The 72089-nt window shown below is 47.6% G+C and overlaps 1 protein-coding gene across 2 annotated transcripts; it reads right to left on the bottom strand.

The window, feature by feature from the left end:
* Nucleotides 1-36822: 36822 nt before the first annotated feature.
* On the bottom strand, nt 36823-41292 carry LOC140219866 (putative nuclease HARBI1). Of its 2 annotated transcripts, XM_072289895.1 has the most exons (4): nt 40443-41292; nt 39455-39593; nt 38873-38944; nt 36823-38451 (listed from the first exon to the last, which is right to left on the bottom strand). In XM_072289895.1, exons 1-4 carry the CDS (start codon nt 40788-40790, stop codon nt 37934-37936), a joined length of 1077 nt encoding a protein of 358 aa, XP_072145996.1. In that variant the 5' UTR covers nt 40791-41292; the 3' UTR covers nt 36823-37933. The 2 variants fall into 2 exon arrangements, with proteins under 2 accessions (XP_072145996.1, XP_072145997.1); XM_072289896.1 differs by lacking the exon at nt 38873-38944 and having other exon boundaries at nt 40443-41291.
* Nucleotides 41293-72089: the final 30797 nt, after the last annotated feature.

Here is a 72089-nt window from a genome sequence, read left to right as displayed (position 1 = left end):
TAGATAGATAGATAGATAGATAGATAGATAGATAGATAGATAGATAGATAGATAGATAGATAGATAGATAGATAGATAGATAGATAGATAGATAGATAGATAGATAGATAGATAGATAGATAGATAGATAGATAGATAGATAGATAGATAGATAGATAGATAGATAGATAGATAGATAGATAGATAGATAGATAGATAGATAGATAGATAGATAGATAGATAGATAGATAGATAGATAGATATACACGGTGTTCATAGTGAAATGAAGGTATGCGCGACAAACACGGACTCCAAGAAACAAGCAGCAGCTGCGAGTAAGTGCAATTGTGGTGTATTTTGTACACCTTTAAAGTTTCTGTCTCTCTTGTGGTGTTTTTTCCTCTTCGTCTTTGTTTGTCGCGCTACCCTAATTTCACCGTGTATTCGTGCCAATTCACTCGCCCAAACGTTAACCTTGCTGGAGAAAGGGCGTTATCTTCAATGAGAAGGTGGTTGGCGGCCCGCTATCCTATTCGAAATAGTGTGTGATCAATCAATCAATCAATCAGTCAAGAACAATTATATATGAATAAATAATTCGAATCGGAATGGTGCGCTTTAGCTTCCTACCTCTCGTCAGAAACGAGGGCAAGAATATCACAGTTTCTCTATAAGGGTGAAACAATGAATGCGATAGCAACATATTAGGATATTACACAAAGTGTGGGACTCGTAGCTGTAGTGGTAGTATGAATCGAAGTAAACGTGAGCTGACTAAGTAAAGAACGAGCTGTTGGGTTAGGGGTCCACTGTTTGAATCTTTCCATCGGACAACTTCATTTATGGTAATTAAAGCCAATGTCTCCCTTAGCGACTTTACCACCGCTTTCTCGGATCGGGTAGGTTTAAAATCCCTTTCCTGCGCGGATCCCGCAGGTAGCGCACAGCCGCGCTAATAAAGTTAGATCATTGAAAGGTTTTTTTTTTCATTCAAGGTATCCCCAAAGGCCTTCATTACGAGGGTATTACATGGGGGGAAGGGGTGCAGACATTGGTCACATGATACTTATACATCGTACTAATACAAAAAAGGAAGACAGCCCAAAATAATAAGAGAGTGAGAACATAGGTCATGTACACGACGAATCACAAATATTGCTTATAAAACATTAGTACATATTAGCTCTGTTATGGCTTCGCACTTTTAGTATTTCAGTCTGAGAAGATTTTAGGTGAAAGGCACGCGTTGTCGGTGTTTTGTTTCATGACATTTGTTTGTGGGCTGCCATCCTCAAACTTCTGAGGAATAATTTTGTCAAGGAATTTAAGACGTGGTGCGAGCAACTTCAATGATAGAATGGTGTGACAATATAACCCGCGTATGCCGCAAGTCATATAGCATGGCGTGGCAAATAGAATACATATACCTAAATATATACGAAACCTCACGGCAACGCCGACGGCGGCAAAAAAGCTCGCTTGGCGTGTCCCTGTAATTGCTGTCGCGATGATATGATCTTTTCTCGTTTGTGCTCGGATCAAGATGGTGCTCCAGTCAACAGCTTGCCGGGAAGTATTTCGAGCCTATTTAGAGCGGTCTTGCGAATAAAGTGAGCCATTTAGGACAAACACAGATATTTTGTTACGTATTTTTTATGGTGATAACTGCGCTAGTTGGTTCAATATACGCGTTCAGCGTGCACGCACGTACGTGGCTCGAGCGTTCTTCGTTTTAAGCTAATCACAGGTGCACCGATAAGCAACGCACCGTGCTTACTCAAACACGTGTGTTTCACGAAGTAAAAGTTGTTTCGCAAGTGACACTGCTGGCGTCCACGCCGGCTATCGTACAACCTTCCGTATATATAGTGTGCATATCGTACTTCAATAAAGCAGTAATACCGGCAATGTGCAATAAAAGTGATATTTGTCCCGTATGCGATACTGTGGATATTCGTTTTGGTCAGATTGAGTGCAAGCCACTGCACGTTTTTCGGGACTCGTTTTCGAGGCGGCTGGATACGTATACCCCCAATTCTCCGGGACATCCCCGAGGCTTGCAGCTAGGTAACGTCGACTACGCTCTTCCGCCCCGCTGTTGTCTCAATCCCGGCACGAAAGCGGAGGAGAAGGGTGTGCGCGCCTCTCTCCTCTGTTTATCCCTCCACGTTTTGCAAGAGCCGAGCCGTGTCTTCCTGTTATCTTTAGACAGTGCGCAGCCGCCGTCGGTTCCTTCAACTATTTAGTTTCGTTTCCTCGTTGAACGCACACGTAAGCGGCGTGTATACGCAGTGTATAGGCATAAGGACGCGCATTGAAAACGTATTGAAAACATGTTGAAAAAAGAAGCAATGGACGCGCTTTGCAAAAGTGGGCCGCGAGAAGAGGAACAAAAGACGAGGGTCCGTTACGATCTGCAACCGACAACGTGTGGCGTAAAAACAGAAGCTTCGGCGCGCACCGTACATCGAGGGACTTGTACAGTCGCCCGGCGAAGTGAAGTAAGAAAAGGAATTTCAAGTTCGGTCTTTAGCGTCCAGTGCAGGCTGAAGGCGCGGTAAACGTCTGTCGAGCTGGACAGATTCTGCGGGCCATGTACTCGTCTCTTACAACCGACGCTAGGGCTCTCACGTTCTGCTCGCGGAGCCGCCCGAAATAGAAGGCAAAACAACCGTCAACTCGCACTGTCGCGAGCTGGGCCTGCGGGTACACCGTTTCCTGTTGAGTGTGCTGTTTCGAGATCGTTTACATCGAGCACGTAACTCAAACGGGCGCCGCTATAGCTGTTTGCTAGCCTGAATGCTGTGTGAGTATAGTTAGCCTTGTAGTAAGAGAGACCTTGGTCGCGCCGCTGAGCAGTCTGGTTTAGTTACCTATGACGTCGCGTTCCGCGGGCCGACATCTCGAAGCGTTGTGACGGCAGCCCACGCACCCGAACGCTCAAGTCAACAGAGATTGCTAGCTGTATTGGTGAGCGCTCGGTTTGTGTCGGTCGTGTTCCGATACTTCCTCTGTGTGTTCTTGTCATTGGAACAGCGAGGTGGTTCAAAAACGATCGCAAGTAACACTTTATAAGCAGGCACCAACGCTCAGACACGATCGCAATGGGCCGGCCATCACAGTTAACGCATTGGTGCAGATGACGAATCGTGAGCGTGCCTTTTGTACGCTATCCAGCGGCCAGCTTATCTACTGCTGAAGCACCGCGTAGGGCGCAAATATTAATTACAAAAATCCCGAGGAAACTCGGCACTTTCTAATGGAATGCGAAGATATTCACCTAGCGAGTCCCATAGGTAACGTCAACCTTCCCGAAGCGCTGGGATTTAAAGCGGATGGAAACATTAACCGATCAGCAGTAAACATGAGCAAGAGACGTTTAGAGAATTCGTGTGGGAAGAAAAGCAGGGAAGAAATTGATAGGACCGGGTCCGTTACAGACATACGTACCATGTAAGGTATATATAGACGTACTGGTTTTAAGGAAGAGAAAATATTGAGGTGGGCATACAAAATGGTAGAGTGATAAGCATGTCCAGATTACCTGATTAACTCAAGCAGATTAACTCAAACTTTATAACTGCCCACATTCGAAGGGGTTGCGGATAAATCGTATCATTAACATCATGTAGCATGGAGGTGGCAAAGATGGGCCTCGTGTGGTCTGGGGAAATCAAAGAAATTACTGCGAATTCCCAACCAAGGAGAGATATCGTAATTATCCTATAGCTGTCAACCGCGACGTCCATCTATCGCGGCTTACTAGTGAATTTACCAGATGACGAGTCGCGCACCCAGCGACTGCGGTGATTCACTATCGGGAGCTAACTGTACGAAGTTGAAGAAAAAAAACTCAAAGGCAAAAACCGAAATAAATATTCAAGCGCAAGATCTCTGTATGCTAACGAGCAACTAAAAAGGAAATTTGGTTTACGCGTTTCTTTAAAACACAACAATCCGTCAATGGAACAGTGCATTATGTTCAACAAATCCTTCGATTTATTTTCAATCATCTATCGGTTCGGTATGCGACACAGGCCCCATACCAGCTATTGGCCAGTCCTCGAGAATGGGTATGCGACACTGTGAAAGTAGTATACAGAATCCTGAACTGTAGCTAGATATGTTTTTAGCACAGCACAATAACCAGTGGCAAGACGGTCGCAGTAAGCGTGCACAACGCCGTCTGTTCTTATCGGGAGTAAATCGAGTACCATTCTCATTTTACAGAACGTTACGCGATCCGATTTCCCGTTTTCTCGTGCGCCCAGAAATACAGGGACAACAACTCAACAACGTAACATTTAATTGGCGACAACATAAAAATCAAACAGGAATGAAGAAAGAAGAAGCCGCAGCCGGCTTGCAGTGCACCTCGCGCGAGACCACGTGCGTACAGGCGCGCTTCATTCGGCGCTTTCCTTGTTCTTCATCCTTTCCGTCCTCGGCGGAGGCTCGCGAGAAATGCTGAACGAAGAGCCCGCACCGCACGCCGAGATCCACCGTCAAGAGCAACCGCACACTGGCGTCCACTATTGCTGGAAGAAGCCAGACATACGACCCGTAGCTAGCTCTGTCCTGGACGAAGGACGAGCAGCCACGTTCGTCGTCTTCGCAGTCGAAGACCTGGCAGTAGTTGAGCGAGCACAGGTCCTCGCACAGCGCCCGAAATCCCGGTTGCCGGTCCAGGAACGCAGCGGGCCTTCGAGGAGAAGACGAGCACGTGCCTCCGGAAGACCGCCCACCTCACGCGGGGGGCCGTTCTCCTGCTGGAACTCTCGCCCTTTCCTCGCGACCACGTCAGACACGGCGAGAGCCTCTGGCTCTGGCTTTTCACGCACGATGACTTGACACTCTCCGACGAAGCTGGCATCATTCTCGGCGACCTCGGACGCGCTCAAATCGCATTCCTTCCGGACCGGAGGCTCGGCGCTGTCCGACGATGGCCGAGCTTTGCACTTGTCAGTCGGCGTCGTTGCCGGAGTCGTCGGAAGCTCACCGTTCGAAAAGCGCCGGCAGACCGGCGGTCCTGTCGCGTTTCCGGCAACGTCGCAGCGACGCTCGACTTCGTCAGCTTCCGGTTGCGTCGCGAGAAGGGCGAAGAGTTTTGGAAGGTGCGCTCGCATGTTGGGACAAGGATCCGCTGGAAGCGATGCTCGTCGGACCGAAGAACGACAGCCTCGACTTGAACTCTCTCTTCCTGTGAGGACTCGGAGCAGCGACGCTCGACACACCTTGAAGCTGGCCAGGGTTGTGATGGAATGCAGGCGAGAGCTCCCGCAGCTTTGGTACTGGGCAGCCAGATTCCGACGGTAGACGTGGAACGATTCCACCGCGAACAGGGCGCGCAGCTCGAGCCGGGACCGCGCATTCGAAGATCCAGTCAGCGAATGCAGTCAGGCCGCATCGGGGCAGGGCACGAGGGCACGCACCTTCGAGGCCCCCAATGCCGCCTCAGCTTTCTCTTCTTCCAGAGATGCGGGCACGCTCTTCGTTGCTCCGTTCCGGCCGTTTTACGGCGAAGCTTTCTTTGCCGCCACCTACGCCCGGAGGCCAGTTTTGGTTCTCAAAACAAAGTCGGGTTTCACAGCCACCCTTCTTTGTCGGGCATTGAAATTCGTCATCGTTTCTTCGCCGTATATATTTGTGGATGTACGGTAAACTCGCGGGCAGCTCTCTGTGGCGACGAAGCGAAAACTGTGGAGGCAAAGCGCGCACAAGTGAGAGCGCTCCTGAATATATAGTCCCGCATTCTCACGCGCATTAATTTAAGCTCGGGAAGCGAACAACGCGCACATATTATTTACAACAGCAGAATGGGACGAACTGTACCCCTCGAGTGTACAATGTGACTTTTCCCCCCTGTTTTTCCCTCCTGGGTTCGGGCAAATACGAAACCGTCGCGCGTGAAAGTTACGCGCAGAGTATATACTTGGGGCAGTAAGACACGTGCAAAGTGAGTGAGTGAGTAAAAGAAATCCGCCTCCATTTCGCTCTTGCGATTCTTCGATCTTAGTGAAACTCCGGAAGCACGTTTCTGGGGATTGGGGGCATTGATAGATGTTCCCTTATTTTCCGTGGGATGTCTCTCCGCACTCCGTGCTGTGCTTCGTACGTTATTCCGATGTCATATGAGATGTGTCTCCTCGTCGAACTCTGTGTAAGCCTCTCATACTGCGCTAATCTCTGGGCCTCAACAAGTTCGTCTAGTGTGTTGTGCACGCCGAGCGCCAAGAATTTCTCGTTTGACGTATTTGCCGGAAGTCCCAAGGCTTGCTTATACGCCCTTCTAATAATGCATTCTATCTCGGCTATCTCCGCAGCGTAGAGCTTGAGGTAAGGGGCCACACATACAATACGACCGATTACGAATGTTTCTAATAATCGGATGAGATTGGGCTCTGTCATGCCTTAGTGCCTGTTCGATATCCGCTTTATCAGTCTGATTGTTTGTTGGACGCTATTGTCAAGTAGTCTGATGGTTTCTCCGTTATGGCCGTTTTCGGATATTCGGAGTCCCAGTTTTCTCAGGCTCTCCACTATCGGTATCGTGGTACCTTCTACTGTGACCACAATGCCCGGCCTTTCCCTAATGCTTTTCCGACCCCGGCATGTGGGTCTATCGAGCAGAAGTTCTGATTTTTGCGAGGAGCATCTCAGTCCCTTGTCTCTGATGTAGTCTTCGACCGTGTTTACTGCTGTTTAAAGGATCTCTTCCACATGCCCATCGCTTCCACCCGCCACCCAAAGGGTGATGTCGTCCGCGTATAGGATGTGTCCGAGTCCTTGTATCTTTTCGAATCTCGCAGGAAGACCGATCATTGCCACGTTGCATAGAAAGGGAGATAGGACTGAACCATGTGGGCTACCCCTATTACCTAGTTTGAGCGCCTTCGATTTGGATTCTCCAATCGAAACCTTTGCGGTACGATCCATCAAGAAGACTTGAATATACGCATATGTTTTACGTCCTACATCCTGCTTTGGGAGATTTTGTAGTATTGCCTTGTGCGTGACGGTGTCAGAGGTCTTAGTTAGATCGAGACCTCGAGAACTAGTATTGCCTTGGTGTCTAGAGTTTTCTCACCTGCATCTATGATCTGATGTTTTAGTTTGAGCATAATATATCCTGCGTCGATAACTTGGGTCGAAATCCAACCATGGTATGTGGGTGAAGTCCTCCGTCATCCATGTATCTCGTGAGGCGTGTGATAACCACATGTTCCATGAGTTTACGGACGCAGGATGTTAGCGATATGTTCGTCAGTTGTGGTTTCTTTCCAGGTTTCGGTATAAAAATGATTTGGACTGATTTCCATTGACTTGGAATGCCACCTTTCTCCCAGCAGTTATTCATGTAGTCCGTGAGAGCTCACATGGATACATCGTCGAGGTTCCTGAGTGTTTTGTTGCTTATTCCATCAGGTCCTCATGCAGATTTCGGGTTGAGCCTGGTAAGTTCGTATCTGACTTCTGTCTGCGTAATAGGGGTATCAAGATCAAGATTCTCGTTACCTAGGTAATCCGATAGTCATTCTCTATACGCATCTCCAGCATACATTTTTTGGAGCTCTCGAAAGAGCTCTTCTGTACCGTCGTAGCCGTGTATAACCTTCCGTAGATTGTGCCTTTGTATGGTTTTTGTACTGCCGGGGTCCAAGAGGCACTGGAAAATGTTCCAGGTCACGGACATTCCCATCTGTCTTTCCATCAAGTCGCACGTGGCTTCCCACTTTTGTTGGGTTAACTTATTTGCATATATCTCGATTTCCTTGTTTAATTCCCAAATTCTCTTTCTTAATTTCCGATTATGTTTTTGCTTCTTCCATCTTTTCAGCATACTACCTTTCGCTTCCCACATTTGCACTAATTTGCTATCCATCTCCTCCATACTTGCCTCCTCTGGAACAGTTTTGATAGGTCGTTTAATGCTTTCTTGTAGTTTCTCTGCCATTTCTCCATGTCCGTTATAGTGTCTTCCGCATCTTCTTGCCGGATGTTGCGGAAAGAGTCCCATTCTACAAGTTTCAGTTCTCTACCCCTCTATTTCCTTGGGCCTGCTTGTACCCTTGTGACGACGATCTAGTGGTTACTACCTAAGCTTTCCTGCATGTTTGTCCACTGAGAATCTGCTACATTCTTCGCAAATGTGAGATCTGGTGTTGTGTCGTTAGTTACGCTGTTTCCTATTCTGGTCGGTGCCCGAGTGTCAGTTACGAGGGTTAGTCCTTCGTGCTGAGCGTCTGCCCATAGGCTTCGGCCCTTAATGTTCACTATGCTGTATCCCCAAGCCCCGTGTGGCTTGGGACGTGGTCTATGCCGCGCATACCGGTGTCGTGCTCGACAGCCGAGAGGTTTCTGTGTATCAGCGTCGTGACGGTTGCCTTCTCGCCGGAAGCACTGTAAGATTTGTGCCCCGATAATCTTGCCATCCTCCCGGTCTCCTGCAGGGCGATGACATCTGGCGTCTCCTTACTTGTTACGAACTGCTGCAGGTTTCCTCGCTTGCGACGGTACCCGCGGCAGTTCCATTGCCAAATCGCGTATTGGTTACGCGGCGCCATGTTGATTTATCTGTCCTTCCCCGGTGGCCTTGCTATGTTCTACCGCATTCGGTCTGCTATAGGGTTTGCTTTTAACCGGCCGGTCTTGCGCCTGCCCGCCGAATATCCTTTGGTGTGCTTTCTAGTGCCGCCACTTCATTCTCGAATCCATTGAATCGTTTAATCTCTACATAGACATTTGTGATTTGTTGGTGTACCCATCGAACATTCCTTTAAACGTTGCCATAACATCGCTGATGTCAAGGACGCCCTTTTCTTCAACCGTTTCTTGCGCCCTCCTTTTGTGTGGTGGTGCTTCCCCGTTCGCTTGTGTGGGAGCGGGTGTTGGAGCTCGACTAGGCGTCGACGTCGTACTGGCGGAGGGTGTGTTGCCATTCTTTTTTTGGTGCTGAAGCTTCGCGCTTTCTGCCCTAAGTTTCTTGACCTCATCTTTAAGCGTTGCATTCTCTCGGGTAATCTGTTCTAATATGTTTCTAATCTGTGTCACTTCCTGTTCTAGGGCGGACCCCTTAACTTTAGGCGATTGAGTAGCAGTGCCGGAGACCGCGCTTGCCCAGCTCACCTGTGGTTTGCTCCCGTCTCCCCCTCGAACCGGACCTCGAACCGTTCTCGAACCGGACCTCGACCTTGATCTCGTGCACGATCTGGACCTGGAGCGTCCGCGACCGGCATCACCGGGCAGTCTCGGGAAGAAACCGGAGCGGTCTCTTTCATTGTTTTTCCTGCGTGTTTCTTCTTTGTCGGTTGAGGGCTGCTTGCTCGCTACAGTCTTATGGTTATTGTTGTTGCTCCCTCTGGTTTCTTTGTGGTTCTGGTAGTAGTACTCTTCCTCTTCGGCCTCTTCTTGTTCCCTCCTCCGTCGCTCCCAGCGGCGTCTCCTGATCAGGTACGGTATCTTGTATCTTGCCTTGCACTTCTTGTCTGTCGTGAGGTGGTCTTTGCCGCACAATTGGCACTCCGCGTCGCAGTTGTGATCCTGCTGTGGATTCTTGCACCCACACCCCCGGCAAATCTTGTCTTCAGGTTTGGGGCACACGTCAGCCCTGTGCCCTGTTTTTTCCACATCCGTAGCATATGTCGATGTGCTTTTTATACACGGAGCATTGCATGGATAAGAATCGCTCCGTATCTCACATATCTTGGGACGTGAAAACCTTCAAATAAAACGATCACGTTGTCTGTATTACTCCTTCTCTTGGCGTGCAAGACTTCAGGATTGCGCGGCAAGACCACACCGGTCATTATGTCCTCCGGACTCTTTCTCCTGGGATATTCTTCTGATGAGACCCTTGGATGTGTTATCAGGAGGTGCTCTGTCGGCCCTTGCTTCAAGTTCTTGTTCTCCAAGGCGGAGCTTATTGATAGCCCCATATTTCCTGGCCCGGTCCTCGGATGGCGTGCTGAGCACCACTTTATTTTGCTTGCTGTTTATGCATATGCTGTCTTCTTCCGCTGTCTCTCCACCGGCCCCGGCGGCGTTGCGCGGGCATCAGTAAATTCGATCCAGCTTGTAGTCCGATACGTTAAGTCCATCCCGTGGACGCACGATGACTATGTAGCCTTCTTTTGGTAGGTTAGGTAGCCTACTTGCTTTGATGATTTGTCGCACCTTGCGTTCCTTCTTCCATTTGTTTCTATTTGTTGCTTCCCCGACGGAGGTTCTTCCCCGCTGCTTATGTTCCGCCAATCCGGCCACGCCGCTGCATCGCTTCTTTGTGCCTCTTCTAACTTCACACCAACCTGATTCTTTTCCAAACTCCTCCGGTTGCATTTCTTCGGCTTCCATGGTCACGACTTCCATTATGGAGCAGGGCCTGGGTATCTCCGTCGGCGCGCCAGGCCGAGCTGTCTCAGCCACCGCTAGATCTCCCGCCACGCGTAGCGACAGGAAAGAGCGATTGACGGCCGAAAAAAGGGCCCACCTGGTAGAGAATGGCATCCTTGGGGTCCTTGGGACTTGTTCCTTTGATTATCGATTGATTTCTCCACAAAATGCGATTCTCCGCCGAGAATCGTAAGCAAATGCGGAGCTGACGCGACGTGCATCATCCACTCCATGGCTTCTGGTTCTTCCTCCCTTCCGTATCGGCACACATTTTTTTTGTGTGTGAACGAGGCGCACGCGGAGACGAAATACCGCCGACCAACTAGAGGCTAACGGCGTCGCTGTAAATGTCGCAATTACGCGCGAATGCCGAAGCCTCCTCAGCGTAGCAAGGCGTTATAGTAATACACGAAGTGATGCTCGTACTTTTCTGGGCTGTGTTAAGTTCCAGTCAACGTTCGCGTACAAACCGCGCCTACTAACAGGCGTGGCGTCGCTCCCGTACACACAGCTGAACAGAGCTCACTCGGTCATCACGAGCACTAGCGGTCACAACACGTGTTCGTCCCGAAGCGAACGTTCCGTGCTTGCCGATCCGTCGACCATTCCAACGGTGCCAGGCCTCCGAAATTCGGCGGATCACGTGACCTTCAACATTCGGCGCGCGGGCCGCACACGCGTTCTCGCCCAGCGAACGTCACGCCGACGGCCCGAACTCGCCTTTGATGATTTGTTAATTTGTATTTGCGATAATATCCTACTTGGCCCGCTCTTCTGGGCCCGTAATCACACAACGCACAAACTAAAACGCATACACACAAACGCACACACACACACACACGCGCAACACACGCACACACGCACTCACACATGCACGTACGCACACACGCACACACACACACACAAAACAAAGAAGAAAAAGAACGCAGACTTACGCTAGCTTTGCTCGTACGAGCAAATTGCCGCCAAACTGAACTTTACAAAAAAACTTACCTTTGCTTTAACTGGCAATACCACGATATGATTATGAGGCATTTCGTAGCGGGGGACGTCGCCGGAACAATTAATAGAATAATAGAACGAATGGAACAAATTTCGACCATCTGGGTTTCATTAACGTGCACCCAATGTACGGCACGCACGAAGTTTTGTTTTGCATTTCGTCCCCCCTTCCTGGACACATGTTCAGCGGAGGTGGCTAGCCAATGGCAAGGAGCACATATGCGAACGAAAAGCACTTTTAATTCGGCCCCCTGCGACGAGGTCGCCCCACCACGCCCGATTCGATTCCAAAACGTCTACGCCTCGTTGGCCGGTCGACTGATTGCTCGGTGGAGAGCGCCCCCCAAAAAGCCCCCCCCCCCCCCCCCCCCTTAGCACCCTGGGGGAGGTAAAGTGGCGAGAGGTGGGGCTCCGGTTGGGAGCGTGAGAGCGAGAGAGAGAGGGGCGATTTCCTCGTCCCAAAAAACGCACGTCCGAGTCGCGCTCTCGCGTTTCCCACTAGTGTGGATTTGTACTTCGTTTTCGTTTCTCCTAGACTCCGCAGTCGTCGTCGTCGGTCGGTCGGCTGGCTGCTGCTGCTGTTAGCCGGCGGCTACCCTGCGGACCGCTTTCTCCGCTCGGGGAGCGTGTAATCGGAAGGCACGACGACGTCGCCCCCCCCCCCCTCCCCCTCCCTCGGGCACACACGCACCACGCAGACACGCGGACACGTCGTGTAGGAAGAAGGGGAGAGCGGACTCTGTGGCTTTTAATAGAACAACCAGGACGCGCGACACCCGCTGTACACATCCACGCGCTCGCTGCGAGCCTGCGGGCGAGAAGGCGGAGACGGCTCGCGCGTGCTGCACAGCCGGGAGCAGCGTGCGCGGACGTCGCTCTCGCCTCGGCAGGGCTTCGTTCCGGCCGAGGAGGAAGGAGGGAGGGACGGGCACACGCACGGCCGGGCCGCCGTGTCCGCTGCGATGCTTGTCCTCGGTCCGGCATCCCCGCGGAGGTTCCTTCCAAAGAGAAAGTTCTAACGACTCTTTTAATGGGCTTACCTAAACGTCGCGGAACGACGGCGAGGGCACAGGCACATGTTAACCGCGCACACACACGGGCACCCGTGTGCGTGTGTGCGTGTGTGTGTGCGTGTGCGTGTGTGTGCGTGCGTGCGTGCGTGTGTGTGTGTGTGTGCGTGCGTGTGTGTGTGTGTGTGTGTGTGCGCGCGCGCGCGCGTGTGTGTGTGTGCATTTCTCTTTTTACATGCGTAGGACCTGGACGGCTTCCGGTATTGCCCCACTGACATAGCCCGCTAAATATTGCGGGCAGAAAGACAAGGGGGCAAGTAGCAGTAGAGAGAGAGAGAGAGAAGGAAAGGCAGGGAGGTTAACCAGACTGAGTCCAGTTTGCTAGCCTGCACGTGGGGAGGGGAATGGGGAGTGAAAGAGAGAGAGATAGAAACTTAGGTGTAGGATAACTATAGTCGGGCACTCAAGTCTGTTGCCCTCAGGTAGTGTAAAAGCGCTCGAACTGCTTTCTGGGCTAATGAACTGTGAGGCCAGGCTCCCAAGATCTTCTCTTCCGTAAATGGCCTGTCGTCCAGTCTATTTAAGGCACACTGGAGAGTCTCACGTTGACTATCGAAGTGAGAACAGTGGCACAGAAGGTGACTGATGGTCTCTTCACAATTGCACTTAGCGCACATTGGTGAATCCGCCATTCTAATGCGATAGCTGTAGGAGTTGGTGAATGCTACTCCTACCCACAGCCGACACAGCAGTGTTGCGTCACGTCGTGGAAGGTTCGATGGTAACTTAAGTTTCAGTGATGGGTCGAGGCTGTATAAACGACACTTAGAGTTCTGTGGTGTATGCCAGTAAACTAACGTGATGGTACGAGCGAGACTGTGAAGCTCTCTTGCAGCGCCGACTCTCGATAAAGCTATAAGGAGTGTCGGTGAGCCAGCCTGGGCACGTCGGGCAGCGTCATCGGCAAGGTGATTACCAACGATGCCACAATGTCCCGGCAGCCACTGAAATATGATATCATGTGCTCGTTCAGAAGCGCAATGGCAGGTTTCGTTGATTTGTGACACCGGCTGTTCATAATTGCCACGGCGTAAACTTCGCAAGCTCTGGAGGGCTGCTTTCGAGTCACAAAATATTGCCCATTTGTTGGGCGGTTCCTTTTCAATGTATTCGACAGCAGCTTGAAGAGTGGCCAGTTCGGAACCTGTAGATGTCGTCATACGTGTGAAGTCTTAAAGTTGATGACGATCGATTGAGATGGTGGAACAACGGCGCCCGTGGAATTTTCCGAGACGGAACCATCCGTGTAAACATGGATTCGGTTAGCGTATGAACAATGCAAAAGTTCCAATGTGATCTGCTTGAGAGCCGCGGTGGTCAGGCTAGCTTTCTTCACTATTCCTGGAACAGCAAGGTGCACAGGAGGCATTTTCAAGCACCACATAGGGGATGGCGTTCTTGATGCGGGTGAGGGCCTCAAAGACAAAGAGGGCCGGTTAGCCGCAATTGATCTGGAGAATGCTGTCTTGGGTCTTTTCTCAGGCAAGCGGGCGAGATGGTGGTCAGGGACTCTGGATATATGGCGAGCATGCGCCCGGAGTGCGTCGATAGCTATATAGGTCATTATTGGGTGGTCTCTCGCGGTGGCAATTATTGCCACGGTTGGAGCATTTCGAGGTAGCGCCAGACATGTTCGAAGGGCTTGGCCTTGAATGCTCTGTAGGACATGGATGTTAGTTTTGCTAGCATTGGACAGCACTGGTGTGCTGTATCGCAAGTATCCTAGGAACAGCGTCCTGTATAGTTGAAGCATCGATGCCACGGATGTGCCCCACGTTTTACCGGCAAGAAACCTTAGTATATGGGAGATAGAAGTGAGCCTCTTCTTCAAGTATGAGATGTGGGGGCTCCATGAAAGGTGTCTGTCTATAATAACGCCTAGGAATCGGTGAGTTTTTGCGTAGGAAATTGGTTGGTGGTCAATAGAAATGGGGTACCAGGTCATGGGCTTGTGGGTAAAAGCGACTAAGGCGCACTTCTCGGTCGAAATGCTGAGGCCTTGAGCACGCAGGTACGATGATGTTAGGGTCACTGCTTTTTGGAGCCGTGCACGCACCTGGAGACGTGTAACTGCGAGGCCCATATGCATATGTCGTCAGCGTATATGGAAAGGTCTACTGTATGTGGTAGAACGTCGGCAAGTCCAAGGATTGCAAGGCTGAACAAAGTGGGGCTAAGAACCCCACCCTGAGGGACGCCACGGCAAGTTTAATGATCAGCGGTTCGGCCATCTGCACTGTGCACAAAGGATCTTTTGAATAGATAGCTCCGAATCCACCGAAACATGCGTCCACCAATTCCATTATTTTCCAGGGCATCAAGGATGGCTTCATGCATTACATTATCTAGGCGCTTTTCACGTCGAGGAATAGTGCAACCGATATACGCTTGTGGTGTTTTTCTTGTTGTACAGACGTGACGAGGTCGATGACGTTGTCAATAGAGGAACGGCCTCTTCTAAAACCAGCCATGGCCTCGGGGTATACGTTGTGGCGCTCAAGATACCACTCTAGGCGGGTGAGAATCATTCTTTCCATGACCTTCCTAACACAGCTGGGCAGCGCAATGGGTCGGTAGGACGCTAGGTCAAGTGGCGACTTTCCAGGCTTCAGGAGTGGTATCAAGCGGCTGGACTTCCACCGCTCAGGAACGACGCCATCATTCCATGACTGGTTATGAAATTCCAGAAGTCTGCTTCGGCCATCTTCACCTAGGTGGCATAAAGCAGCGTAGGTGATGCCGTCTGGTCCTGGCGACGATGAGCGCCGGCATGTGGCCAGAGCAGCGTCCAATTCCTCAAGTGAGAGGGACACATTCAATTATGGGAAGCGTGTCGCAGGAACCTCACCCAGAATTTCGCTATTGATGGTGACCACACTGCCCGCAATCTTTACGCAGAAATCTTCAGCTATATCGACCTGTGAGCGGCCTTGATGGAGGGCTAGGGCTGAGAACGGGTGTCGTTGCTGTGGAGACGAGCCAAGGCCGCGCACAGTCCTCCATATGATAGACAGTGGCTTGCGGGGGTCAAGTTATTCGCAGAACGTCTTCCACCGTTGTTCCTCCAGCCTGTCCGCACGACGTTGGATTTTCTTCTGTATACGTCGAGCGACTCTAAGGTCATGAATTGACTTCGTGCGCCTGTATCGCCTCTCGGCCCTTCTGCGAATCCTTCGAAGTCGCTCAAGTTCCATGTCAAAATCCGTACGTTTTTTAGCGGATGTAAATGTGTACTTAGACGATTCCAGTACACTTGTAATAAGGTTCTCAATGGTGCCGGAAATCCTTCTTTGCATGCCTCTTCCACCTCTGTCTTATACGTTGACCACCTTATATATACTTGTCGGGAAGCAGAAAAAGAGAAGCTTCCAAATCCAGTGATACTTAAGTAGGTGGGAATATGGTCACTGCCATGAGTCCCAATGTCAGAGAACCATCGAACATCTTGACAAAGCTGCCGTGACAACAAGGTCAAATCTAAGCAACTGCTATAGTTCGAACCACGCAAGTACGTCGGACTGCCATCGTTCATAATGCTGAGTTCATGGTCGGAAGGAAATTCCACAAGTTTCCGGCCCCTGGAATCTTTTCTGGAGCTTCCCCAAGCCAAGTAATGAGCATTAAAGTCTCCCGTGATAATCTAGCGTCCAGAAGTCGCCGTCATGATGTCTCGCAGTCGGTCGCCGTCGAACCGACTATATGGGCGCCGATAAGGGTGAAGGCCACTTTATTCTTTGTAATGCGGAGACACACGTATTGGTTTCCATCATGAGGTTGCACCGAGTAGGGAATGTAAGTAAGTTCTGTACGGATGTAAACAATTACTTTGCTGGAGTGCCCGCACGTCGACGCCATAAAGGCTTCGTATCCAGAGTAGCCAGTAGCAGTAGCCCGTTAAAGGGATACTAAAGGTTACTATGAAGTCGAGTTCAAGCGATAAAGCAATGCTCTAGAACGTCTAAGGCGTCAATATAATCGCGAACAGAGCTTTAGTAACCGAGAAATTGAGTTAAATGCAAGACACAATTTGAGACCTCCAGCGACATTCTGGTACTAGCTCGATGACGAAGGCACTCCTCATCATAGTTTATGTCACATATACTCATCTACTCGTATTAAAAAGATCATTTCATTAGATTATAAGACGGGAAAAAATGCAACTTGTCTGCTTCTGTTCGATTCCATGAACAATAACATCTTGACGTTACCCTTCAGTAGTATAGGTGGTCTAAAGGTTTCGTTTTCGCTCGACTCTGCGCCGCGCGCGTTTTGGAGTTTCAGTTGTTTCGTTATCAGGTCGTGCTGCGCTGGTTCTGCTGGCTCGCGAAACTTGCATTTGGAACAAGCAGCGAGAATGCCACGTCCATGTGATGTCGTGAGATGCGCGAACGGTCCGCGGAACTTGGTCAAGGGCAGTTGCAGCGGCGAATCCAACGTTACTTATCACTGTGTGCCAACGAGTGAACCCCTCCGTTCGAAGTGGTTAAGTGCCGTACCTCTGCCACAGCACGTTGGCAAAGAGCCGAAAAATCGCATAGTGTGCTCGCTGCACTTTCGTCCAGAGGATTACGAGTTCAACGACGACATACTGAAGTCGAGTGGAGTGCCTTTCAAAGCAATGCTTTCCCGTAGCGCTACCCGCCGTGGTTGCTCAGTGGCTATGGTGTTGGGCTGCTGAGCACGAGGTCGCGGGATCGAATCCCGGCCACGGCGGCCACATTTCGATGGGGGCGAAATGCGAAACACCCGTGTACTTAGATTTAGGTGCACGTTAAAGAACCCGAGGTGGTCGAAATTTCCGGAGTCCTCCACTACGGCGTGCCTCATTATCAGAAAGTGGTTTTGGCACGTAAAACCCCATAATTTAATTTTTTTTTCCGTAGCGCTGTTCCGTCGGTGTTGCCAGCATTCTCCGAAGCGCAAGAACAATTGCAGGTCGAAGACGGGGCGGTGAGTGTGGCATTTGGTTTTCAGGAAGGAAAAGCTACAAATGTGCGAATATGTACAGACAAGTTGCCGTCGTAGTAGTACGCAACGACGGCGGCAGCGCGAGCCCTCAGCAGCAGGTCACGTTCATCAGTGCTTAAATCGCTGAAGTCGAGCCCAGCATCGCGAGCCAATGTGTCGTTTTCAGGGTCGACCATTGCAACGAGCGCCAAAATTGGCGTCATAAAATAAAGAACCAGCTTATCGTCCCGCGCTTTCCCTTCCGCTAGCCGCCATAGTTCCGCTTTCGCGCTGCTGTCGGCTCTGTCTTGGCTCTGTTTCTGGCCGCGCGTTTGCGTTTTGCGCAGAAAAGCCGTAGCGCCGCCTGCGGGCTCCGTTTTACTCACCGACGGCGCAACGTCACTGGGAGACCATGACGTCACCACTGCTCGATCGGAGGGTGGGCGATTTGAACTGCGCTAGAGGTACGCGGACTCTTCAGAACGCATTTTCTCTTAAAATAAGTCTCTTCTTCGCATGAAACAAGCGTTTCGAGGTTTCTGGGATGGTGTTTCAACAGTCCACGTCGACTTAATATTAACCTTTAGTGTCCCTTTAAAACAGAATAATGCAGATTTTTCATGGCGGGCTATGTCAGTGAGGGAACACACGTTCTTCCTCTCTTCTGTGCCTTTCTTTTATTGCGAAAGCAATCCTGCTCGCACTTTCGGCCCATCGGTGGTCGTGGCGCCTCCTTACACAGCTGCGCGTCACGTGACCGTGTGACGTCACGCCAGACCGAGAGACGGTGCCCCAGCTCGCGGCATCGATGGTGGAGGCGAAGCCTTGCGCTCCGCTGCTGCGGCGCTACCGAGAGAGGGCGCTCGCTGGTGTGACGTCACGCTAGGAGGATAAATGGGGCTACAGCTCGGCTCCTCGCAGTGGTCGGCGCGCTGCCTTGCGCTATGTCGGATGATGTATAGCCATAAGTTTAACAAAGGGCAACCATGTCCACACCATCAGCCGAACCAAGGCGCAGCCAAGGGTATTGCTTTCGCAATCTTTCAGGCTTAACCAAGCTAAGCCTTCAGCCAATTTTTTTACTCGGGTGCAATACTTGGCGAAGGTTCATGATGCTTGACTGTCTCCAGTGCTTTTCAGTACTTCTCGTGTTTTTGTTTTTTTTAATACGCCATGCCCCGCGAAGAGTAGTAGCCGGCACCGATAAAGCCGCCAACCTCTCCTTTAATTTCATATCAATACTGCTACTGCTACTACTACTACTACTAATAATAATACTGATAATAAGGTTCACGAGGGCGCCGCGCGGTAGGTTGTAGCGCAAGCCTTCGACGCTTTGTGCCGGGCCTTTCCGCGTTTCAAATGTGACCGCGGACAGGTACTGACCTTAATTGCACGCCTGTTGAACGCGCTTGCTGTATAAGCGGCTTATATCCTCGGGTCTACGCCGTGAATAGCTGATTGGCAGATAATCTATTTATACGCAGAACTGTCCGCGGCGGCGCTCAGCCTACACCTCGCCCAAGGGGCCTGCCGAAAATTAATGAACTTCTCGCATCGACGCGGACCTAATAAGGGTCGTCAGATGCGCCCAGAGCGCCAGTGGGGCGATAGGTGTTAGCGGGTTTTGGGACAGGTGCGTGGAGCGCCCCCCCCCAACGCGACGCGACGCCTCGACTGCGCAAGACAAAACTCTCACACGCATATATAACGACGAGCGCACACAACACGAGCGCAGACAGACAGACACGCACACGGCACGCGCACAAACTACAGGCACGTGCACAAACGCGTGCACGGACACACGCACGCACATATACGAACGAAGACACAAACACACACACAAGAACAAACACACGCGTACGCACGCATAGACGCGCACATACACTGATTACTGTGTGTGTGTGTGCGATTCTCGCTGCCCATACACACACACACACACACACACACATATATATATATATATATATATATATATATATACACGCACACACTTTGTAACCAGTGGCGTCAAAACACATGCGCCAGTGCCGAGGGTTTGGCACGAAACTCAATACAGGTAAAGTCCGCGCCCTTTTTTTTGTTTTTTGTATAGTCACAAACCTTCTTCCGCCAAACCATTGAAAACGTGACTCTGAGTGAATGCTTCGGCAGTGTTAAATGACTCTGCGTTGCTCGATCGCCTAATTTGCCATAATTTATGAACTTGCGCCACTAGTGCGCAGGCAAAAAGCGAACATGCGCTTCAATGGCACATTGCAATTACGTGCTCTAATTGTGGTTTGGTTGTCGTTAGTAAGCGTAAACTAAGTGGAAGCTAGGCTATAATAAACCAAGGCAAAGTTAAGAAATCAAGGTTGCACACTAATAGGCGCACAGAGACCACAAACGCGCATGCATACTGAGTTTATTTAACACCGTAGATAAAGATAACGACAACGATAAAGATAACCGTAATGATCTCCTTTTTGATGCCCAATGTGCAATAAAAGCACTATACTTGCGCACACACACGAATGCGGCGTTGTTCAAGTACAGTCCCTAAAGCAAGCGCTCAATATGGTAAGTATACGTTTGATGTAGCTCTCCTAATTAAACGACATTAATTAGATTGCGACCCAGGAAGAAGCGCACGCGCTTCACATGGCAACGTGTGTTTGAATGCACTTCTGTATGATTATTTTTCTGAATAGAGGGGTGGGGGGAGGGGAGTGTGTGATGATGATCAAATCCCGTAGGGCCGTCAAAGCACACCTCTATTTAGCGGGCCATGACCATGGATCAAGCCTATTATATATACAGAAAAAAGAACATGAGCCATTCCACTTTGGGATGTTCGATGACCAGCGAAGCCGTTCAGCACACGACACAGAGGTGACACAGAATTTTGGACAAACGTACGAACACATTTATTGTACTCATCGGTGATCATCGTGACGATAGGTACGCACACATATTCTCGTATCACTTCTGTTATGAAATGCGTAAGCATTTCTGCGCATACTTAACGAGAAATTTGTCCCCCATGTAAGACAACGAATGGCTCGTAACCCCGTAAGCAGGCAAAAAAAAGAAAGAAAGAAAAAAGAAATTTTATCTACCCGAGAGTCTACTGATATTGAAAATGGTGCCTGTTGATAGGTAATCTATACTGAAAATGCATATCGAAGTGATGAGACGCATAAGCTTTTGCATAGAATGAAGCGATTTCGCGCCAAATTCGGGATCTGAGTTTTTGTGCACGCAGATTTGTCGACGGACACGAAAAATCCACGGAACCCTAGCCATAAACAGCTTCGCTGCAAGATAAAATTTTCTTCCATCCGCGTCCATCTGCCGTCTGTGTAAATGCGCCTGTAGCAGGGGGTCAGCGTACTCGTCACGTGACATATTGTCGAGCCCGCCACATGTAAATCCAAAGCTACAGTTTTGCGACGGGTCGCTCGAAGCTACGAAAGAGAGCGATGTGTGTCTACGAACGGCCCGAGAGAACTGACTGGTGGGCTAGTTGGCACTGTATAACTTGTGGCAAAGCGCAAAATAGCACGTAGGACAAGTGAAGGGACCGAAGACACAGTGCCACTAACAACTGAATTTTATTGCACATGGTTACCCCATGTATACCCTATAGTACAACAGGAAGAAAAGGTCACCGTCGCAAGATGGATTTCTTTTCGGCAAAATCAGCAACCATAGGCCGCTACCGCGATAGGAACAAGGTTCCCTTCTTTGAAAGTGAAACAGATGGGTAACTTACAGAGTTATCGTTTCTAATCATTTCGAATGTTTCGACGATCTCTCTAGTATTCGAAATGATTGGAAACGATAACTCTGTAAGTTGCCCGTTTTTTCGCTTGACTCTCAAGCCGACGAGTCGGTGTCCATACACGGGCGAAAACATTAATGGCTTTCATGTCATCGTGCCGAGAACACGTGTTCAGCACTGCGCACGCCCTGTCGGCCATGCGTGCGCTTACGCGTCAGGTGCCGAGTGGTACGAGATCTCGCGAGAGTGACTGTGCCCCCCCCCCCCCCCCCCCCTTCCCTAATAATCGCTCGAAAGTGCCTTCCCGGAGTAGCAAGTGTGTTTTGAAATGGACGGCACGTTGGATTAATTAGAAAGTAAATGGTCTAGCAGCAAATGGTAAACTTCTGATCACGGGACTTATTTGTGGACGATAGCTTTCAGCGATATCACTTTCAGTGTGCGCTTTTTGGCTGGTTGAGCAAAACCGGGTGTGCCGATTGGTTGGTCGAGCATCACGTCCCGCGAAGGTGATGGCATCGGCAAGAGGGAGCGTCTGAGAACGCTTCCCCAGCAGTGGTCGAAAAAGGGATGTCTAAGGCTGGAGCTGTCTGCGGACGTCCTGTTCTATCCCTGTTATCACTTTGAACTGCAGAAGGGCAGCGGATCGGGCGAGTTGGTGTTCCATGGTACTCGCTTTGAGACTCCGTCGTCCTGTGACACTCAGTATAGTTCTGAGAGAAGGAAGTTGCACGCGTGAAGCAGGTGGCTTCAACGCCAGCTTTCTTTCTTTCTTTCTTTCTTTCTTTCTTTCTTTCTTTCTTTCTTTCTTTCTTTCTTTCTTTCTTTCTTTCTTTCTACTGCAAGCGTTGCTGATCGTGTGAAAACATGCCGGACGAGGCCGGATCCGGCAATGTGTACGTTCCCGCTTCTGCAACAACTGTGAAATGCACGCTTTGTGAAAGAAGGCCGGGAAATAGCGCGAATGCAGACATAAAAGAAAGAAACAGAAAAACAAACGGGAGAGAGATAGAGAGAGAGAAGCGAGGCGAAATGCGTGAGAGAATTTCATTCTTTTCGTCGGCAGAATCTCGAAATGCGGATTGACTGCATTTTACGGCCGTTTTGCTCGGCGCCGCGTGGTGGTGGAGGCTGTTCCTTGCTCAAGTTCTGTTTCCGCGTGCAGGCGCGCTCGTTTGCGTGGAGGAAAACGGAGCCGGAGCGGAAGGTCTCATTTCTCGCGAAGAAACGCTGCCGCTGCGCTTGGCTGGGCCGCGCAGCTCTGGCGCGGCTTCTGCTTCTCAAAATGGGACAGATAGACAGACAGACACTGACAGAGAGACGGACGGACAGACAGACACAGACAGACGGACGGACGGACAGACAGACAGACACTGACAGACACAGACGTACACTGATAGACGGACGGACAGACAGACACTGATAGACAAACAGACAGACAGACAGACACTGACAGACAGACAAGACAGACACTGATAGACAGACAGACAGACAGATAGACAAACACAGACAGACACTGACAGACAGACAGACACGGACAGACAGACAAGGCAGACGCTAACAGACAGACAGACACTGACAGACGCTAACAGACAGACAGACAGACAGACACTGATAGACGGACGGACAGACAGACACTGACAGACAAACAGACAGACAGACAGACACTGACAGACACTGACAGACAAACAAGACAGACACTGACAAACAGACAGACAGACACTGACAGACAGACAGACAGACACTGACAGACAGACACCGACAGACACTGACAGACACTGACAGGCAGACACTGACAGACAGACACTGATAGACGGACGGACAGACAGACACTGACAGACAAAGAGACAGACAGACAGACACTTACCGACAGACAAGACAGACACTGACAGACTGACAGACAGACACTGACAGACAAACAGACACTGACAGACAGACAGACACTGACAGACAGACAAGACAGACACTGACAGACAGACAAGACAGACACTGACAGACAGCAGACAGACAGACAGAAAGACACTGACAGACAGACAAGACAGACACTGACGGACACTGACAGACAAGACAGGCAAGACAGACACCGACGGACAAACCAAATAATCCATTGACTGCAATGCAGTAAAGGCGGTGCGCCTGATCGGATTGTGCGGGAATCGTGAACGGTCTTGCGTGTTCTTGCACGTGCACGCTATCATCAGCGATTCATTGGGAATGTACGGTGAGGCATGTGTCAACAATGGGGGCGTGTGATAATGCTGAAAATTTCGGATGCGAATCGAGCGTCATCAGAAGCGCAGGCGAAAAAAAAAAACACAGTGGCTCGTAACAAAGGTTCCCATCGTGCTGAAGCGCTACATGAAAAAAAAAAAGGCATGTACAACCGCTAAGAAACTACTCCTATATTTTAGTGTTTGATTTCTGATTGAAAAAAAGATCGCTATTCAAAGCTGTCCAGTACTCGGCTGTGGTCAAATACTATAGAAAGGCAACAACAGCTGTTGCAGTCTACGGGAAGGAAGACCTATAGCAAGGACTCCGGATGATTCTGATGGAGGAACAGCGCGGTTGTTATGGAGACGCAGTTATAGTTACTGAGCGAACGCACGGAGATGAGCTCTGCACAATAGTTTCCAGTCGTCAAACAAGCATTGCGTTAATACGTAATTTCCGTAGTATGACACTCCCCCCCTAAAAAAAAAGAAAGAAAAAGGAAAGGAATCTTGTCATACAGGATACCCACAAAATGCTACTATAGAGTATGCCAAAATAGTTATGGATCCGCACACACTAACAAATCGCCGAAGACTAGACAGATTCCAACGCCCAGCCACCCGGTTTACCTTTAACAAGGGCCGCCCCTTCCACTTCCCTACTGATCTGATCGTTGCAGGTCGGCAAACCTACCACTGCTATAACTGAGGATAGATTTTTAGAGATTAAAACCTGTTGCCTGACAATTCACAACGATGTAAAAAAAAAAGAATAGAAAGAACAGTTCGTCCAATTTTCCTAAATTTCAGCCATTTGAGCGTTCAAGACATTCACATAGTATCGCTATATCGCCACCACTCACACGAAGTGATCTGCCTTTGAAGACAGCTATTTCCCCAGGGATAACTTGTGAATGCAAGATGCTTCCGGACGGTACCATCTTCGGTGAATGCGTTTTCGACGCGGATTGATTCATTTATGTATTATGATGCCGCAGCTCCCTAAAATTGCAGTCTTGCTTTTCTTTTTATGTGTGCTGTGAATCACTGTGCACTATCTTATCCTTACTATGAATCTAACAAACTTTGTATATAGTATGAGCTTTAGTGCCTTATATGCGCGAAATGCGTGTACTGCCTTGCTTGCTGCTATGTTCGTGGGTTATGCGCTATGTTCTATGTGAGAGTGAGATATATTATACATTATATGCTGTATTACCACTACCGCTGCAGCCCTGACGGCGGCTAAGAGTATAAACAAACAAACAAACAAACAAACAAACAAACAAACAAACAAAAATCAAAGGATAGCTGTTCAACGTGCATATTACACCTCGTAGTTTAGGACCTTATCGTCTGAGTATCATGGTGGCCTCCGAGGCATATGACAGTAAAACTTGTTCCCGGTTCAGAATAGACGTATAGAACAGTCATAGCGCAACTACGCCATTAACGTCATCTTACTCAACTCCAGCAGGTGTGCCAGCTGGCATGGTGCTCTCATCAATATATTATTGTCAGAGTTAGTGAAGCTCAGATATGGAGGTAACAAGCATAAGAATTTTTCTTTCATGGCGCATGTTCTTTTAAGCCAACGCCCACTAACTTAAAAAAAAACCACGCAGAAACTCCTCTGGGAGTGGTCTAAGTATGCGTAAGCATTGTGCCACTTGCTGATCTCCACGCAGCTCGGTGTCATTATCAATGTTATGAAACTTGATCTGACCAGTATAAACCATTGTCAAGCCTCATCGGTCGTTGTCAAGCTTATCGAACATGATCCGACTCTTATCAACTCTTATCGGTGCTTGTCAACCTAGTTGTCCAGCGAAGCTGTTGTAAAACCACCGCTACATTTGCCGGGGTGGTTATGCAATGCTTTATTGATGGTTCGGACGCTTGTTTCGAGCTGGTTCTGTATTAAAACGCATGCTGTTCTGTGAGTTGTATGGGGGATTTCATGAATGTATGCACTGGTCGCTCCACTTTGCTGAGCGCTTGTAGCCTTTGAATTACGAGGGGGATGAGTCTGTGCATTTTTTGCTTGCTTACTGGGGTATGAGCCATTGCGTTTGTCTTACGTGACGGAGGGACAGGACTCTCGTTGGGTGAGCAGCTTACGCATTAAAAAAAAAAAAAAATACGAGTTATCTTGGCACCACGGGTACACAAAGAAGGGTTTTAATGAGTTGGAAATCTATTCCACGACGGCAGGTTTCGCGCATCAACTAGAGAACAATGACGCGTGAAGAGACAGACGCAAGTGTCAATTCATGAAATTTATTTTTATTCGTTTATTTATTTGAATATCTTCAAGGCCCAAGAGCGTAAGTTACAGAAGGGAGTGGGAAACAGGCGTTACAGGGAAAAAAAAACAACAATGCGCCTTCTCAGAATACACATAATCTTCAGCAGAGGCCTTAAGTACTAGTACGTCAATCACGTCGGCGGCACAGGCGGGCAGGTAGTTGCATTCTCTGGATGCTGTGTGAATATAAGAGTCATGAAATAGCTTTGTACGGGAGAATGGTATGTGTACTTCATGTTTGTGATCGGTTCTGTTTGATATGTAAGATGGTTCCGAAAGAAAATGATGCTTTAGTTGTGCATTATCATAGATTCCAAATAGAAGTGTACGGGAAAGATTTCGACGTGAAGAAAGTATTGTGAAGTTCGAAATTGTTTTAAAAGAGGTCCTGAACTGTTTACTGCTCGGGCTTGGTGGAAAATCTTCGAGGATGCTTAAGCTTCGCCTTTAAGAGTGGAAGGCAGCAGCATTCGAAGATCCATGACTGCTTCTCACGCTTTCGGCAGCTGCAGCTTATGTAACCGTAATGCTTACCGGGAAACGCTGGCCGCGAACGCCTTCTGGTAGAAACGCGGCCTCTTACATGGGCCGCAGATGCGCGTAGGCGAGCGCCATCTGGATGGGGGTGTTGCAAGAAACCGAGCGGGTGGCGCTGCTCTTTGAATGCTGGAAACGCATTTGAAATGCAACGCATTTGAAGTGCTCCTTGTTGCAAAGTGGTTCTGAAATAATCTAACTTCAAATGCATTTCTCGACTTCGATAAAAAGTGTTTCAGGGCCCCCCTTAGGGAGTAATACTGTTTATGTGAGTGAATAGTCCGAAGACATGAAACGTGCCCTGTGCTTTTGAACGGATTCCGAAATATTTACGAGACCGTCAATGCCGGGATCTGAAGCGGACCTGGTGTACTTGAGCTTTGATCTAATAACGATATTATGGAGAAGTTTAAGTGTAGGTAGGCGCGTTGTAAATATTTCTACGTAGATACCCAAGTGATAAATCGGCGATGCTAATTATATTGTTCGTATGGGTTTGGCAGGAAAGCTTAGAGGCAACATTAACGCCTATACATTTAAAGCGTTACACATCTTCTAAAGCGCAGCCGTTAATAAGATAATTGGGAGTCTTAAAATTAGTGCAGCGGGAAACTAGCATTAACTTGGATTTAAGTCGGATGCTCCATTTTGTGCACTAGGGGGGAAGCTTCACTAAGGACTTGTAAAACAATGATACTGTCAGCTCTATTAAAAATTAGTGGGTAAATTACGCACTCGTGAACAAATGATCGAATTGAGGAATTATACGTATTAGGCAGGTTATTATTACATAGAAAGAATAACAGAGGACCAAATACAGAAATTTGCGGTGCACCAGAGGTTACATGAGCAAAAGTTCTGTTCTGTTGCAAGAATCCTTGTGTAAACCATCGGCTATAAAGAAACCGGTGGTTCCTCCCAGAACCCTTGTATCTCTGCAAATAAAACGTGTGTATGTGTTTACTGGGTGTCATCCCAACCATTATGCACCAAGGTTTAAAACTATCCAAATGCCACGTAGCTGGACAGAACCAAGGTAATGTTGTTCGCCGTCGCTTGGAGGTACACGAATTATTTTTCATTCCGCCTAATCATATAACTAGTCTTACTTAATTATTCAATTTCGCAAATATTATAATTAGATGAAAAGTGTCAATGAAAAAATTTCAGAGCAACACGAGAACCTCCCGCTCCAGCTTTCTGTTGCTCCATACGCACGTGCTACATAAAAGTATTTTCGCCAGCGTGAAAGAAGACTGCAAATACATGCAACTTGCTTCGAGCGGCCAGTCGCACGGCAATTTGAACACATCTTTGAATACGTTAGACCAATCTAGAAGGGTTATGCCTTTGCTGAATGCCTGAACCCGAAGCGATTGCAAGAGTCGAAAACGCGTCACAGCCGTCATGTTTTGGGCACCACCTGCTATATTGCCGTTCTCCACCAATCATCCGTCCTGCTCTTAGTTGTCTCTGCACTTATCGCATAATCATTTGGCCTTGGCTGCCTTCGCGCGCATTTCAAGCAGTTTGCGTTTTCGCTAAGGTAACGCTGTTGGCGCCATCTGTTAAGGACGAGCAAAGTCGTAAGCTCCTTCGCTCGCGGCCTTCGAGATTTAGCAACGTGGGCATGGGCGCAGTGTTTCTGCAATCTCGGAAGCCAAGTTTTGTTTCTTTATGTGGACAAGAGATGACGACGTTAGTTTAAGGAGTACATATTTTTGGGCTTTGTCGGTTGATCTCAGTAATTGAGATTTCAGCGTCATCGGCGTTCCGGAAAGAGTAGGTGGCACCGCTTTTGAGAAATGCGCCGTCATACTTGCGGTAAAAAAAAATGCACTGCCGTCCCATTTACTCGTTTAAGAAAACGCAGTTTCATGCAGTGAAACGCAAAATGTTACTAGAACGCCAGTGTACTTCGTAGCACGCTATGTGAACAAAGATGTCTGAAAACTGCTGTCATCCTGAGAATTCGTTCCGCAAGTGAATATGCCTTGCCATCTCACCGGTTACAGTTAGTAAGCTCTCATTACATGATGCGAAGTAATTACTTAAGTACCTAATTACTGCAAGTTGTTTAATTAGCCTAGAGCGCATTTCATTTCTCGTGCAAGTAATGTCCACCTCTTTTAGCAGTCCAGTACACACATCAGGATTTCGCTATCCACCACAGGCAATTTCGAAACCACTTTACATTCTAACTATATATATATATATATATATATCTTGTTGTGAAACAGTATTGCGACACGCGACATTGCAGTACGCGTTTTATGTTGTTATGGTAGTCTTCTACAGATTACACTACAAATGTAACCCACTCCTATCTAGGCCCTATAGGTGGCTGGCTGATAGCATGTTCAAATATATATATATATATATATATATATATATATATATAATATAGCTTCTAGCACAGTGTCATTAACTTGTATTGCCGTGTGCGTACAAGACGCGCACATCTGATTCGGAGTATTTTATCGTCTTGTTTGCATTTACGTCATTCTTGTAGGATTAGTATGTTTGTGCCTCTGTGGTATGTGTGTATGTGTATGCTTGCTATATTGCGAAAAGAGTAGGCTATATTTCTTCAATCAGTCAGTCAATCACTCAATCAATCAACGAATCAATCAATGTCTCTATTATGAATACAGCGTTAGTGCTACATAACAGAACTATGTTACAGAGAGTAGGCTGGTACTCCTCTATCAATACAATAGAAAAATGTGCATGTGGGCTTTCTATCACCGTGAATACAATAGATAAGTAACATAGAGCAGAAATAATGAAGACCAAAATCAATATGTCAGCATCAATAAAAACGGCCTAAAAATTTCATAGGTTAGCGTGAAAATCATCATAAAACCAACACACTTAAAGGGTTAATGAAACCCACCAGTCGATTATAAAATAAAGACAATTTTAGTTTTCGCTTAACTACATCGCTTAAAGGAATATCGTTTTGTATATGGTGCAAGCAAATTCCACAAGGAAACGGCAGAAAAAAGGAGAAAAAAAAGAAGAAAGTCGTGCGAGTAGCCAGATATTCAATGCAGCCTGGCTTCCACTTTCTCTGCGCTTACTTACACGTATGGACCCATTTCTGAAACGTGGAACTTGACGCCTTAAAATCCTCGTTTAAAAGCGGGAACTCAATGCCTAGTCAATAGTAGTGCTTTGGATACACTGGAGCCTGTTTATCCGTTGCAGACAGTTCAGCGAAGCAATTACCAAATAATTACTTGTAATACTAATGAAGTTTTCGCTCAAATAGCATTCTTTTTGTAGAAGCCTACTTTCCATCCCTCAGGCGTGCATACAGGGTAGCTTTTAGGGGGCAGGGGATGGGGGGGGGGGGGGGGGGGAGGGGCTCATCAAAGCATATTGTAGCGCCAAGGCAGTATCATAAAGAAGGCACACAGACTGACGTCACGGGTGATCACGTCACAGTGCCTGTGACGTAAACACCAACTAGCCCTACAACAAGTCCTCCATACAGAAAATGGGGTTCGGGAGATTCGCTTCACGTTCGGTACTGTAAAATCCGATGCGCCTGCACGTCTCCGGGGGGGTCGTGGTTCTAGCTCCTGGTGCGACGCTTCTGGATCCGCCCGTGCCATGGCGAGAAACATATAGGTGAACAAAGATGAGGTGGAAGCTTGGGCGGCATAGAGGCTGACAAGATGCAGCGGCTGGGCGACCTTTGCATCAGCATGCCGTCTATTGCCCTCACAAAAAAACGAAGTCAAGTATCTGGCTGTAATGCAATAGGGGTTCATGAGTGACGTAATGCAAAAGTTGTTTTGTCACTACTTTTGCTCTTGTATAAAGCTCTGGCGATTTCGCAAATAAAGATCAGTTGAAGCCAGCGCCTGTGTTGTGTTCTTCCTTCAGACCTCGTCTTTTGCGCTGTGCAAACGTGTCGATAGGTGAACGAGTTCTGACTTTCCTTGATGGGGAAGTGCCTTTGGGCTCTCTATATAGCTTTACACAAACGAGTCAAACATCGTACACAGAGCAGGGCCGCGCACATGATTTGTTCAACCTACAGATCACTGCAGAAACTATACCACGACCGCCGCTGGCATACAAGCACATAACGTTCCGGCTATAGCCACGCTGACGCTATGCAGGAGTTACGGGGAGTCCTACGAAAGCTGACCCGCAATGCATCGCCAGCGCGAATAGGATGACGTGAGCGCCTCGCGCTCGTATATCGCCCATTTCCGGCCGCGGTGCCCATATTTCTTTTTTTTTGTTGCCCCGGAAGAAGAAAAAAAATAGTAATGAAGAATAGACGAGCAGCGACCGGAATCGCGTCGGAGATGACTGGCTCCAATTGGCTCGGATTGGCCAGCCGATGCGTGCGGCGTGACCTTGCAGTCGTCAGCGACTGGCTGCGTCCCTGTTCCGCCTGGTCATTCCTAGCTTGGTGGGCACGCCGGACCGAGCAGCCGCCGTCGCCGCGTTGACCCACTGAGGAGAAGACCCTCGATATCGTCTCTACTTTTGTCTTTTGTTTTTCAGCCTCACTTTTCCTTTGCTTTTTTTCTCACCCATTTTTGTGTGTGTGCGTGTGTGCGTGTGTGGGCGAGCCGGTTGCCCGCAAGGGCGTACGTTCGATCGGCAGGGAGGAGCGGCTGTGTTTGAATTCGCTCTCACCGACGTCCACGTAAAAGCGATGCGTCACGTTCAGTTGCACCTCGACGAGCAGTAAGTACCGAGAGCAACGAGAAGTTTATTGAACCACACACGCACGCACGCACAAGTATTGATAAAACTACGTTTTCCGACTTTTGTGAGAGGTACATCGGCGTGCATGAGTAAGCAGAAGATAAAAGGCGTATTCTTACGTTTAGTATATAATTGAAGGTTATCTGCATGTGAGGATATGCGTAGAGCAACGTGAGGAGTGACGAAGAAATGGCGTTATTGCGGGAGCCTCGAAAGTCGCGAATTCTGCGATTGATCAGTGAGCCAGTTGGTCGGTCGGTCCCGCTGTGATACAGCCTGTCAGCCAGACATCCAGCTGTCAGTCAACCAGCCAGTAGATTAGTCGGTTACCTTTGCGCACACACTCTAGAACACAATCAATTAGTCTACGCTCACTGCCTGCCTGCTTGCCCTGTCCTGCCCTGTCCTGCCCTGATCTGCCATGCCTTGGCTTGGCCGCCTGCCCACCCTGCCTGTCTGTCTGCCTGCTTGCCAAGAAGCTCGCGTTCCCAATTTTGGATGCACATTCAAGAAACTCATTTAGGAAGCGGCGGGGTTAGCAGAATTGATCCGCAAACCTTCACTACGACGTCGTTAGCAGCCGCTGTGTCAGTTGCTTCGGTACGTTAACATCAGTCCAGTTGATAAATCAATGAACGTTCCCTTGAATCTCCTTCACCAAACTATTCGCTTCGAGCGCTCGCTACAACAGTGCACGTCCACTCCCTTTGCACTGGTGTTACTCCGGCGCAAGCGAAACGATGCAGTGTCCATGCGCCGCCGTAAAAGCCACTCGGGCTGATTGGCCGTCGTCCGCAGGGGGCCCACAAAAGCACGCGTTCGCAAACAACGCCTGATTGCCACCGAATCGCATTCGGACCATTCTACTTAACAGCGTTCGCGCCGTGAACAAAAACAGTCTCCAAGTGGACCCCTGCTGTAGAAGGACCGACGCGGAACCATGAAAAAAAAAAAAAAAAAAAAAAACGCTTCCGGGTAACCGTCTGGGAGTTGTTGCCGTATTTGCCCGTTTATAACTGCTTTCAGGTTCTTTTTTGTTTTTTCTCGGATGTAGTGCACTCGGCTGAATTGGCCGCGGCTATGCGGGGGAAAGAAAGCGCGATGTATCTCAGAGCACTTGTTAGTGTGGACAAAACGCGGGAGCTCGTTACACAATCGCGGTGTGCCTGTTTCTATCAAGAATACAAAAAAAAAGGACAAAATTGCGGAGTCCCCGAGTTCAATAATCTCAACTGAACTTTCGCGGATAGCATGCGAAAAATCGTACGGTCATACGGGTTTATTGGAAACGGGCAATATTGAATTTTTTTTTCTATAGTATCTTGTACAATTGGGTTTCCGCAACAGGTGGTGTCCAAATCCACGTCCCATATGGTGGCGCCTTATGGATTGAAAATGCAGACCTTCACTGGCTATGTCTTTGCCGACTGAATGCGTCGGAAGCGATTTTGGGGTGCCGGAAACAGGTAATATAGACGCTGGGTTTCGGACGGCACCTACTGCAGGCAAGAACTGCGTGTATTGTAGCAAGAACTCCGTGTCAAGTAAGCTGCTCTGCCGTCTTATAAGAGTTCTTATTGCGGCAATATAACCACAGCGTCCCTGGGGATTGGACTTAGGCCTTCTGTCGCAGGGTACAGTTGGGAAGCCCGGTCCGCTGATCAGTGAGCTGTCGCACAACTTTGGCGCTGTAGCTTTACCGGAGTCGTGTGCGCGCCATGCAGACTCCGAGACCGGAGGCGTCTGTGCACATACTTAGGAGGCCGCACAGGACAGTACTGTACAGCGGGCGAAGGCGCGATGATGGTGCCGCATCGCGAAGGCGGATCTGTTCTTCAGGAAATGCGTGGCGGCCACTGTGGACGCCTGCGGCGCTGTCGCAGTAAACGAGTCCGTGTAAGGCGTTTGAATTTTGAGTGGCCTGTGCGGCAGAAAAGTAGGAAGACCACAAACAACCGAGGCGTACAAAAAAAAAGAAGAAAAACCAAGCTTCCCAGTATTGGTTCACAAAGTCCAGAAAGCAAAAAGAAAGAAAATTCCTGTTAATTATGGCTTTCAACGCGAGCCGACTAGTCCCGCAAGAATACGCTGTTAAATCTGATATTATACGTACGCGTAACACGTCTTCTCGCCTCAGCGCAAAATCTCGCTAATCTTTATATTTGCGAATCCACGGCGGCTCGGCGGCTATCATCGCGACGTACGCATCAACTGCCCCAGTAATTCATTAGCTTATAAGTTATAATTCCCGTCGATTAATTATCACGCGCGAATACTTGCCACGTCGGCTAACGCTGCTACAACGTATGCGAACGGCGCCATAGAATAAAGAACAACTTTAGAGAAGGGAAACTGTACCTTCCACAGTGGTTCGAAAATAAGAAGCGGCAGCGCATGGAACTTAGTGGGGGGCCCGACAGATGGCGCTACTTAAACAGAAAGCGGAAATGTCTTTTTTTTTTAGTACAATATTCAATATGGCTGCTTTATACCGGTGCCGTACGCTGGGTACGCGCCGTGCTCGCCTCGCTGGCTTTGCGGCATGCCTCAGCTGCCGCGTTTTAATGGCCAGGAGACTAAAGAGCCTCTACTGACGCCCATACAAACAAGCCACAAGTGAGTGAACAGGACGTGCGACTTTATTGGCAGAAGAAAAGCAGGGGCCGTATTCTGTAACCGTTCCTTTGGGAACCGGTTCCCTTTGGCTGTTACGTCTGGATTACGTCACTCGGAGAAAGAGTGGAACGGGGCGGCGTGAGGGGAACCAATCAACGAGCGGCGGTCTGCCGGAAGATCACGTCATCATTTTTGTTTGTACTTAGGGGACGGTATAGCAATTGAAGGACGTTGCTGGTTTGATAAAAAAACATTGGTTTGTATAGAACACTTGCAAATATATTTTCAGTAATAAATGTGAGCTTGCGGCGCAGACCGCTACTGGGAGTTGTAATTTTATTTGTGTTGTTTTCTTATTTAGTCGCTAGGTGGTGTGCCATACGTTATGCAAACAAGTTGCCTCGCTTTGTTTACGTTTTGGACTTGCCAGTTTGCGCGCCGAATCCGAAACTGGGTCCTCATGTTTGAGCGAGGCCGCGCGATATACTCGTGTCATTTGTTGAAGAGCACCCCTACCTTGCGAAGGCGTCGTGTGTGCTGGGTCAACAGCTGACGGCGGCGCGCAAGGAGGAGCTCTGGCAGCCAGTGACTGCCTTGCTGAATGCTGAGGGCCCGGCAGTGAAAACTGCAGCCCAATGGCGCGGCGTGTGGAAGAAAGATGTGTATAACGCCCGCCGTGATGCAGCCGCCTTGCACGCCGAAAGCAGGTAAGCACACTCGTTGACGGAGCTTTTGCGCACCATATTCTAACAAACGTGTTAATCACAGAGGAACCGGTGGAGGCAGCCTGCCCGGACCGCGAGGGCGCGTCCCCTAGTTGGAAGGGCGAGCGCCATCGGAGTCTGCCCGCCGTTCTTCGAGCCCGACGAAGAGGTGAACATCAGCGCATGGGTTTCAATAGGTCAACGCCAAGTCGACGCGCTGTCGCGATTTATGGCAACACACACGCTTTTAATTTTTCAACTTTGCCCCGTGCGGTCCGTTTATGGAACGCACTACCAGATACCATTGCATGCCAATATAAACACACTGCATTTCGCAATCTGCTAAACGATCAATATGCCGTTTCAACCGTCTAAACACGTCATGTCTTTTGTAATTTTCTTGCATTTTTTCTACAAGTTAAAGAATTTCAGTGGTCCCAATTTCTTTACAATACTTACTACTGTATAACATGCAAAAATGTTTACAATGTTATTATGCTATTATGTTGTTGTTTACCATTTATTGTTATTGCTCTACATATTGTATTTGCTAATGTAATAATTTTCCATGTTCTGTGCGTACTCCTTTCATTATGCTGCAGTTTATTTCTTTCCCGATTCCATACTAATATGTTACCGTATTTCCCCATTTACACTATACCTTCTCGAAGGCCTGTAAGGTACATGTAAATAAATAAATAAATATTTACAATGTTTGCAGATGACTGTATAGTATATAGGGTCATCAACAGCGAATCTGACCAACAAGCACTACAACACGATTTGGATTTGATTGCCATATGGTGTGAAAAATGGAAAATGTCACTGAATGAGAAAAAGAGTGTCCACGTCACCTTTACCTGGAAGAGCTCATACGACAGCAATCGTAACTTTATAAATAATGCTACTCTTGAACAAGTGTCAGAATATAAATACTTAGATGTATTTTTTTCTGCTGATCTAAGGTGGAACAGACACTTTACTCATGTTAGGAACAAGGCTGTCGGAGCATTAGATTTTTTGAAACGTAACTTTAGTAGCTTGCCACAGAAACTTAGGGAGCAACTGTATTTCACACATGTGCGCAGTACACTGGAGTATGCGTGTGTTTGCTGGGATCCATATGCTACAGAACTTGTAGATAAACTAGAAAAAGTGCAGAACAGGGCAGTTCGGTTTGTCCTTGGCAATTATGACAGGATGCTTAGCATGACAGAAAGCAAAAAAGCATTAAATTGGCATCTTCTTGAACACCGTCTCCGAAATCTCAGATTAAAATTTCTTCATAACATATACCACTCTAATACGGGGATAGCCAGGTTTTTGTATTTTCAGCCGCCCACATATGTTTCTAAAAGACGAGATCACAAATTAAAAATATGTGAGATTCCTTTTGACCCTCTATTGCATGAATTATGAAAGTCATTTTTTCAGCTTTCATTATTGATTGAATGAACAAACATGACTGTAATAATAAAGATAAAGCTTTGTGCCAAATATGGCACACCATGAAGATGGCTGAGCGCTCTTGCTGCCATGGGCGGAAAACAAAGCTTCGCGGACGGTGGCCTTTTAATGTGATGTGGGGAATGAAATGAAACAGTTGTTTGCTGCGTTCAGGCACAGATGAATGTTTCACTTCTTCTATCTTACCAACGACTTGTTTGTGCAAGGTGGCCGCTTACATCTTTGTTTCTTCTCGTCAAATTCTGGCCAGTGGCTGACTTGGTCAGATCGGTCGTCTTTGGGTGGCATTGCGGCCGCTGGTCCCTGTGCTTTTTTGACTTGAACATGGAATTCGATGTCCTGACTAGAAGTCCTTCCAGGTCGCTAGTTGGGTAGGCACTTGTTATGCGAGGTAAGGCATTCTGCAATTTCTGCTTTTAATTGAGCCGGCGGTAGTACTTGTCTCCTCCTAAGCTGCTCCTGCACCCTCGTGTACAATACCCATGCTGTTAGTACCGATAAGTCTAGCATAGGCGTAAAAATTCGAAAGTGCCATTTCTTCGACATCTGATATGTATGCAGTAAATTCCAAACAGAGAGTCCAGCAGGTCGACACCACCCATGTGCCTGTTATGGACATTTGCTACGCTGGGGCAATCAATTTCGCGAAACACCTTGGCGGAGGTAAACCAGCGCTGAGTCTTTTGGACTGGATCTCTCCCAACAAAGCTCGACAGAAATGTCACGGCGCGGTTGTCGTATCAACGCACACACGATAACTCTACGTCATCTATCGCGCTTGTGAGTGCCTCTGAAGCACCACTTCCTTTACATTTCAGTTCCTTTTCACTTTTCAGGCGGCTGTTTGGTAGACAATTCGCCCTCACCGTACCGATCGTCAAAATTACATCTTGTGATAGAGTGACCTGCAGCTTCGGGCTATTGAACAGATGGCAGCACGTTACCATATTTTGTATTTCAAGTTCATACTGTGCCAAATATGGGACACACCGATTTCGGTTTCTCTGCTGTAGTTGCAGGCAAAATTGAGAAAACTAGTAACTGCCTTGAATTGGCGAGGCCAAAAAATATGCCAAAATAATTTTTCTACGTTTCTGCGGTCGAACTTTTCAGAGAAAAAAAAAAAAAACCAATTGCTCGTGTTTGCCCCCTCCGAGTTTCACGTCGCATCCCAAAATCTACTTCACCTCTGTTTTGCGTATCACTCAAGAGATGGCAGCACTTGCCCATAATAAGTGCGCATAACTACGAGATTTACTCTGACGGTATCACATTCTCAACTGGGAATCTCACACACGCGAAAAAGAATGGTAACCGGTATGTGCCAAATATGGGACGCCATGCAATAGAGGGTTAAAAGCGACGCTTTCCGCTACTCTTTCTATGTTCGTACTATAAGAGACTGGAATACTCTACCACCTGACTGTCTGTATTTGTTCAAATGATGATTTCTTCCATGCTTTATGAGTGTAATTCTGAGTGTTCATTTATATGAGTTGTACCCTCCCTGCTGTAATGCCTGAATGGCGAAGCAGGTACCCAATGAATAAAATGAATAAATAAAGAAATGTTTCATTGTCATGATTTTGTTTACATTGTTGCACCTTGTTAAGCAGCAATTACGAGCATTATGTGAAATCATGTGTGCAAGAAATGCAATGTTGAAGCAACTCTTGAGTTTAAACAAAGCAGTAGTAAGCATGAGTGTCTGCTATTTAAAGAAATCCTGCTCCAATAAGTGCTTGACATGTCTCGTTTGTTGCTATACGTTTCAATATGTACTATACAGATTGCTGACGACATTTCAGTCGCTGTGTATCTCGTGCTGCTCTTGCGTGTCACACATGAACAGACATCTTCAGCTTTGGAACAATGCATACTGCACAGTAAAATAGGCATTGCAAAGCAATATTCAACAATGCAAGATTGGTTGCCATTCACCTTGGAAATAACCTTTATTTAAAGAAAATTCCCTGGCGAGACAATATTCAAAAGCACAGTGAACAAAGCAAAAGAGTAACATAATGGCAGATGGTTATTTGTCACTGCATGTGTATCTGCCATGCTCAACATAGACAAATCATGTGCTTTTCACTACTGCAGTATGCAGCATACTATGATTAGCCACATGTGAGCACACGCAATGTGTTATGTTGAAGTGCACGGCCTATTTACTTTTATGAAAATAAAAATAAAACATGTTACACCAGCACATGTCTCCACCTCATTTGCCAGCGAATGCGCCGGCGCACACTTTGCAGGTAGGCAATGCGCAAATTTCTGGGCAGCCGAAACACACCAACTATGGATTCACGCACCGCACGGCCTCTTTGAAACAAAGCTCGAGAAGGCTGTACAGGGTGCGCCTGCGGTGGCACCTGTACTTGAAGCGGCACTTGTGCCTGGGCTGGCTCCTGTGCGCTGTCGTCATGTGCACCGTCGTCACCTGGGTCGTCTGGCAGAGGCACGCCTGCTGCAAGGCAGAGGTTATGCAGCGCTGCACAAGCTGCAACAATAGTGGCTGCTTTCTGAGGCGAGTAGTGGAGCACCCGATACCTCTGCAGGCATCGGAAGCGGCTCTTGACGACTCCTATGCACCGCTCAACGGCATTTCGCATTGATGCGTGTGCCTCATCATAGCGCCCCTCTGCCGTGAGGCGATTTGGGTGACCAGGCACAGGAGTCATGATCCATGGCTCTAGCGGGTACCCAGAGTCCCCTGTAAAGTGTTGCACATCAGTGAACGAACGTGGATACATTAAGGCACAATGCAAGAACACAGTCTACGCCAGGGCCCTTTTACAACAGCAGCGGGTCTTGGATTTATTGTTGCAATATCTATCGAACATTGACCTTCACAGAAAGTTGTAAAGAAAGTTCGACTCATTTTAAAGAAAAGCCCAATTTCACCTGTTGTCTCGGCTGCAAATCTCATTCTCGGGTTAAGTTGGGCATGTAATATTTATTTCATACTCGTGGTTTTCTGCTCCGCTCATCCCATTTGCTTCTCCCTAAATGTACATCCTCCACTAAAACTAATTAGCTCTTCTCTCTTCAGAAGTGTTATTTTATAAAACACTTCTAAGGTCTACTCTCGAATATGCTGCCAGTATCTGGGATCCTTACTCTACTTTTCGTACCTCTTCTCGTGAAGGTACCCGAACTCGAGCTACCCGTTTGATCCTTTCTAATCACTCCAGCACCACATGTCGCTGCAACAAAAAAAATTGCAGACATTGTGACACAAAGAAAAATAGCGCAACTTGCACTATTCTACAATATATACTACACCGATCACTAACGTCGATGCCGAAAGTTTCACGCACACGCTTATTCCTTCGTTCCAAGGACAGTGACCAGGAACCAGCTACCCGAGTCCATTGTCACCAACCCTTTTCCATCATACTTGAAAACTGCCATTTCGACGTGTTCTGTAGAATTACACCCCTGCCTGTAACGCTCCACGTGGCATTCAGTGTATTGAAATTAATAAGTAAATAAACAGAATAACATGTCAGCTGTTGTATACATGCTGGTAAAAATATCTGCCTTCTAAGAGAGACATGTTTCTCTCGATAGTCGCTGCAGGTTCATTAGGTACTGCTGCATTCACAACACATTTCTAGCAAATCACGCTTTCTTAAAGCTTGCTAGGATGCAAAACTATTTGACTGTGTATGTTTTACATGTGGAAGAAGCACTGCTACTTTAGGTGCACTTACCAAGCAAGACTTCTCCATGAAGTAACAGGCCACGAGTGAGGCGGCGGCGAAATGCAGAATGCCTCCAAACGAAATAATCGTGGCACGATCCCGGAAACCGTGGGTCAATTGCCAGGATATTCAGCTTTGCATCACACACCTCGTAAGAGAAAGCAAAGAGAAGGTGTCAATGTCACTGCAACAAATATCTGGCACAAACTTTTGCTTACAACACTACTTGCCAATCAGTTACTGTTCAGTCAGCCAACACAATTACAGAAAAGGAGATATCAACATACGCAGTAGGCAGTTGAACTAATCATCAGCATGATAACAATGTCATCTTAACCTACAAATGCAATGTTGGCATGTGTACATGTGCTCATGTATGGCGTGCGGTCACAACACAATGTGCAAAATAATTCCTTTGGTTTCTTCCGTCCATATTGTACAAGATTCTGCTAGAGAGTGCCACCTGTGTTTTTTTCTTGTTTTTCCAGACAAAGTGCCTATTACAAGCGAAAGAACGCGGAAGTGGCAGCATGTGCCGTATTAACAGCTAGAGCAAATGGGTGTCCACACATTCTCATTCTCCCTCACACCATTTTCATTGATGGGATGCTCCTTTTCACGTTTACAGTCTGTTGGCCACAATGCTTTAGTTTTACGTCGAATAAGAATCACAAGGGCTCGTCTTCTGTTAGGATCGCTCGCAGACGAAGACTCCCTTCACTGCTACGGCGTCTATTCCGGTTTAAGTCGCGCGTAATGTGTTTACATTGTAGCATCGAAAAGGCTATTCAACTGTGATTAGAGAGCACTGAAAAAGTGCGGCCGGGTTCTATTGCCAAGATCAAAGTCGTCATTACACATACAACACAAACGCTACTTTCTCGAATAGGAACGCAAGTATTACCGGCAATTGATGAAAAATAACGAAACGAAGTTTTTTACAACGTGCACTCGCGCAATCACATATCGAAAATATTTGTCAATGAACAATACTCACGACCATGCAGTTGAGGGCGTAATACCCTTTACGGCTCCAGTACGATTCCGTTTCGCCGGGGCCGAGCTTCTTAGGGCGAACGATGGCTATCAGACTCCCGTCCACACATCCTAGAACTCCTGGAATTTTTCCACGGCTAAGAAAGCCTTCCTTGACGGCGGCTTTCTGTTGCGCCGTGGATGGGAATCTAACCCATCCTTTTTCTTTGCCCACAACCGTAATGGCCTTGGCGACGGCTGTAATGATCCGGCTGACCGAAGGCTGCGACAGTGCAATCACTTCTTCATTCCCGACGCACTGTTGAAAGCTCCCGGTGGCAAAAAACCGCAGCGCGCACAGCACTTTCATCGTAGTGTCGACACCACGAAATCTTTGAGGTCCGAGATGTCCTTCCAGCTCATCGCAAAGACGTCACACTATGTCTTTGGAGGGCCTAAAATGCCTTCGAAACTCTTCTTCGGCCATGCCGAACGCGTCGCGTCGTTGCCTCTCGTCGCGTCGTTGTCTTTCGGCACTCCCCAGCAACACAACCAAAGGAGCCGCCATTGCCGTCTCTGTCTCGTCTCGTCTAGGTGCCGGCTCGTCAGCTGGCGCGAGATTAGCCGGCAGCCACGGTTGCCCTAGCAACCCTCGACATCATGCTCGCCCCCGCGCGCGACCCTCGAGAGAACCACTTCTCCGCGGTTCCTCTCCTAGCAGGGAACCGGTTCCTTTCCAGAAGATTGGCAACCTGTGTGACGTCATCAAAATTTGTCGTCCCGCCCACCAGGGATGACGACAACGAAACGCCGACCAATGGCAACAGCCCAAAGGAACCGGTTCCCAAAGGAACCGCTACAGAATACGGCCCCAGTGCACCTTCTCATACAAGATCAGAAATAAAATTTGCATGTCGAGATGCGCTGAAACCATTAACGCGAGCTCGTAAACTGCTCACTTTCGTCGCCGCACATGGCGATCTGGTAACGAGCGACAATCAGTAGCGCAAGCAAATTGGGCAGTGCACCACCTGTTTGCTTGAACAGTCGCCGTAACTTACATTGCGAAGCAATCGGGTGACGCAAGGCATCTGCTGCCGCAACCAACACAGCGACATGGACTAAACGGCATTTTAGCGTTCCCGCCTTTCCAACCTGCACGTTTCTTTTTGTTCTTTCGGGGGCCGCTAATGTGTAACTCATAGTTGGTGCCCCACATTCTCAATGTGGGCATCACCATTTTGCAGCCAGTTTTGCAGGCCTTCCCACCTATGTGGCTATCAACTTCGGACCATGTAATAACGTGTGCTGTCTCCGCTCACGCCACATCACGGCCGATGAAGGCCCACAAGCATAATTTGCCGGCGGCTGCAGCAAGAAATGTCGAATGGGGAGAGCACCAATTACGGTGCATGTAAATTGGGAGTCTTTGTCGCTGTGTGGACTGCAGGAGCAGATGGTTACCTCGGGAGACTGTTGCCCATGCAGCTAACCAGATCGCCACATCGAAGAAACAGAACACGGCGACCATTATCAAACTAGACTGCATTCAATCACCGCATAAGGTTCAGACAATACACTGTACATTGGCTAAGATCCATATGACAACAGTGGGCATTCACGCACTACAAATTGCATACAGCTTATTCAGCTATCCGACTTCAGGCACAGTGCTTGCCTACGTCGCACATGGTGGTCTAGTAACGAGTGACAACCAGCAGCACAAGCAGATTGGACATTGCCCCACCTGTTTACACTGACAGTCACCGTAACTTGTACTGCGAATCAATCGGGTGACGCAGGCACCTGCTGCCATAGCCAACACAGCGACATGAACTACCCGGCATCCTAGTGTTACCTCCTTTCCTACATGCAAGTTTCTTTTTGTTCTTTCGGTGGCCACTAATGTGTTGCTCACACTTGGTGCCCCACCTGCTCTCAATATGGATGTGGTCTGTTTTGTGGGAATTGCCATTTCGCAGCCACTTTTACAGGCCTTTCCACCCATGTGGATATCAACTTCATACACTTCAAACCATGTAATCATGTATGATAGTCTCTGTTCACGCCAAATCATGGCCAAAGAAGGCCACAAGCATGCTTTACCCACGGCTGCAGCAGGAAAGGACAAACAGGGAGCACCAATCACACTACATGTAAACAGGGAGTTTGTGTCACTGTGTGGACTGCAGGAGCAGGTGCTTACCTCGAGAGGCCATTGGCCAATACAACTGAACAGGCTGCCACATCCCAGAAATGTAACACGGCAACCATGACCAAGTGGGACAACATTGAAACAAGATTATGCAATCAAATCACTTCAGCATACTCTAACATAATGCTCAATCTATACATTGGCACTATGCATTGGCTACGATCTACATGACAACAGTGAGCATACACACACACGGGTTGCTTGCGACACATTCAACCGTCCGACTGTAGGCATAGTGCTTGCCTTCGTCGCACACTGCAGTCTGGTAACAAGCAACAACCAGCAGCGCAAGCAGATTGGACAATGTGTCCCACATGTTTGCACCGACAGTCGGCGTTGAATATGAGCAGCTTGCATTGTGAAGCAATAGGGTGATGCAAGCATCTGCTGCCACAGCCAACAGCGACATGGAGTGCCCGGCATTTTAGCGTTACCGCCTTTCCAACCTGCATGTTTCTTTTTGTTCTTTTGCATGCCACTAATGTGTAACTCACACTTGGTCCCCCACATTCTCTATATATGGGCATGGCCGGTTTTGTGAACATCACTATGTTGCAGTCACTTTTGCAGGCCTTTCCACACATGTGGATATCAACTTCATACACTTAGAACCATGTAATTATGTATGAGAGTGTCCGTTGACGCCAAATCATGGCCGAGGAAGACCACAAGCAAAATTTGCACACAGCAGCAGCAGGAAAGGACGGAACGGGGAGCACCAACCACGGTGTGCGTGTAAATTCGCAGTCTATGTCACTGTGCGGACTGTAGGAGCAGGTGCTTGCCTCGAGAGACTGTTTCCCAATGCAACTGACCAGGCTCCCACATATGAGAAATGTAACACGGTGACAAGTACCAAGTCGGACAGCGCCGAAACCAGATTCTGCAATCAATCACTTCAATGTAGCTTTCACAAAAACACAGGCTGTCGAGCAAGAATAGCAATCCTGAATGAGACTAGGAATTCAATATGGGAATGAGAAAGCTTGCATTCAAGAAAGAAGCCACTCTACCTTGCAAGCATTGAAAGCCAAAAACATTAACAAAAGTTAAATGCTACATAGCACACAGTGTAAAGGTTTATGCAAGACACACGCCAATGCTGCATCAGCTATTTCAGGAGAGGAATTGCACATGGCAACATACACTAGAAAGAACTGCTACACATATGTTATGCTACTAGACAGTGACTGGCATTAAGTATGAGCAAAGAATCGGTTGACCTTTATTGTTTGTATGAGGAATAGGAATGATCTCTAACAAAAGTGTGGAATGAAAAAGCTTGCATTCATTGAAACAAAATTATACTTGGCAAGAACTGGCAGGGCCAGGAAGCTCACTAAGGAAGGGCAAGCTGACAGAACACTCTTAGCCAGCGTCATCTGTGCTTATTCAGAGGTTGCAGGTACATCTGAAGACAAATAATTTTGGTTGTTGAGGTACCTGGATGACTCGGCCAATATCCGTGCTGGTGGAATGATGGCGTAGGCTCTTTTCACTCTTGAAACAGTCGTCCGTAGACTTGATATCTCATCCAAATAATTCTGGAATGGCTTCTTTGTTTGTGGTCTTGCGAATTCAGCTCCAGCCCCTTCCTGTTGGTGTAGATGGGGGCTCCCGTGATGACCAAGATGTACTTGGCACAGACTCTGTTGGGGCAGAACAATGGCACATGAGATACAGCAGAGATTATCCAAACTCATGCAGTGTTTTCTTTTATGTTCGAACTAATTATGCTGAACTGTAAACATGAACAAATGTTCATATCATCTGCTACAAACAACTGACATGTATCTCAAGACTAGCAAGCCAATACAGCATATATCAAGCATATTTATTTCTGAACCAGGTGTTGTTTACCTTGTAGTAGCAGCCAAAGTCCACACAATGACCTTGTTGTTGCAGGCAGCAGCTTCTGTTTAGTGCATGGAGTGTGTTGCTTTATACTGGTGCCATCCTCATTACTGCATGTCTGGAACAGAAATTATGACTGCATCAGAAATTGAATAGGCACAATTTTGCAATATAAAATGCGTAAAGGTGCGACATATACATTGCAATGGTTTGTGACTACAGAACACATGTAAATGTACACTGTTTGTTCTAGGGTGCTTAAGCAGCATGGTAAATAAATATGGTTACTCTCTGTAAAATTGATGTCTGCGTAACTACAATGCATGTCAACAGCTTAAGTATTATTAAGATCACAAATAAGTACATTTGTGCGCTCGTTTATACACTACAGGAGATCACACTGCTGATTTCGCAAGCAAAGAGATGAAAGACATGAAGCTATTAGAAATGATGCATTCTTTTTGTGCATGAACGTGATACACCGCTTCACTACTGCAAAAGTAGATGTCCTGAGGTAAGCCAAACTGAACAGCAAGAACATTTGGAACCAACAGGTACGAAATATGGGTGAATTATCATGTGTGCAACTGTTTAATACATTAAATTCAGTACTTTAGCTTCAGTTTATCAAAATGTTATTCGGTTCTGTGAACGAAAGAAGTTGCCGGCGGACTCGAAAAAAAAAATATATTGATAAGGCAACTCAGGCACTTATGGCTACGGCTACAACGAGATGAAAAATGTGACGCGCGTTCCGATATCGTTTCTCTTTCGTGAATGTGTGTATAATGATGGCCTCGCAACTGAAAGTTTATTTCGGAAACAGCAACGGAGAGTCCTGACTGCCCTTATGTAATGCAGCATCTAGTTCGTTAACTTACCTCCGCCTGTAAGTTAACGAGACGAATAAATTACATAGCGATTGAAGCAGTGATGTTAAACGACTCACCGGTATTGCTGTCCCCAGTTGCAGCAGGACCCGGCTCCCATTTCGATGCAGACGTGTTCCACATGGCTCACGACTGAAACCTAGCTTTCAGGCTTACACCCCAAATTAAATAACGCGAGACATCGAAGCGCAGTAAACTGGTGTTAGCACAAAATAACCAACCAATGTACGAACCAAGGAATCCGTACCTGCCGCGCACGCGAACATACCGGTAAAAATTTTAAATTCAGGCCAGAGGTCACGTGGGAGGTCGATGATGCTGAACGCTATTTTGCGTTTAAAATGACAAAAAACAACAAAGTTGGTAATGAAAAGTACAATGTAAAATTAGGAGTTATAATTTTGTAGTTTTTATCATGCAATAAAAACGCTTCGTTTACTGTTGAAGAAAGTTGGTAGGTTAAAATTGCGCTTACTACGGCGCCTCTAGCGGGAGATAATGTGCTCAACGGGGAACCTTTTTAATTGGTGTACTATGCCTGTTTCTTTAGCAGCGCCGCGCGGTCGATTTTTTCGCCCTCTGGCCATTTGTTGAACTTGAGAGTGTGCGGGCCCTGACGGCGCTTTATGTCTCGGAATGCTCGCACACATGCTAGCGTCATATATGTGATACGTGACCGCCAAATATACCCTCCCTCCCTCTTTCCTCCTATCGCTGGCCCTGCTCCCGGAATGCGGACGCATAACTTCAGAGATCTCACTTACGGCTATGTGATATATCCACAGTGGTTCGCTTTGTAAAGCATAAAATAGGTGGCTAATTAGAGGCCGTATAAAGTAATCACCCATCCCGAGTGGTCGCTGGGGCCAAACAATTACACGCCTTTTGTTAAGAGGTCGCCATTGTTAGCTCGCTCAGTGACGACACGCTCGGTCGATGCGGCTGTCCGAAGGAGCAGAATCTTGCTCTTCTTCGCGCTTTTAATTAGCTGCGCACAGTTCTCTAATCAGCGGCTCTCGGTCACGCGGCCCGCAGCGTAACTCTGTTTCATCTCGTGCCAGTAATTAAGCGTCGGGTATAATGTAACCGCTTCCTTGTGCGTTTGCGGAGAATGAAACTCGTCTGCAAACAGACGTCTTAACGACGTTTATCTACGTATGAGCGGCGCTCGCCCGTTTGCTTTGCTGAGCAAACGGAGGTATCGTTCAAAGCGTATCATTATCGGGTACGGACACGCTGACGTAATGCGCGATGCCACCTTGAGACGATCTGTGCACGATCGTGCGCGCCAGCATTGCGCATATATAGCAAAAGCACGGCTAAATGTAAACGTATATAAAACGTGTCGCGTTCCCCACTGGGACACTTCTGATTGGACCTGGGCTGCAAGTTCAGACAACACGTGTAAAGCAATTCAGCAAAACGAGTTGGAAGGTGGACGGCTGGGTTATGTCCCCGATGTCAGGATGTCGTCTTGTAGCGGGTTCGCTTTTAACGTTGACTGCTTCTTTTCGAAGTGTTTTGCATTCGGGTATATCGTCACGTTGTAGTGCCGGTGACGAACCGGACAGCATAGCAATAACTGTAAGTCACGAAACCAACTCCTTTGTTTGGCGATACTTGTGCCGCCGAAAAACAAGAACGTAACTCTCGAAGCACAAGGATGGGCGGCGAAGCACAGTCGGTGATCGTCGAACACCTGTGGGCCCCATAACGTAAAACTATTCCAATCTGCTTCTATTGCTATCTCCGGACGTCAAATTTACGTAACCGCCGATGTTAGTAGCGTCGGCCGGTCACCCGCAGCGTTGTTTGAACCACCCAATCAAACGTTCTTCTCGTTTATAGGAGGCCACCTTTTTTTTTCAAAGCAGAAAGCATTGCCTGTTTTGACAGGTTTTTCTTAATTGGTTGGCTGATAAGAGGCGAGGATGATGAAGAAGTGGAGAGGGTGTTTGGCTGGGCCGGGCTAGCGCAGTGAAAGCGGATAACCGGATGAGGAGGGTGGTACCGGCGTAAGGTACCCGCTACCCATTGCTTAGCTTGCTGTGGCTGGTCGAAAATCACAGTGGCGTTCAACCGGAAGGGTACGTATGCCGCTAAAATGGATTCTAGGCAAAGAAGAGTTGGCAGAGCGATGTCGTATGCGCGCCGAAAGGGCTCAACAACCTTATACTGCAGCGTAATTTTTTTTTATTATGCGCGAACAAGTCCGTTCTGCCGGGCAGCTCCGATTAGGCAGTGTCGGAGCGATTGGTAGGTAGTCGTCTTATATTACTTTCTGAACGGGGCAGTGTCCGGATGTTCCGAAAAAAATTTTGTTAGGAATGCTAATCCGTCTTTGATGCGTAAACTTATAAGAAGCCAACAAACACTGACACCACGGACAACATAGGGGAAATTACTTGTGCCTAATAAATGAAATCAAGAAATGATAAATTAATGGAAATTAAAGTGGATGAAAAAACAACTTGCCGCAGGTGGGAACCGAACCCACAACCTTCGCATTTCGCGTGCGATGCTCTACCAATTGAGCTACCGCGGCGCTGTTTCCCCATCCACTCACTTTGAAGCGGGGAGCTTTGAAGTGGGGAGCTTTGAAGTGGGGAGCTTTCGCGGTTTTCGTGACGCAGCGCGACCGAAAGGCGAAGTGGGCTCAGCCTGAAAGCATTCCAGCCTGTCCAGCCTTCCAGCCTGTCCCTTCCAGCCTCAGCCTGTCCTGTCTTCTTACCTGTGACCGTCTACAAAGCGCAACCAATCTTTCCAAATACAATGAACCAACTTGCCCAACAACGCATTCTGTTGAAAGCATTTGGCCAATAGCTAAGGGCTAATGGCGGAAAAGGTGTGGAATCCCACATCATTATTTCTTTTTTCTTTTGTTCGGTCTAATCGTGCGTCATCCATGTGCCCACATCTTATCAGATGGGGGAAGTATTCGCGGTTTTCGTGACAGACAGGGGAAGCGGGGATAGCCCGCAGAGAAATGGTTGACCAATCGTGGAGGACCGACTGCAGAAATGGAATAGAAACACTTCGTAATATACGACTTACGGTTATAGCGCACCTGAATCTGCGGGTCAAGCTCGTAGGCTATATATATATGTGGGTCTTCTTGAAATCGAGCGCACGTCCAAGGAGGAAGGAAAAAGTGGAGAAGGAAAGGAAGGGAGGTTAACCCGTTTAGCTCAACTGGTTTGCTGCCCTACACATGGGAGCGGGATGGTGGGGATGAAAGATGGAGAGGAGAGATAGAGAGAGCACATAGCACAGCACACACATCGTCAGTTACAATCCGTCACGCACGTCCCAGAATGTACGTTCCAGAATGCACGTGCGCCACTATGAGGTGGTAGGCCCTGGACGGTTTCCGGTTCCGCTCATTAACGTAGTCCGTTAAATTTAGCGAGCAAGAAAGGCGTGGGCCGCGACATCGACTCGCAAGAGTGCGTTAAAATCTAAGCCCCGCAGATTTTCAACGCTTTTCCTCTGTACATAAGAACAATTTTACGAGTGAATGTTGGCTACGTTACACGGATTTTTAAAAATCTATTTGTCTTGAGGCGTAATGCGCATGTCCTTTATCCGAAAACCTAAAAATAGACTTTCCGCCAGTAAAATCAACTTGAAAACGCGCTTTGTGTTCCGGCGTAGTAGACTGACGAGGCTCGTGAGCGGAAGTCTCATGGGGGGGGGGGGGGGGCGCAGTTTGGCTGCAGTTATCGCGCGAGTGAAACCGTTGGCGGGCGAGGTGCGGCGTAAGGGGTTTTAGTGCGGCGCCAGCTGCTACGCCACCTGGCGGTGATCCTCATCATGAAGCGAGCGTTCTGAGACCCCTTCAGAGCGACCTAGCTTGCTATCGCTTTCAATGATTCGTCCTTTGGCGAAACGGCCAAACTGTTTTGTTAATCGGCGCAAATATTCCAGACAAGTAAACACTTTCTCCGTCAGTGCCACAGATGGCGCGCTAACGCACGCCCCCTTTGCCGTATTGTAACTAGCCGTAGCTCGCATACTTGATAGACGTGTACGTGATGTTGGGATATTGAAAGAGGGTAGTATACATAGTATGTACGTACGTCATTCATTGATACTCCGCGACTTCCGGTTTACGGCAGCGCCATCTTGGGAAACCTATAGACCTATGCGCGTGCCTGTTGATAAGGTACCCCAAGATGGCGGAAGGTAGCGGAAGCAGACGACAGCAGCGGACGTGACGTCACGTGCATACTATGTATAGGGGAGACAGCGGACGCGGTCGTAGCTGATATTATAGTGGAGATTAAGTGAATTAAAGAACTGTCGTTGGTGAAGGAGGTCATCGTGGGATGCGTAGAGCAGATTACAAGTGATGCGCTAGAGTGATGCAATGTGTGCCAAAGGGACGCGTGTAGTCGAAGGCACAACGCTCGCCGCATCGCGACAATCTTGGAAGAAAGAAAATCGTGAGCAAAAAAAAAAAAAAAAGCGGTAGACCAGCAGCAGTCAATAAATGTTATTGCATATTTAGACATAGTTATCGATGCCTGGTAGAGGCACGTGACGTCATGATTTACAATATTAATATCCTCGGCCTATTTCATTACGCGTGCGCTGATCACGGCGTGTCGTTGTTACCGGCGAGCCGCCTGACGACGGCACGCAAGCATTCTGTTGACAGGTACTACAGTCAGTTGAAAACCCGGTACACTTTCCGAAGAATCTGCACATTACCGTAACATTGCCTCAGCGTCCCCATCCTGCTCCGAGTGTATATCTTGCACTGAGATGAAGACAAATTGGACACAGCTCATGAATTCTTATTAAGTTTATCTGGTAGACTGGGCGACCGCGAACGACATCTCTTACGTGCTCCTTCTTATCAGTCTTACCCTCGTATTCAGAAATACGCCTTGACATGAAGCCCATGCTTGGCATGTTTTAGATGACGCCCGACGTGAACGCGCCAAATCGAACGCAATGAGCGTCTTGGACACGTTCGCGCCCGGCGTAATCTGCGAGTCAAACCTTGGCTTGAAATTAGGGTGCATTCCTGAATACGGGGGTTATTGACCGTCGCTTCGCCATCCTTCTACTATCTTCATAAAGCATCCGCTTCGACATTCTCAGCTCACGCTGCCGCCTCACGTTTCAGCCTGGTCGCTCTTTTCACAGCCTTTCGATGAAGGGAGAAATTTAAAAAAAAACCGTCTGTACTTATATTTAAGTGCTCGTTAAACAACTCCGGGTGGTCAAAAATTAATCAAGAGCCGCCCACTATGGCGTGCCCTATAATCAGATGGCGTTGGCGCACAAGACCTCGGATATAGAGAATGACCGAATCATTTTTTAGCCTAACCTTTCTCGTTCCCCGAATGCCGAGAACGTAGACACAACGCAACAACAACGTTAAAATAACGATAGCATTAGCGCAACGTAAACCTTTTCCACAGGTTTTATCCCACAAGCCATCGCCTCGCGGCTGCACTGAAAACGATGCATGCGGTGTTGTCTCTCCGACGCAAAAGCTGCGGCGCGCTTTTCTGAGCCTGACCTTTCTTTCCACATGACATCACTAAAAGGCAGCCGTATAAACAAAAAAAAAAGGGAATGTAAGCCTTTCGCAGTGGACTGGCCGAGAGAGCTTCTGTTCGAGAATCCAAATCCGCGAACAGGTCACATTGAAAGCAGAAGGACCGCGAGGGATGACATAGAAGCGGAGACCTGGTTACATATAGCTCAGGAGGACGTCTGGAAGGGATTTGTTTGCTTGACCTGTCGCGCCTTTTGAAACGAAAACAGCGGAGGCGAGCCGACCGTAAGTGCATGAGCGTATACGTCGTAGCACTCAGCGAATCAAATGCGGGGCAAAGTAAGCTTGTCCGAGCTGCTCTATATATAACACACCGTCCATCTTCGTGGCCCTATACACAGGTCGCCGACACTAACGTTGTAGCTCTACCACATCCTCGCTTCGCGAAAGACCGTATGTGACATTTCTGCAACCCCCCCCTGCCCCCTCCCACTTACCTTGTCACTGTTGCTTAACCTGCCAGCGCTGTCGTATACCTCGTACGTAGAACGTATAAGTACACAGCGTATAGGTCATCCATCTTTGCTAATCCAGCCTTTCAGCCTGCCTTGGTGGGCACTTCTGCTGTCCGATTCTCTGGTGGTGGCAGCACATGTCGTCTGCTTTCTTTCGCCTGTCCAGCTTCGTGTGTGTCTGCGCCCCCCTGCGGCGGCCGTAGAACTTCCCGCGGAAATAACTAGAGGATAGTCTGGCGCTGCGATTGTTGAGCTACCATAAGAATGGTGGTTTGTATACTGCATGTATTTGTCTACTCTGCCTGCTTGTGGCTACGGAAGCATTTGCGTGGTTATTAATAAAATTTATATTTCCTAAACCTAAAAAAAAGAAAAAGCATAGTTCTCTAAACACATTAAGTGAACATTGTTCTCGTCGCATGCGCAACCATTGAAGGTTATTCCATTTATAGCGCGATACTTTGTTCAAAATGACCAAATTGCAAAGTCACAAAGCTGTTTGAAGCCAAAATAACGATGTCCAGGCAAATCCACTGTACTGATGCCCGTCATTCTTGCCCGGGCTTAAAGCTCCTGAATACTTACACCAGCGTCGCAGTTCCTCAGCAATTATTTTTTTGCTGATAACTTTAGGGTACTTCTGCTGCTGTTAAGCCTACCACCGTGGCCACGGAAATGCGGACAGAAGACCGAATGGTTCTCTGTAGACTATTTTAAGCAAGCGTTTAGGTGCCATCATCTTGGGCTATTAACGCTGCTGTTTTCTGTCTTTAACGATGAAGTGTACGCTACTACAGCCGATTCGCAAGCATGAAAATAGTTGTGTAAATGCGTTCAGCGTTTCGTTACCATGTTACGTCTCTTCATTTCTAATGAAACATAGAAATTCTTTCTGTAACAGCCCAAAATGGCGGCCCCCATGAACCGAATGTAAAATAATCTATAGAACCTTGCCCAAACAAACCCACACCGATAGCCGCGGCGGAAAAGAGCTCACATCACCGAGGCAGCTGTCACCTCGTCGCATTCTTCCGCTTTTCCCCAACAGTTGGTGGTATCACTCACTCACTCACTCACTCACTCACTCACTCACTCACTCACTCACTCACTCACTCACTCACTCACTCACTCACTCACTCACTCACTCACTCACCCACTCACTCACTCACTCACTCACATACACACACACACTCACTCACTCGCTCGCTCGCTCGCTCGCTCACTCACTCACTCACTCACTCACTCACTCACTCACTCACTCACTCACTCACTCACTCACTCACTCACTCACTCACTCACTCACTCACTCACTCACTCACTCACTCACTCACTCACTCACACACACACACACACACACACGCACACGCACACGCACACGCACACACGCAGAGAGAGAGAGTTGTGGTAACCCGTGCGAGGCCGGACACGCATATGTAGCGCATACTTCGTTTTACGTCTTCGAAACAAATTGTGCCACAAGCGAAGGTTGAGGGGGGACACGTTTAATTGTGGCACAGCCGTACGGCATGGGGTCATTTCGGCGTCCCCACCTACGCCGATATACTGCCTCCTCCTTCTCCTCCAGTCACGTAATAATAATAATAATATATATATATATATATATATATATATATATATATATATATATATATATAATATTGTATCTATCGCGATTTGTCTGATCTACACTGTAAACTAATTTACACGCCCTTTTCACCCTTAGGGGTGTAAATTAGCTTAGAGTGATGTATGTTCTTAAACTTTCTTTTCTTTGATTTCATTTTCCGAATGTGTAAAGTTCAAAGCAATACACGCATACGGTTGGCTGTCAGCATGATGTGTGTGCCACTCTTTTCTGGAGGTGTACTTCGTAGGAGCGCCGGTGATCTGGAATGGGAACTAAGCCTGACGACGCTGGAACGACGACGGAACGATGACGACGAAGCGATAGCGACGGCATGACAACGCAGGAACGATCACCGCTAGGCGTATGGTAAATACGGGAGCGCCGTCATACGTGGGAACGATTCGGCGAGGCCGCAGCAGCGGGAAGGAAAAGGCAGAGGCAAACTTCGCTTTACTAAGAATTCGTTTTAGAAGAACGTGCGGCAATTGATCAATGCTCGGACGCCAATTGCTGCGTTTCGCCTTACGAAACGACCTTCAGAAAGAAATTACCTCTTTCGTGCAGGTCTAACCGCACAACAGCGCCTCGAGTCATCTTACAGAAGTACAAAAAAAAAAACTGTTCAGTCTTACCTGCAGTTGTGAGCAACGGCGCCAAAGTCCATGGCGAGCGTCAAACTGCCTTCACCGCCACAATATTCAACTGCTCTCATTGCGACGCCATTCTGGCTTGTATGTTTGTTACCTTATTTTCGTTATTCAGCGAAGCTCAGAAGTCGCAGAGTGTACTTTAGGGTGGTTCGCGACAGCGGGAGACTATTGGATTATGGGATGGCCAGAGTGGGTTTCAGCCGAGTGCCGACTATAGGTAGACAATGCGTTCCGAATGGCGATAATTTCAAATGACAGTGGCGCGCCTTTAATCTCGCAGACCTGAAAAGTTATGCAGGGCCGGAGAACCGAGCGAGTCGATTCGCGGACAGATTCAGATTGTTCGCGCGAAGTTCGCTCGAATGTTGAACGCGGGCCGTGTGAGTGGGGGCCACTCGGCGTTAAGCTGGATTGATTCACAAGACGGGGATGCTTTGCCTAATCAGTCCGCAGATGAGTGTGACGTGGCCGAGCTGCAAGCAATCCCGCCGCTGGAGGTGCTTCACTTCTCCAGTTTTCTCGCCTTTTTTTTTCTTTTCTAAGAAGAGTGAGGTTGAATCTACTCGACGAGAATTTGACCAGTGACCGACCAGCGACCGACCCAGGCGAAACCACGGGATGAGAGGCGATGAATGCTTCTGAGAAGTGACGATTGGGCAAGCTGGGTTTAAAACTCACAGCTCATGCATGCAGCGCTAGAACGCGCGGACGGAAACGAAGACGACAGGACCTCACAACAACGCACTATCGTTCTACGTTACAGAAATCATCTCACGAGGGGAAGTAGTAGAGGCGCTCCGTATCTGGAAAGCGAAATATGTGTGCGCCAGTCATCCTCCAGTGTCATTGTCACAGAGTCAATTGAATTTCCTTCAAAACACTGACAGACGTTATACAGAATCATGCGCGCATGATGTCGATGTGTGGGCCCGCATGAGCGCGCTCCCGATTATAATACGACGCTTGTTCTTGTGTAACGTTCTTCCGAGTGCCCGTGACGTGATCGGGTATAACGTGTGTGTTCATTTCAATAAACTTCACGGTTGCGGGTCAGCGCCCGCCCTGTCGACTTCGTTTCCGTGCATGTGTTATTGAGCTGTGCATAAGACGAAATAAAGTTTTGCTTTGAAATAAAGCTAGCTTATAATCGTACGCACGCTTCTATCTTACCAAAGACGACTAGGTCTTTTGAGACGTTTGCCACATACAAAGGCGCTGCTGTTTTTCTTGAAATGCGCCAGCCTGTATGACCACCTGTGACTGGCTCGGCGATGAACGCTTGCATGTGTAACGGTACAAAGTGTGAACTCCTTTTTCTTCTCTTTCAATCTCCTTTCTCCCTTACCCAGTGCAGGGTAGCCTACAGGGTTCAGCCATTGTTAACCTCCCTGCCTTTTCCTGATGTCTGCTTTCTCCCTGTTTCTTGGTGCATGCGTCTTGTGCCAGTTTTTCATGTTTTCTTTTCCCTTGTGACACCTCGAGCTTCGAGGTGCTGGGTTAAACTTCACCCGCCTACGGGGTCGGTCCGCAATTCTCTTCTCAGTACTTTCCTCGTAGCATCTAAAGCTGCGAGGAAACTGTGCAACGTTGTACCGCCTTCGTGAAGGGCCCACGTTGATCACGTTTTAACCTTTCTTCGCCGGTGTTGTCAAGCGCCATTGTCGTTCTAACACAGACCGCACGGCACGGATATAGGCAGGTACGATAGTACAACGCTTAGTCGCAGATCACGTCGCAGTCCGTGTATGTAGCCCGTTCAGTGCCTATGCGGAGCCCTACAACCGACTTGTAGAATTAATTCGCGTCGGACGAACGCAATGCGTAATCATGAAGTTGCCGTCGTACGAGCATTGTCGCCGTCGCCTCGCTGCTGTCATCACAAACACGTGTATACGCCCCCGTCATGCAGACAACTACTCGATTTACGAAAACGGGTTGGTCCACCCGGTAATGCTTTGCGAAACCCCAAACAATGCTGAATTTCCATCTACGTGCAAAAATACTTCGCATAACATCGATTTCCACGATTCGTGTGATTAGCGCAATTTTTTTTTTCAAACTGTAAGCCATGGTATCGCGGCATTTCATTATTTCGGTTACACGTATACTACCCTGAGACTACAGGCTTCCTAGCAATCATCTCCTCAATGCGGCGAAGCCAGAGCTTGCAAAATGTAGACTTCGCGTGTGGGCTTCACGGCAGGGCTTTAGACCCTGCAGCGAAGCCGCCGTTCGCGGGTATGCGGTTTACGCTGTAGGTAGCGTCGCCTAATCACCCAACGGTGTTAGTTTAACCATCTGACAATGCGATCGTAAGGACCCCTCTCTTAATGTCGTGCGCAACTCGCATCCGTGAGTTTAAATCCGAAACGAGACAGACAGACACATCCCTCCGTCTAAACACCGGCTCCAGCGACACACAATGCTCGACCGCGGTTGATGGGCGAGCATAGCAGCATGATAGGAGGTAAAGCGTGGATGGAGTGGCGGAGTTGCATGAACACACGAAATTTGTGCCTAGGAAAGGCTTTACGAGGCGACATTTTGTGAAGGAGGTGTAATATATTTGTGAAGGAAAAGTGCTTTTGTTTTAGCGGCTGCGTGTGGGGAGTGGCTGCGGGTGCAGAGGGAGGCGTTGCTATTCGAATCTGACTGACACACTTATTTCCTTGGCGGCGCCGGTGCCCTTCTCTAGGTGCTCTCGCAGAACACGTGTGAGGCGCGTTAGTGTCTTAAAGGGGCCCCAAAACACTTTATCGGAGTCGAGAAACGCATTTGACGTTAAACTACTTCAGAAATACTTCGCGGCAAAAAAAAGTACGTGAATCCGTTCAGCACAAGCGGAGTTATTGGCGATCAAAGATCGCCTATGACCACCTTCTTCGCGGTGTTTCCGCTCCCTTCTTCGATACCTTTCACTACGAAGGCTGACGGGGCCCACAACGCTCCGCCCACTGAACGTCACCGTGGTGGCACGCGGGCAGTTCGAAATTGATTTTCGATGTTCACGTAGACGCCACGGTACTTCCGATTTTGGCACCTATAGGACGCGCCAGACTCGGAGGCTAATCCTTAGTCTTGCGGTTGATTTCGCGGGGTCTCATTCGTGTGCTGGGCTACAGTGTACTAGGTAGCTACGTGCATCGCTCTTTTCTAGCACCGAGTGTTGCGAGTAGCACATTTACATTCGCACTTATTTCTGCGGCAATCAGTCGTCTTTGTGTTCGCTATGCTGGCAGTGCTCACAGCGGATAAGCGACGGAGGCCGCATACCAGGCTCGCGCTTGAAAAAACTCCTATCGTGGTCGACGCTTGTTACGAGCGTCGACCACGATGGCGTCGCGCCTAGAAGGTGTGCAACTCGGGAAGCAGACGACCCATTCCAGACGAATGTCGGTGCTCGGGCAACGCGTCTGGAGCCACGTCACCCACAGAGACCACTCAGGAACAAGCGGTTGTCCTCGGCGAGCCGCGGTGAGCTCGGCGAGCGGAATCGTCGCCGCACCAGCGGTGGCCACGGTACCTCCGTGACGTAGCAGACGCAGCTACATGCCACTGTAGTGACTGACTGTAGTGCGCAACGTTCGCTGTGTGCACGGGCTGGAGGGCATGCTCACGTTCATGGGCTGCAGTGTGTCCGTGATACGTGGTACGGACCGGCTTTGTGCTGAACCAGCCTGACCGACGGATGGTAGCTATGCACATCCAAACTGCGCATTTTTTGGAGAGCTGTGAACAAGAAGCGATGTCTTTGCCAAGGCGTCTAGCCAGGAGCGGCTTGGAGTGAGGTTTTTAGGTTTAGAACCTCAGGTTTCACGTGGTTTGCGGCTAGTTGAGCGTTCAAAAGTAATCGGTAGTTGGCGAGAAACGCGACGGCTACGACTTCGATAAGGAGGGTGGCCAAAATTTAATTGCTACGCGGTTGGTCGCGGCTGAACGCCAGCAGTCGATAGTCGGTTTCTTCCGGAAGGTCTGTGCGCAATCCTTATCTAAATTTAAAACGCACATTTTCGCTTGCTTGCTCGCTTGCTTGCTTGAGTTGATAATTATGATTCAAGATTCAACATTCATTTATTTCTCCAAAAGGAAAAGGCCCGGATCAAGAAGCTGCCTTGAAGCAGCTTGGCGGGGCCCGGTGCCCATTTGCCAAATGGCAGTAGTGAAGCAAAAGAATACAATTTCACATACACCATGAATCAAGGAACCGTACACAATGCATAATTACAATTAAACTTAATGTAAGACAAAAGTAAAATTCGAATATGCAATGCACTGAGAAGCAAAAAAGAAAGCATAAAACAACGGTATAGCAGAAACAGAAGGTTTGAAACATAATTGCAATTCAACATTACGATATAGTAAATGAAGTTCAAACACAATACGTAGAAGTATTTGTTTTTTCCTTTTATACCGTGGCAAAAATATAAAAAGAACCCCTAACTTGAGTTTGAGCCCACCACACGCTCAAAAGATTGCTGAACAATTGTTTTTTTTTTTTTTGTTTAGGTTCATAATTTCTCTGTACCCTTTGTTTGTGTTAAGGGTTTTCGGAACCAGGAAATGCAACATTTTGGAGCCATACGTTGTGCGAAGTCGGGGTAGATGCCATTTCTCTTTACGTCTGGTGCTTGCGATTAGTGTGCGTTTGTGTCACCGATGAGAGTTGGATTATGACTTAGCCCGAGGTAAGCTCAAGTTATTCAAGGCGCGAAGTATGGTAAATGACACTAGATGATGGATGGGAGGTATTCTATGTTTATTAAACAATGGTCTGGCCTGAACTAGGTAATCTGAGCCAGAAAATATGCAGATATATATATATATATATATATATATATATATATATATATATATATATATATATATATATATATATATATATATATATATATATATATATATATTGCAGAAGTAGTAGTTGGTTTAGATGCACGCGAGCCACAGTTCCCCACACAAGATGACAGTAGCTTATTTGAGAATGAAATAACGAATGATATATTCATTTTCTAACTTTCACGGGAAACAAGTCGCGACCTCGTGAAAGAGCTCCTACAGATTTTGACTAGTTTAAAGAAAGATAACGGGACTGATCAGCCCATTTAAGACGTTTGTCAAATATTACGCCAAGAGATTTATATTTACTTACGATTTCGATAGCGTAGTCTCCAATAAGCAGTGGGATTGATATCGTAACATTCCGATTTATCGAACGAAAAATAACCGCCTTTGTTTTATTATAATTAATCTTTAAGCTGTTTACATGTGACCAGCTATGGAGGCTTTCTAATATGACTTTCGCTTCAAGCAGGAGTTCATTCGATGAGTTTCCAGATAAAAATAAACTGGTGTCGTCGGCATATACTATAAATTTAGCTTTCTTGGAGATATAGACGAGATCGTTTATATACACGTTAAAAAGGAACGAACCGAAGATGCTGCCCTGCGGTACTCCGCATCTTATATATTCAAAACTGGAGCTACAACCATCGACACGTGTCGATGGTTGTAGCTCCAGTTTTGAATGCATACATACATAAAGATTGTACATACAGATTGCTGTTGTTTTTCAAGGTATGACCTTATCAGCTTACGCGAATTGCCTCTTATACCGTATGCGTAAAGTTTATCTAAAAGAATGTTATGATTAATACAGTCAAATGCCTTGCTGAAATCAACAAAAATGCCCAGTGTTAGAAGTTTATTTTCATTGTGTTGCAAAATTAGTTCTTTTTGTTTAAGTAGCGCAGATTCTCTAGATAATAAGCCTTGTATAAAACCAAATTGGGAATCTGAGAACAGGCGATTATCATTAAAGCAAATTTTCAAACGCTGAACCAAATTTTTCTAGTGGTTTCGATAAAATTGGCAGAATCTATATTGGTCGATAATTGCCGATGTCTTGTGTCGTCCCAGATTTATGGATAAGAATCACTTTTGCTAGTTTTAGTCTGTCTGGGGAGGCAGAGGAGGATGTCGATTGGTTAAATATATACGATAAGTGAGGCAAGAAGGTCAGCTACAAGTTTAATTGGTTTTACTGACAGACCCTCTGCGTTAAGGCTGGGGCTATTCTTCGAAGCCATTAGTGTAGCGAAAACTTTGAATGGGTGGGTAGGGTGGAGAAAAAAGGAGTCAGGTGTCTGTACAGAAATTAGGCAGGTAGCATCTTTGTTGTAGTCGGTTTTAGGGAGACCAATAAAGTGTTTATTAACGCTATCCGCTAGCTCAGTAGCCATTAAAGTTACACCGTTTATTGTAAGACCTGCTATAGAATTGGAGGGCTTGGGCATGTTAATGACTGCGTTTATTGTTTTCCAAACTAATTTCGCATCGCAGCGGCCGTCTTCTTCAAATATATTCGTATGATATTCCTTACGCGCCTTATGCAACTCGCTGTTTAATTTATTTCTGAACTGTTTGAAGGCAGTCAGGTCGGCCAAATCTCGTCTGGATGAAAATTTTTGGTACATCTTGTCTTTCTTTTTTATCTGTTTATGAACTGACGGCGTAATCCATGGTTTTCCAATTCTCTTTAGATTGACGCTTTGTGGACCACGGGAAACATGCATCATATGTTTCACGAAATTTATTTATAAATATATTGTACGCTTCATCTGCACTGCTATAAGTATAAATTTCGGACCAGTCAGCACTGTTTCTCATTTCTCTAAATCTTTTAAGATTTGTGTCATTAATTGACTGACAGGTAGTAAGGGCTTTTCTAGTGAAAGTTGAAAGTCTTTGTGCGACCGACCCAAAAATTGCACAGTGGTCGCTTAGCTCGGACGACAATGTACCAGCACATTCGACAGTATTGTCTGCGTTCCCGACGTATAAATCCATAGTTGTCTGGCTGGAAACAGTAATTCCTTACTGTAACAGTCAGAAGTGCACTGATGCGATTCGTCCTTCGTGATTGATGTCAGCCATCAGCAAATCACAGCCGCCTTTGGCAATAACGCATATGCCGACGTACGCAAGCCGCCGGCAGCTTCTAAACGGGTGAGGAGAAGGCCTCGTTTGAAAAGAGTACGTGTGAGAGAGAAGGTGACTTCACCCCCCGCGCATGACTGCAAAGTTTGACTGCAGGCATTCACAGCAGCACGTGCCATCCGCGGACTGCGTGTTTTCCCCATACCCGAGGGGCGGTTCGGGACCCCTTTGAGTGGCCTGGTTTCCCTGTCATCGCCCTTACTTAACGGATACTAATTAAGAGACACACGCAAAAAGGGATTCCGGTATAGCTTAAAACAAACCAAACAGGGCGTGAAACGTCGCCTGGCCGCCGCTTCCGGCACGCTTTGCGCGCCCATTTTCGAAGTCGAAGTGGAGAGAGACGAAAAAGAAACTAAAACAAAATGTCGACAAACACAACCACGACGGCGCTTCGTTGTTTCGTAAACGCGGAAATTACTTTATCCACTTCAGGCGACTCTCCCGAAGTTCTGCTATGCAACCAGGCCAAGGGCAATTGATGACAAGGTAATAGATGACAAGGTAATAGATGAAAAGGTAATAGATGAAAAGGTAATAGATGAAAAGGTAATAGGTGACAAGGTAATAGATGAAAAGGTAATAGTTGAAAAGGTAATAGATGACAAGTTAATAGATGACAATGCAATAGATGACAAGGCAATGAACAATTTGTTACTTAATTAAACGGCACACTGCGGCGGCGCCTGCTCGCCCATTTTCTTTCTTCATAATGGTAACAGCGCCAAAAAAAAAAAAAAAAAACCGACAGACTGGGTGAAAGAAACACAGGACGAGCGCTTTCCGATTCTCTGTCGAACTGACGTTAGGCCATCGTAAAATAACGCACGACATTATATTGCATATCAACATAAAGTCAACTGAAAAGCGGCAGCGTAGCTATGGCGACCTTTATAAAGGGTGGCGATAAAGAAATAATCCTCCTAGCGGTTTAAGAGGCGGTCTAAACTTATATTCCTAAGAAATAAATCGCTCGGCATACAAGTGCAATGCCATTTTTGGAGCTACTCAAGCAGTCTCCAGCTTGCCTGTGACGCGGAATTGTCAATCCCCTGCGAATCGCTTCAACGTTTCTGAGGATTCCAGCGATCTTCTATTCCGGCCTCTGTACGAGGACTTGCACAATTTCTCTGTTTCCATTGAAGTCGTTAGCAACGCCTGCAGCGAAAGACCTTTTCATCGCTCTGTAAGTATGCCATGGATTAAGAGCGAAATACAGCTGCGTTCGGTTGTTGCAAAATACTCCTTCGTCTCAGCTGTTGCTTGTCCATCCTGGCAGTGAGTTTTGCGAGAATTCTTTTTGTCCATTGCTGTAAGTCGCAGCGAGTATGTCGAAATGGGCTTGCGCCCTTTCTGTAGCCGCGGCTTCCGGCTAATGAATAGTAGCTTCGGTTTCGAGAGGTTGTTTCGTCACTTCTTAAGTTTCAGCAGCCGTCTTTCCCAGTTTAGAGTTACAAAAAAATACTTTTCCGCAAGTTTCTCTTTCCCATTGAATCGAATCTCAACTCCCAAAATTAAAGCATCGAGTGCTTCAACTTTCTTGAAGCACCTGCAGTCAAGAATTCTAAATGTAGTGTTGCGTTGAAGCTGTTTTTGTGTACATGATTATTACATTCCTTGCTGCTTCTGTCTGTCGTCATGACAGAAAGAAGACTGTCCGTCCGTCCGTCCGTCAGTCCGTCAGTCCGTCCGTCAGTCCGTCCGTCAGTCCGTCCCTCCGTCCGTCAGTCCGTCCGTCAGTCCGTCAGTCCGTCCGTCCGTCAGTCCGTCAGTCCGTCAGTCCGTCCATCCGTCAGTCCGCCCGTCCGTCAGTCCGTCAGTCCGTCAGTCCGTCCGTCAGTCCGTCCGTCCGTCCGTCAGTCCGTCAGTCCGTCAGTCCGTCAGTCCGTCCGTCAGTCCGTCAGTCTGTCAGTCCGTCCGTCCGTCCGTCCGTCAGTCCGTCAGTCCGTCCGTCAGTCCGTCCCTCCGTCCGTCAGTCCGTCCCTCCGTCCGTCCGTCCGTCCGTCAGTCCGTCCGTCAGTCCGTCCGTCCGTCCGTCCGTCAGTCCGTCAGTCCGTCAGTCCGTCCGTCCGTCCGTCCGTCCGTCCGTCCGTCCGTCCGTCCGTCCGTCTGTCTGTCTGTCTGTCTGTCTGTCTGTCTGTCTGTCTGTCTGTCTGTCTGTCTGTCTGTCTGTCTGTGTGTCTGTCTGTCTGTCTGTCTGTCTGTCTGTCTGTCTGTCTGTCTGTCTGTCTGTCTGTCTGTCCGTCCGTCCGTCCGTCCGTCCATCCGTCCGTCCGTCCGTCTGTCTGTCTGTCGTGAACGCATGTATTTACCAGCTATTTACTAAACTTATTTTTAAGATTCTGGCGCATTCGAGGAATTTTTTGCGAAGCCTTGGTGGAACGCCAGTGACACCGAGGGTGTATCACGCCGTTGACGATGCACGTGGCAGGCCACATTATTTTTATTAACGAATTTTAATATCTGGTGCTGTGGCTCTACAGGGAGTAATCAGAATTTAGACTCAGGGCCTCACAGTTGCTAGTAGAATATCCAAAAAATCTGCACGTCTGCTGCAGCCAGAGTCAGGGGAGCGATACCACCCTTCGATCCTTCCGTGTGTTTAGAAAAAGGTTTTATTTCAACGAAAGACTATACGAACACTGAATCACAATCACGGCACAATTCCACCAGGGCGATAACATATACATAAAAATCAAGCATTCTTTACACGGCACGTTTGCAAAGATCCTTGAAGAACGTGCTATTAGGCATGGAATTCGTAATTTTGAACCACTGAGGTGATGTCACGGCTTTTCACAAACACCCAGCTGACCGCCGATATCAAGCCGGTTAGACGTCCGTGAGAAGAAAAAGAAAAGGAATTGCTGGTTAAAAGACCCGTGCAAAGAGGTTCTGTCTATTCGAATAATATATAGCCAATGCTGCTTTTATTTCCAGTTTTTGATAGTCTTGTTTTAAAGCAAGAAATTAGCGACTCTGACGCATGTTGCGCTGTCGGTGGTAACCGAGCAACGCAATGCCCCGCCATAGAAAGACGTCCACGTAACTTCTCTAACAGCTGCGCTGTACAGAAACAGGTCAAACTTGGCATCGTGTAGAGAGAAAAGCCCTTTGCCACTCGCACTCACAAATGCATCTTGACTGGAAGCCCATGCTTGACTTGACCTAAAAGACGCCTATCGTGTACGCTCCGAAGGAAACCCAATCGCATATAGCGTTCTGGGCACTTTCACTGCAGGCGTCCTGGAGTCAAGTAATGGGCTTCAAATTAGGGCACATTTCTGAGGACGGCTCTCTAATGAGCGTCATCTCGGTCTTACGTGGCTGGACGAAGGATGCCGGCAACTGCGGAGTCCAGAAAGTCTGAGCAGGGGCTCCCGGACAGGTCGTGAGCCTGGGAAAATCCATACCAGGTTAAGGTTGACGACTGGGCGTGACAATATAAAAGATGTTGGATTGCGGAACATTTTTACGGGATACACAGAAGAGAAACATGCGCAGGCAACGTTGTGTGCATGTTGTTGTGTGCAAAAACACACAACGTTGTTTTTTTTTTCTGTTTCGCGTGTGTGCTGTCAAAATGTCGCGCAACCCAAACTGTCTAGAGTAAAAGGTGCCACAGATCGTTATCTCGTGCCAGGGTCGTACACAGTTATCGCAGACGGCGTCGCCCTGTTCCACTCTTTCCGCGTCTAAATTCTGCCAACCGGACAAACGTGACGTGTGAGTTTACAGTTTACGTGAAATTCTTGCGATGGATTGCAAAGGGCTCTGTGAGATTCTTACTCCCACTTAGTGGTAAACTTAAGAGCCGCGTAAATTTCTTAAATTATTATATTAGCCCATATAATCCTTCATCTTTCAACAATGCTTAACACTCGTGATATGGCTTTTCTATGTAATTGCCGACTTAATGTCTCCATATTGATATGCTTTGTTATCGTATATTTTTGTTATTTTCAACAATCTTGTCCCAGGGCATCATAGGCGACGCCGTCAGGGCCTGGAGTGGATGATCGTTTCCAAATAGCCAGGGCAGCTTCGAGTATACTTCCACGGTAAAGGAGACGTCCATTTCTGGTACCCGAGCCGCAAGGAGGTCACTCGCATCAATATTTGTTTTGGAAGGCTCGCCAGTGACTCTCGCGCAGAATTCCTCCGTCACACCAAGCTCAGTTCGGCCATGATGAAGTGCCAACGCTGCGAATGGGTGTCGTAGTTGCGGGGAGGAACGAAGCCCGCGGGCTGTCCTCCCGATATGTGAAGGCGGCCTCCGAGAGTCCGGTGACTCACAGAATCTCTTCCGTCGCTCACTCTCTAGTTTGTCTATGCGACGCTGAATTTTCTTCTGAAACTGTCGTGCGTCTCTGAGATCATAAATTGATTCAGTGCGTCTGTACAGAACTAGTAAATTAGTAAAATACATGGTAATCTATTGAACGCATGCTTTTTTATCAGCTTTTTAAAGCTAAATTTACTTTTAAGATTCTGGCGAATTCGAGGCGCTTTTTCGAAGCTGTAGTCGAACGACCGGTCACACGGCGGGTGTTTCACGCCGCTGTCGATGCACGTGGTAGGCCTAATCATCTTTTTCAATGGTTATTGATATCTGACCGCTGTGGTTCTACAGAAAGTAATCCGGATATGGGCTCAGGGCTTCATAGTTACTACAGAAATTGACAAAAATTTGCAGCTTAGCTGCATCTAGAGTCGGGGGAGCGATACCACCCTTCAATCCTCGAACCTAACTATAGGAGGCCAAGAATCGGTAACTTTCAACCACTAAGCACTTGTCATGGCTTTGTACAAACTCCCAGCCGACCTCCGACGTGGAGCAAGTAAGGCGCTCGCGGGAACAAAAAAAAAAGGAAGGAATTGCTGGCTAAAAGACTCCCATCGAGAGGTGCTATCTTCTCACATGATGTGTAGCCAATGTGGCTTTTATTTGCAATTTTTGATAATCACGTTTCTAAACAAGAAATTAGGGACTCTGACACATGTTGCGTCTTGGGCGGCAACCGAGCAACGCCATGTGCCCGCCACAGAAAAACGTCTACGTAACTGCTCTTAAGAAGTACGCTGTACAAAAAAGGTTAAACTTGGCATCGTGCTGATAAAAAGCCCTTTGACACTGGCATTGAGAAGTGCATCTTGACTGGAAGCCCATGCTTGACCTGATATAAACGACGTCTGTCGTGAACGGCCCCAAGGAAACGCAATCGCAATTACCCTTTTGGGAATTTGCACTGCAGGCGTCGTCGAGATCAAGTCAAGCAATGGGCTTCAACTTAAGGCACGTACGTTTCTGAATACGGCTCTCTAATGAGCGTCATCTCGAATCCCACGTGGCTGGATTAAGGATGCCGGTAACTGCGGATTCGAGACAGTGTAAGCAGAGGCTCCCGGACACGTCGTGAGCCTGGGAAAGTCCATACCGGGTTGAGGTTGACGACTTTCAGTGATAATATAAAAAAAATGTTGGATTGCGCAACATTCTTGCTGGGCACACAGAAGATAAACATGCACACAATCTCGTGTGCATGTTATATGCATGTTGTTGTGTGCGAAAACACACAACGTTGTGTGTTTTTTTTTTCTTTTCCGTGTGTGTCCTGTCAAAGTGTCGCGCAACCCAATTGTCCAGAGTAAAAGGTGCCACACAAGGCTTTCTTGTGCCAGGGTCGTACACAGTTATTGCAGATGGCGTCGCCCTCATCCACTCTTACCGCGTCTCAATTCTGCGTATATACCGGAGAAACGTGACGTGTGACTTTAAGTTTACGTGTAATTACTGCTATGATTGCAAAGGGTTCTGCGAGATTATCACTCCCAGTTAGTGGTAAATTTAAGAGCCGCGTATCCTTCTTGAATTCTTATACTACCGCATATAATCCTTAATCCTTCAACAATTCTTATCACTCTTGATATGACTTTTCTTTGTAATTGCCGATTTAGCCTTGTTAAATTGATATGCTTTTTAGACCTTTTTGTAATTTTAAACAAATCTTGTAAAAAATGCTAATGGTCTAATTCAAAAAAAACTCACAACCCTCGCTAAATTTGTTCTGTTTCCGTTAAATGCAACAGTCATCATCGCATTCGGTGCAGTGTAAGTCGGGCAGAGCGATGAGCGAGCTCCCGCACACCTTATGTAAGAGCTGTTGAGGTAACGCTTCCGCTTAGGCAATGTAATTCTGGGTTCTCTCCGCTACAGTAGATACAGCAGCTTGGCACACCACGACGGTTTCAAGGATTCCCCACAATTCCTCTGCTATTTACGCCGCACACGATTTCGCCGCACCGAGCCTGAAGTAATATTCGACCATCCCGAACGAATCACACCGACATTGCCCCGAACACTACTTTAACGCTGGTGGAAACCGGCGGGGGCCTCATCCGGGCCACTGTGTTCCGGAAAAGCGTTGTCACGGCACCGCGTTGGTCGACTGCCGCCAGTCAGCCCCGAGCCATTCATTATTTTTCAGCTCAATATGTAGGCGCATATCCATGTGAAGCAATAACCAATAATCGCCGGTCAAAGGATGTCGCGGTAGCGAACGCTTCAACAGGGCAAGAAGGAGTAGTCATCCACAAACTAGATACAACAACACGAAATATTTCGACCTATGTGTAAAAAATGTGTAGGTGTAAGTAGCAAGCACAGCTGCTACACACATATACTCGTCTTGGCTGCACGTTTATTGTCTCCCCGATTACCTCGTCGCCACCGCGGGAGAAGACTGATGGTCTTCAAGGGATCACGACCTCCCACCGGCAATTATTGCTTCAATTTTTTCAGCTTACCAGGTGTCACAGTCTGGAACAAGGTTCGGCAGAATCTTCTTTTTTCTCCTCCCTTCCAGCTGAGTCAGAACGCGTATCTTTGAAGATTTCCTACCGCAATAACTGCGGAGGTTGAACCACAACACCGATGGAGTTGTCGCTACTCTCAGGCACTACAGCGCTACATTTGCATGTTAAGAGAAACCTGCAGTCACTGCCCCGACTACAACAGACGGATTATGAACAACATGTTTTATAAATCGCTGTAGCAGCATCACTATGAAGCGTACCTGTACGCAAAACCCATTACTTCTTTTGTTGGACAACCGATGAACCAGTTATCCGCATGAGAGATTAGCTAAGAAACAAGTTAAGAGTTATGAGACCAGCTAGATTCTAGCACGGTGGTTGGATAAAAATGTAAAGGATAAGAAGTTGCTGCCTGCTGCGTCAGGGGGAATAAATGGGAGCGAGTGTGACCGCCTAGGTTGCATTCACGTCGCCACCTGACTAGAATGAGAGGCGTCTACTTCGACGGGTGTTGTCGTTCTTGGACTCTTAAAAAATGGTGGTGGCTGGAAGGTGTAGGGGGTAATCATCAATTCACAAAATCATCATCATCATCATCATCATCATCATCGGCGGCGGCGGCGGCGGCGGCAGCAGCAGCAGCAGCAACAGCAGCAGCAGCAGGAGGAGGCGCCGCCATCGCTTCTTTTTGTCCTCTGCAGGACGAAGGTCTCACCCGGCGATCTCCAATTACCCCTGTCCTGCGCCACAAACTAAAAATTCAATTAGTTCAGTTAGTTTTTTGCGCTAGACGGCGGGTTTGGGTGGTTAGGTATGTGTTGTTGGGTTTCCATCGTTCGGAATGATGTTTGCCGCAGTGACGGTCGACGCTGGTCGCGGGACGTCGAAGCAGGTTCCATGCGACACGGGGCCCTTTACGTTACCGCGTTAATACAAACGCGTTACTGTCGCAAATAACACTACCTTATAAGTAAGTGAAGGTAATAAAACGATAGTACTTTTCGTTACCTTCTGAAGCTAGTAAATAGCCACTAACCTAGCATTAACGAAGTACTACCTCGATAGTGCAATTACTAATAGAACTGAGATGTATTTATCAGCAATACAACGTAGCCCAGTCATTCGAGTTATAAGTACCGCATTCACTGCGCTGTTAAACCCTATGGAGGTAAAATATTGCGTAAAAAAAGCCGGAACCATGTCATTTGGCCACATGTCAAGTAGCAATTGTTGGTATAGCTAACGCTTACTAGTGACATTATACAGCTGAATGATTTCGGTTAACAATGCACAATAACAGCATAATAGACCATGGTCAGACGACGTAGTAGTAGCCTAGCAGTTACTTAGGAAAAACTAATACGAAGGGAGAGAGCGAGAGAAAGAACATTACTTGCGACATAACGAGGTTGTCAAATTGTCGGTGGTCTGAAGGGTGGTGGCCAATAGCTAACCAATACCGTTTCGGCCGTGTCAGTTACATCTGCCTGAATGTGGTAGTCAGTCGTCGACAGGAGTGACCGCCGAATCTAAGACTTTCCGGATAGTAATGGCAGCACTTCCTAGCGTTAGTAGGCGCTGGTAAGTACAGAACTAGTAAATTAGTAAAATGCATGGCAATCCAGTGAACGCAAGTATTTACCCTCTTTTTACTAAATTTATTTTTAAGATTCTGAGGCATTCGAGGAATTTTTTTCGAACCCTTGGTGGAACGAGCCGTGACACCATGGGGGGGAGGTATTACGCCGTTGGCGATCTGGACGTGATAGGCCAGATCATTTTTATTAATAACTTTTTATATCTGGCGGCAGTGGCTCTACTGAGAGTAATCGGGATTTAGACTCGGGGCCTCACAGTCACTACAAGAATTTCCAAAAATCTGCACTCCTACTGCACCCAGAGTCTGGCGAGCGATACCACCCTTCAATCCTTCAGTGAGTTTAGAAAAGTTTGTTTCAAAAAGAGACCATACGAACACTGAGTCACAATAACGGCACAATCCCACCAGGACGATAACATATAGAAATAACGAAGCATTGTATACACAACACGTTTTCAAATATCCCTGAAAATCGTAATTGGCAGTGAATTAGTAACTTTGTACACGAAGGCGATGTCACGGCTTTTTTCAAACTCCCAGCTGACCTCCGAAACTGAGCCGGTTGGACGACCTAGAAAAGAAGAAACGCAAGGAAGTTCTGGCTAAACGACCCGCGCAAAGAGGTACTTTCAATTCCAGTAATGTATAGCCAATGCGGCTTTTATTTGCAATTTTTGATAATCACGTTTCTAAGCAATAAGTTAGGGACTCTGACGCAAGTTGCGTCGTCGCCGGTAACCGAGCAGCGCCATGCCCCCGCCATACGAAGACTTCTATGTAACTCCTGTTAGCAGCTGCGCTGTTAAAGAAGGGTCAAACTTGGCATTGCGCAGAGAGAAAAGCCCTTTGACGCTCGCAATGAGAAATGCATCTCGGCTGGAAGCCCATGCTTGACTCGATACAAACGACGCCTGTCGTGAACGTGCCGAAGGAATGGCAATCGCAGTTGGTGTTCTGGGCACCTCCACTCCAGGAGTCGTCGATATCAAGTCAAGCAATGGGCTTCAACGTAAGGCACATTTCTGAATGCGGCTCTCTAATAAGCGTCATCCCGAATCCAACGTGGCTGGATTAAGGATGCCGGCAAGTGCGGAGTCGAGAAAGTCTGAGCAGGGGCTCCCGGATACGTCGTGAGCCTGGGAAAGTCCACACCGGGTTAAGGTTGACGACTTTGTGTGACAGTACAAAAGATGTTGGATTGCGCGACATTTTTGCGGGCCACACAGAAGAGAAACATGCACACAACATTGTGTGCATGTTTTGCGCATGTTGTTGTGTGCAAAAAAACGTACAACGTTGTGTGCTTTTTCAGTGCCGTGCGCGTCCTGTCAAATTGTCGCGCAACCCAACGGTCTAGAGTAAGAGGTGCCACGCTTGGATGTCTTGTGCCAGAGTCGTACACAGTTTCCGCAGATGTCTCGTCGCCCTGTTCCACTTCTCCCGCGTCTCAATTCTGCCGCCCGGACAAATGTGACGTGCGAGTTTACAGTTTACGTGAACTTATTGCGCTGATTGCAAAGGGTTCTGCGAGATTCTAACTCCCAGTTAGTGGTAAATTTAAGGGCCGCGTATAATCCTTAAATTCTTATATTAGCCGCATATAATCTCTAATCCTTAAAAAATTCTCAGCACTCATGATATCACTTTTCTTTCTAATTCCCGATGTAACATTTTGAATTTCATACGCTTTGCTTTCATATATATATATTTTTTTTATTTTCAATAATTTTTGAAAAGAAATACGGACAGTCTAAGTAAAAAATACCCGCGACAGTTGGTAAAGTTGTACTGTTTCCTTTAAGTGCAGCAATCACCATCGCATTCGGTGCAATGAAAGCCAAGCAGAACGATGACCGAGTTGCCGCGCATTTTACGTAAGAGCTGCTGAGGTAATGCTTCCTCTTAGGCAACGTGATTCTGGGTTCTTTCCGCTACAGCAAATAGAACAGTTTGACACACCACGACCGTTTCACGGATCGTCCACAATTTCTCTGCTATTTACGCCGCACGCGGTCTCGCCGCACCGAGCCTGAGGTAATATTCGACCATCCGCAACGGAGCACACCGACATTGCACCGAACACTGCTTTAACGCTGGTGGAAACCGGCGGGGGCCTCATCCGGGCCACTGTGTTCCGGAAAAGCGTTGTCACGACACCACGTTGGTCGACTGGCGCCAGTCAGCTCCGAGCCATTCACGATAACAGAGCTCGAGATGTCGGCGCTTATCCATGTGTAGCAGTAATCCATAATCGTCGTTCAAGGAATGTCGCTTTAGCTAACGCTTCGGCAGGGCAAGAACAAGTTGTTGCCCACAAGATAGATACAAAAACACCAAATCTTTCGATCAATGGGTAAAAACATGTGTATATAGGTGTAAGTAGCAAGCACGCCTGCTTGCACTGTCACTACATACAGATACTCATTTTGGCTGCGTACTTATTGTCTCCCCGACCACCTCATCGCCACCTCGTGAGTGGACTGACTGCGTTCAAGGAATCACGAGCTCCCACCGGTAATTATCGCTTCAATTTTCCAGCTTACCAATTATCAGGTTCTGGGACAAGGTTCGGCAAAATCTTTTCTTTTTTTATTTCTTCGCCCATTCCAGCTCAGTCAGAACGCATATCTTTCAAGATCTCCTATCGCAACAACTGCGGAGGTCGAACCACTACACTGATGGGGTTGTCGCGACTCTCAGGCACTACAGCGCTACATTTGCATGTTAAAAGAAAGCTGCAGTCACTGCCAAGACTATGAAAGATTGATTACGAACAATACGTTTTATAAGTCGCTGTAGCAGTATCTCTATGAAATGTGCCTACATGCTTATACTCAGCTTCGTTATGACGTTGTGTCGCGTCGCAAACCGAGCGCACGAAAAAAAAAGAACCCTTCGATTATCATGGCAAAGGAGAAGAAAGCGCCGACTAGTACGGTCGTGCTCACGTTGGCTCCTGCTTTCTTCAATATTTTCGGTGAGAAATTCTTCTCAATC

Source organism: Dermacentor andersoni, chromosome 8 (genome assembly GCF_023375885.2).
Source record: "Dermacentor andersoni chromosome 8, qqDerAnde1_hic_scaffold, whole genome shotgun sequence".
Taxonomy (NCBI): domain Eukaryota; kingdom Metazoa; phylum Arthropoda; class Arachnida; order Ixodida; family Ixodidae; genus Dermacentor; species Dermacentor andersoni.
This window is presented reverse-complemented; position numbering and strand designations above follow the sequence as displayed.

Coding starts and splice junctions, on each gene's coding strand:
- LOC140219866 (XM_072289895.1), bottom strand. CDS start 40,790: ATGAAAGTGCTGTGCGCGCTGCGGTTTTTTGCCACCGGGAGCTTTCAA. Junction 39,594..40,442: donor ACGCCCTCAACTGCATGGTC/GTGAGTATTGTT, acceptor TTCTCTTACGAG/GTGTGTGATGCAAAGCTGAA. Junction 38,452..38,872: donor GGGTACCTTCACGAGAAGAG/GTACGAAAAGTA, acceptor AACACTTTACAG/GGGACTCTGGGTACCCGCTA.